At 37.2% G+C, this 72089-nt stretch overlaps 3 protein-coding genes and 1 pseudogene across 3 annotated transcripts; all 4 read right to left on the bottom strand.

Moving 5' to 3' along the window:
• Positions 1-29595: 29595 nt before the first annotated feature.
• On the bottom strand, positions 29596-31850 carry LOC104243598 (uncharacterized; annotated as a pseudogene).
• Positions 31851-34009: 2159 nt separating this feature from the next.
• LOC104243597 (ras-related protein RABA6a-like) lies at positions 34010-36646 on the bottom strand. Its single transcript, XM_009798809.2, has 2 exons — positions 36274-36646; positions 34010-34526 (listed from the first exon to the last, which is right to left on the bottom strand). The coding sequence occupies exons 1-2, from the start codon at positions 36498-36500 to the stop codon at positions 34076-34078; spliced, it is 678 nt and encodes a 225-aa protein (XP_009797111.1). The 5' UTR covers positions 36501-36646; the 3' UTR covers positions 34010-34075.
• A 10922-nt stretch (positions 36647-47568) lies between these two features.
• LOC104243596 (calcium-binding allergen Ole e 8-like) lies at positions 47569-48475 on the bottom strand. Its single transcript, XM_009798808.2, has one exon. It carries the CDS (start codon positions 48299-48301, stop codon positions 47798-47800), a length of 504 nt encoding a protein of 167 aa, XP_009797110.1. The 5' UTR covers positions 48302-48475; the 3' UTR covers positions 47569-47797.
• Positions 48476-51108: 2633 nt separating this feature from the next.
• LOC104243595 (uncharacterized) lies at positions 51109-55836 on the bottom strand. The gene is made up of 9 exons (XM_009798807.2): positions 55428-55836; positions 54840-54888; positions 54551-54639; positions 54370-54426; positions 54213-54275; positions 53966-54031; positions 53369-53455; positions 52159-52252; positions 51109-51829 (listed from the first exon to the last, which is right to left on the bottom strand). Exons 1-9 carry the CDS (start codon positions 55530-55532, stop codon positions 51354-51356), a joined length of 1086 nt encoding a protein of 361 aa, XP_009797109.1. The 5' UTR covers positions 55533-55836; the 3' UTR covers positions 51109-51353.
• Between the last annotated feature and the right edge of the window lie 16253 nt (positions 55837-72089).

Genomic DNA, 72089 nt, shown 5'->3' on the forward strand with positions numbered 1-72089 from the left:
AGAGATAAATTTACCACTTGGCGATGCCGTATTACCTTTCCATTCTAACACAGGCTCTCCTGGGAACTGAAATCAAACCATTTTTGATCTACACTTGATGTTAGCATAACAAAAGGCCAAACAATCCATACTTATTATAATATCAAGTTCTACCCAACCGAACACCACGTACCTTATCCTTGTTTATGATCAAATCTATCATGGGCCATTTCGGGCCACATCCATATTTGTAGGTAACAATATTAAAACATAACTTGCATAACTAATTTACAAAAAGGTTTACATATATAGGGGTCGACTAGGCCATAGACATGTCATACCCAAAACTTTATACAGGATAATGTCTGCAAAACCTCTAAGTAGGCATAACCATAATATATACAAGTCGGGACGGGGTTCCCTACGTCCTCATAACACAACCTAACACATTTATAACCCTGACTTGTTAATATTCCAAAAAGAGGTGGAACTCACCAACCAAAAACTAACAATTGGAGGAAGTCTACAGTAGAGGGTCCTTGCCTCGTCCTATATAAGAACCTCGATCGGACACACTTCGAAGCGGAATCTTCATATCCTTATCAGTTACCTTCCTCCTCTCGGCCCAACTACTATATTCTTCCTCTGTGTATCCTAAAACATACACCGACGAACCTTGATTTACAGATTCCCAAGACTATGGACTATCCGGAACCTCAGAAGAGCTGGTGTCCTCAAATACCTTGACATAGTTTTGAGCCTGAGGGAATCCCGGCTGTGCAAATCCATGAAATACTCCCCTCATACCCTGATCAACGGGCTGTGAAACTAAGGGCCTTGGTGAGGTCAGAACTACTCTCACCCCATCTACTGTCGGAGTGGTCGAAACAGCTCAAACGGATTACTCATATGGATCCTCGGATGGATCCTCCTCAATAGAACCCATGATCTCTGATGGGTCTGAATCCATAGTATAACGATCTCTTTCTAAAACCTCTGTAGCCTTCTGACCCATGTTAGCGGCTGTAGTCTTCGGAGGCATCACTGAAAACATAACACATCATTAGGAACATGAATCCTTATATCGCACGATTTAAGATAAAAAAAAGGATAACATCTTATATGTCTCGTAGCCTCTTATCTATAAGTGTAGTTCACAACACACCCATAAACAAGACTCTACTAGATACAGTTTGTAGACAACCCTAGGACAGAACTACCCTGATACCACTTTTGTCATGACCCAAATCGATGGGTTGCAACGGGTGCCTGAGTCACACCTGTCAAACACCCCTAAGCATGCGTCTAAGATATGAACCTGAATAACACCTGCTGAATTACGAAAATAACATACTTGAAGGAAACCTACCAACAAGGCATATGTACGTATACATGCAGAATACAGTGGGCGAGCCGGCAAGGCTGCTATAGACAACTATACATCCAAAACTGAAAGCCGACAAGGCCGCATACAACCCAATTAGACATACTGTCTACAGACCTTTAATAGAAGTACAACTTTACAAATACGGAACTGAGTCATGTCATATATATATATATATACACAAGCATATCGTACTAAAATCGAAAGCAGCTCCGAATCAAGTGGAGCATGCCAACTCTCGCTGATCAAGGATCCTAATAAGGGGGACCATTAGCTTGCCTACCTGTACCTACGGGTATAAAACACAGGCCCCGTGTAATAGGGCATCAGTACGAAAAATATACTGAGTATGTAAGGCATGAAAATTAGTACGTAAAAGACATAGATGAAACATGGAATAAAGAAACACATATTTAAATCTGAATAACTTTGTAAATTCTGAAACATTTATAATGGCATGCACATGCATATAAATGTCGTGCCGTGCATAGGTATGGGTGTACATAATATCATCAAGCCACTGAGGGCATCCCTTCATATCGTCTCGGCCACTGTGGGCAACATCATCAACGTATACCAACTGATCAGGTGGTGGTGCGTATATAATGTCGTAACCTTTTTCCATATCCCATATACATATACTTACATATATACGCGTATATAACGCCATCTGTTCATGGGTCGATGCACATGTATAAATGGGTGAAATGCATGAAAAATACATAAAAATGTCAATATTCCTTCCGGATAAACTTTTTCAACTGTGTATTATTCTGAGACTCATAAATAGAAGATGATAAAAATTCACATGGGGAATCAAGAATATAGACACCCTTAGTATTTCTATGAATAGAGTAATTTGTGAAAACTGTGCGTTTGCTCGTTTCTTTAGTATAATTTGGACCATGCCAAAGGAAGGAAGGGATGACCTTAACATACCTAGAGTAGGAAAAACTCCGTATAATATTCTTGGAGAAGATTGCAACGTACTCCTTTAGAACCGCAAAAGTTTTACGTTGTTAGGCTTCTAAAAATCCTCATTGTTAATAAAGTGTTGAAAAATCAGAAATTTGAAAGTTTTGGTAAGATGGCAACGTTATGTTCTTGATAAACTTCCTAATGTAAGAATTGATAAGAAATGATGTATCTAATACAATTGTAAAAGTTCCTAATGTAAGAATTGATAATAAATGAATTGATAAGAATTGTTAAAGTTCCTAATACAATTCTGATGGTAAGAATTGCATGAAAAGGATGTGTCCCTTTCTTTGCTAAATGAGTTGCCACCTATCAAAATTACTTAAGAGTCATCTTAAGTTTCATGAGTGGGCTGCCATGTTTTGGGGGAGGGGTGTTAGCCTTATCCCATAGTTTAATAGTTAACTAAGTAATGTCCCGTTACCGGGTAATTAATTAATTACCCGTATAATTTAAAAAATTATCTCAAATTACTTAATATTCTACTTATTTTTAATATACTTTATACATTATACTATTGTGGTCATATGGTACCTTGCATGGTACTAGTTCATAATTATCGGGTATTATCGCTTACCCCGTATTTTATCCCAAATTGACCACTTTCAACGAAATTCGTTTTCTTTAATTCGTGTATCCCTTATCCTTTATGACACTTCTATATTGCTTGTTATAAATAGCGTAAATACGTTAACATCAAGATGGTCTCCTCCCCGAGTTTACGTCAATTAACTGAAGACGAAACTTTTAACGTACGAAAACGAGAGATATAACACTACGGACCGGACGTATAACCACTAGTGCCACTAGCTAGGGTTATGTGAGGCCTATGCCACGATAGGGATAGAGGTGCAACTCGTACATCAGCTAGAGCAGATCCACTAGTCGCTACAGCTCAGGAGCATGTACCAGATACGATAGAGCCAGTGGAGCCAGCTCAGGCACCAACTGTGCCCATTGTTATTCTAGGCCTTCAGGAGGCTTTGGCTCAGATTGTGACTGTGTGCACCAGACTTGCTCAGACGGTTTCTATTTCGGCCATAACAGCCACTTCTCAAGCCGGGGAAAGTACTCAGACTCCCATCGCCTGTACACCAGAGCAGGTAATACAGGGACTTCAGACACCGGAGGTACTACCAACCTAGTTGGTTGCAGTTGCTCAGGCCCAGGTGGATCCCGTTATGACTAAGGATGAGCATAGGAGACTAGATAGATTTGGGAGGCTTCAATCTCCATCATTTAGCAGGGCTAAGTTAGAGGATGCTCAAGGCTTCTTGGATAAGTTCCAGCGAATTCTTCGCACGGCGGGTAGTCTGGAGACTAGTGGGGTCTCATTCACTGGTTCTGTTTATGAAGAAGAAGGATGGTACTATGCGGATGTGCATCAACTATAGGTAGTTGAACAAAGTTACAATCAAGAACAAGTATCATTTGTCGTGCATTGATGATCTATTTGACTAGCTTCAGGGAGCAAGGGTGTTCTCTAAGATTGACTTGAGGTCTGGATATCAGCAGTTGAAGATTTGGTACTCGGATATTCTAAAGACGACATTTAGGACTCGTTACGGTCATTATGAGTTTCTTGTGATGTCTTTTGGGCTGACCAATGCCCCAGCAGCATTCATGCATCTGATGAACAGTGTGTTTCAGCCTTATCTAGACTCATTTGTCATAGTGTTCATTGATGATATCGTGGTGTTCTCTCGTATCTAGGAAGAGCATGCCCAGCATTTGAGGATTATATTGCAGCGGTTGAAAGAGGAGAAGCTTTATTCCAAGTTCTCCAAGTGTGATTTTTGTCTTATTTCAGTGCCGTTCTTGGGGAACGCAGTGTTTAGTGAGGGGATTCAGGTGGATCCAAAGAAGATAGAGGCAGTTCAGAGTTGGCCCAAACCGTCCTTAACTACAAAGAGTCGGAGCTTTCTCGGCTTGGCCGGTTATTATCATCGCTTCCTATAGGGTTTCTTATCTATTGCATCGCCCTTAACCAAATTGACCCAGAAGGGTGCTACTTTCAGGTGGTCAGATGAGTGTTAGGGGAATTTCAGAAGCTCAAGACTGCCTTGACCACAACTCAAATTCTGGTTTTGCCTTCAGCTTCAGGCTCTTATATAGCGTATTGTGATATTTCTCGGATCAGTATTGGGCGTGTCTTGATGTAGGAGGGTAGAGTGATTGCATATGTTCGCGTTAGTTAAAGCCTCATAAAAGAATTACCCTATTCATGATATGGAGTTGGCTGCCATCGTTCATGCATTGATGATTTGGAGACATTATTTTTCTAGTGTGTCTTGTAAGATATTTATGGATCATCGGAGTCTCTAGCACTTGTTCCAACAAAAGGATCTAAATTTGAGACAGAGGAGATGGTTGGAGCTGCTAAAGGACTATGATATTACCATTCTGTATCATCTTGGGAAGACCAATGTGGTGGCCGACATTGAGTATGGGTAGCCTTGCATTCATTCCTGTTAGCGAAAGACCTCTTGCAGTTGATTTTCAGGCCTTGGCCAACCTGTTTGTAAGATTAGATGTTTCGGAACCCAGTCGGGTTCTAGCTTGTGTGATTTCTCGGTCTTCCTTATATGATCGTATCAGAGAGCGGCAATATGATGGCCCTCATTTACTTGTCCTCAAGGACACGGTTCAGCACGGTGATTCCAGAGATGTTACTATTGGGGATGATGGGGTATTGAGGATGTAGGGTCAGATATTAATGCCTAATGTAGATGGGCTACGTGAGTTGATTCTTAAGGAGGCCCACAACTCACGGTATTCCATTCATCCGGGTGCCATGAAGATGTACCAGAACTTGAGGCAGCATTGTTAGTGGAGGAGAAGGAAGAATTATATAGTGGGGTTTGTAGCTTGGTGCCTTAACTGTCAGCAGGTGAAGTATGAGCACCAGATACCGGGTGGATTGTTTCAGAGGCTAGAGATTCCAGAGTAGAAATGGGAGTGTATCAACATGTATTTTGTATTTGGGCTCCCACGGACTTCGAGGAAGTTCGATGCTATTTGGGTGATTGAGGATCAGATGACCAAGTCTGTGCACTTCATTCCAGTTGGGATTGCTTATTCGTTAGAGCGATAGGCTGAGATTTACATCCGTGAGATTGTTCGCCTACATGGTGTGCCGGTATCCATCATTTCATATCGGGGCACGCAATTTAAATCATAGTTTTGGAGAGCCGTATAGCGAGAGTTGGGCACCCAAGTTAAGTTGAGCACAACATTTCACCCTCAGACAGATGGACAGTCCGAGCGCACTATAAAGATATTATAGGATATGTTTGTCACGACCCAAACCGATGGGCCGCGACGGGTGCCTGAGTCCTACCTGTCAAATACCCCTAAGCATGCATCTCGGATATGAACATGTATAACATTTATTGAATTATGAAGGTAACATACATGAAGGAAAACTGCCAACAAGGCATATGTACAGATATATACAGAATACAGTGGGCGAGCCGGCAAGGCTGCAATAGACAACTATACATATAATAACTAAAAGCCGACAAGGCCACATACAACTCAACTAGACATACTGTCTATAGACCTCTAATGGAAACATAGCTATACAAAGACGGTACTAAGCCATGTCATACCCATATACATACATATATATATATATATATATATATATATATACAAACGTATCGTACCAAAAACAAAGCAGCTCCGGATCAAGTGGAGCATGCCAACTCTCGTTGATCAGGGATCCTAACTCCTAAGGAGGGGAACCGTCAGCTTGCCTACCTGCACCTGCGGGCATGAAACACAGGCCCCATGAAATAAGGCGTCAGTATGAAAAATGTATTGAGTATGTAAGGCATGAAAAATTGTACGTAATAGACATAGATGAAACATGGAATATAGAAACACGTTTTTAAATCTGAATAACTTTGCAAATTCTAAAACGTTTATAACGTCATGCACATGCATATAAATGTCATGTCATGCATAGGTATGGGTGTACATAATTTCATCAAGCCACTGAGGGCATCCCATCATATCATCTCGGCCACTGTGGACACATCATCAACATATACCAGCTGATCAGGTGGTGGAGCATATATAACGCTGTAACCTTTTCCCATATCCCATATACATATATTTACATATATACGCGTATATAATACCATATGGTCATGGGTCAATGCACATGAGCAAAATGCATGAAAAATACGTAATAATCTTAATATTCCTTCTAGATAAACTTTTCCAACTGTGTATTATCTGAGACACATGAACAGTAATAATAATTTTCATGGGGAATCAAGAATATAGACACCCCTACTATTTCTATGAACAGAGTAATTTATGGAAACTGTGTGTTTCCTCGTTTCTTCAGTATAATTTGGACCATGCCAAAGAAAGAAGGGAGGACCTTAACATACCTGTTTCTAGAATTATTTGAACAAATATGCTTCTGCGAAATATGGATGAAATTCTTGAAATTCAGAAACGAAATTGATTGCTTCTTTTGAAATTTCAGTCGAAATTTTTTGGCTAAATAGTTGAATTGCTTGGACGAAGTGTTCTACTTCAATGTTCTTGGTTTCAAAACGAAGAACAGATTTGTTGGCTAAGAGTTGGACGAAAATGATTCTATTTCTAAGTTTTTGGTTTCAAACCAAAGAAATGAATTGAAGTTTAAATTGTCTAATTGGATAAGCCTTTACAAGTCTTACCAAGACTTGACTTTAAGTTTTGATTTAAGATACTCCCATGCAGCCACCTAGAATTATGACTACCTAGTCATTTTCTAAATTTGTGGCTCCTTGCCACGGGGGGGGGGGATTTAATTTATTAATTATTTATCCACTTATTAGTTAACTGGGTAACGTCCTGTTACCCGGTAATTAATCAATTACATGTATAATTTAAAATTACCACAAATTACTTAAAATTCTATTTATTTTTTTAAAATACTTCATATATACTTTATATATTATACTACCATGGTCATATGGTAACTTACATGGTACTAATTCATAATTATCGGGTATTATCGCTCGACCTATATTTTATTCCAAATTGGCTACTTTCAACAAAACTCGTTTTCTTTAATCTGTGCACCCCTTTATCCTTCATTACACTTATCTATCGCTTGCTATAAATAGCGTAAATACGTTAACGTCAAGATGACCTCATCCCCGAGTCTACGTTAATTAACTGAAAATAAAACTTTTAATGTACGAAAACGCGAGATGTAACATCCTTCCTCCTTAGGAACATCCGTCCTCGAATGTTCAACTCCCAGTGATCTATATAACTTTGGTAGGGTCGCCTTTGTAACAACACTACTACCAACTCTCCCTGTAGAAGCTTAATAATCCAATGCCATACCGGACCATAATTATCAATAACGACAATGGCCTCATATGACCAATGACAATAACTAATACTAGAATCCATACATATATCTTAAGGTTATGACGTCTCAGTCGAATCGTTCTCTTAAGGAGGAAATAAGTAGGAATATCTAGACTCCATGTCTTCCTCGGCCTCCTAAGTCACATCTTCCACATTATTGTTTCTTCAAAGTTCTTTCACCGAAGCTATGTCTTTAGTTCTCGATCTCCGAATCTGTCCGTCTAATATAGCAACGAGAGTTTCTTCATATGATGGCTGCTTTGTGACCTGAATGTCATCAACTAACACAGTTCCGGAAGGATCTCTGATACATTTACAGAACATAGACAAATGAAAGACTGGATGTACAGACTCCAAGTCCGAAGACAAGTCTAACTTATATGATACCTGGCTTACTTTGTGTATGATCCTCTATGGTCCCATGTACCGAGGGCTAAGTTTTACTTTCTTTCTGAACCTTATGACAGCTTTCATCGGTGATACCTTTTTGGAATACCCAGTCGTCCACCTGAAATTCTAAGTCTCGTCGTCGATTATCCGCATGAGTCTTCTGACGGCTTTGAGCTACCAATAGCCTTTCCTGTATAAGCTTAATTCTCTCGATTGTCTGTTGTACTGATTCTGGTAATACAAAAGTAGTTTCCCCAACATCGAACCACCTTATAGGCAACCTACACTTTCGTCCATAAAGAGCTTCGTATGTAGCAATCTGAATACTGGAATGGTAACTATTATTATATGCGAACTCAATAAGTGGCAGCTGATCATCCTAGATACCCTTGAAGTTTATTACACAATCTTATAACATATCCTCCAGTGTTTGAATAGTACAATCAGCCTGTCCGTTTGTCTAGGAATGAAATGTTATACTAAGACTTACTTGAGTCCCTAATTCTTTTTAAAATGACTTCCAGAAGTTAGCTGTAAATTGAGCTCCTCTATCCGAGATAATAGATACATGGATACCATGTAGTCATACTATCTCCTTAATATAAATCCTTGCATAATCCTCTGAGGAATATGTAGTTCTAACGGGCAGAAAATAGGCTGACTTTGTAAGCCTATCAACAATCACCCATATCAAATCGAACTTACGTTGATGGGATGACTTTGTAAGCCTATCAACAATCACCCATATCGAATCGAACTTACGTTGGGTACGAGGTAAGTCTAAGATGAAATCCATATTGATTACTTCCCATTTCCAAGTCGGAATCTCCATATCTTGCAATAACCCACCGGGTTTCTGATGCTCAATTTTAATGTGCTGACAGTTAGGACACTGAGCAACAAATTCTACTATATCCTTTTTCATTCCATCCCACCAATACACTTCCCTGATATCATGATACATCTTTGTTGCTCCTGGATGGATAGAATAACGAGAATATTGAGTTTCTTCCATAACCTGCCGACGCAGCCCTGCAATATTAGGCACACATAATCGTCCCCGATATATAAGGACCCCATCTTCTATAATTTCAAACAGTGTCTTCTCATTCTGAAGGGTGGTATCCCTATAATGAACTAACATAGGATCCTTGTACTGGCATTTCTTTACTTCAGTTACTAAAGAGGATGTTGTCGTATCTTGAAGAGTAATTCTAACGTCACCTGAGTCCAGTAACCGAACTCCAAGACTAGCTAGCTGATGAACCTCATGGGGCTATTCCCCTCTTTTCTGACTGTAAATACGACAAGTTACCCATAGATCTACGGCTGAGGGCATCGGCTACTACGTTCGTCTTCCCCAGATGGTATAAAATATCAACGTCATAGTCTTTAAGTAGCTCCAACGATCTCCTTTGATGTAGATTCAATTCTTTTTGCTTGAAGAAGTTCTGGAGGCTCTTATGATCCGTATAGATATCAACATGAATACCCTACAAGTAGTGCCTCCACATCTTTAGTGCATGAATCATTGCGGCTAACTCTAGATCGTGGGTCGGGTAATTCATCTCATGCATTATTAGTTGTCTATAAGCTACAACCTTACCATGCTGCATCAACACGCAACTCAATCTAACGCCTGAAGTCTCACAATAGATAACCTAACCATTGGTTCCTTCTGAAAGTGTTAGAACCGGTGCTGAAGATAATCTATCCTTCAATGCCTGGAAACTCCATTCGCAAGCATCGGTCATTGAAACTTAGCTCCCTTATGAGTTAACTTACATGGGTATTATAATCTTTTACAATTCGTGAACTTCCCCTTTTTGAAGGCCCAAACTTCATCCTCTATTTATCACAATTACGTCCTTATTCCACTACCAAGGCAACATTTAATCTATTCCAAATGTTACTAGTCTTAGGTTCCTTTGAGTTCATTCAGGCTATACTGAGCATTCTATAACTTAGAGAAGCCATCAGCTCTCTTATGAGCTTAACCCCAAGGGCTTATCCATTCTCGTCACCTTTTCACTCATCTTTTCTTATCCTTCCTCGTGTCATCCTACAACCTTGTCAAAGGTGTTGAAAGGGAAGAAAATCCCTCTACAAATCATCTGTAATAACCTACTAGATCGAGAAAGCTACGAACCTCCACCGTTGTTGTGGGTCTAGGCTAAGTATTAACTGCCTCAATCTCTTATGTATCCACTCGGATGTCTTTACCCGAAATAATATGCCTAAGGAAAGCTACAGAGTTCAACCAAAATTCATAGTTAGAAAATTTTGCACACAACTTCCCTTCTTGTAGAATTCTGAGCACGGTACGTAGATGATCAACATGCTCATCCTCTGAACGAGAATACACCAATATATCATCGATAAATACAATTACGAACAGATCTAAAAAAGGCATGAACACACAATTCATCAAATCCATGAATACTACTGGGGCATTGGTCAGACTGAATGACATAACCCGAAACATAAAGTGCCTATATCTAGTCCTGAATGTTGTCCTCGAAATATCTTCATCCTTAACCCTTACCTGATGGTACCCGAACCTCAAGTCTATCTTTGAAAAATACTTGGCACCTTGCAACTGATCGAATAAATCATCAATTCTCGGGAGCGGGTACTTATTCTTGATCGTCACCTTATTCAGCTGCCTATAATCAATACACATTTGTAAGGAACCATCTTTCTTTCTTACAAACAAAACAGGTGCTCCCCACGATGATGTACTAAGTCTGATAAAGCCTTTTTCAAGTAAGTCATTTAGTTTTTCTTTCAACTCTTTCAGCTCTGCGGGGGCCATTCTATAGGGAGGAATATATATTGGGTGAGTATCTGGTAGTAGGTCAATAGAAAACTCAATTTCTCGCTCTGGCGGGAAACCCGGAAGCTCATCGGAAAAAACATTAAGAAACTCATTCACCGTAGGAAAGGACTGAATGGTTGGTGACTCTACTTTTGTATCCTGAACCGGAACTAAGTGATAAATACAACCCTTACCGATCATCTTGCTTGCCTTGAGATAAGAAATAAATCTGCATTTTGGCAACGCCGTATTACCTTCCCACTCCAAAACATGCTCCCCTGGAAATTGAAATCGGACTATCTTTGATCTACACTTGATGTTAGCATAACAAAAGGCTAACCAATCCATACCAATTATAATATCAAGTTCTACCCAACCGAACACCACGTACCTTATCCTTGTTTATTATCAAATCTATCACGGGCCATTTTGGGCCAGATCCATATATATAGCTAATAATATTAAAACTTAACTCGCATAAATAATTTAGAAAAAAGGTTTATATACATAAGGGTTGACTAGGCCGTAGATATATCATACCCAAAACTATATACATGATACTGTCTGCAAAACTACTAAGTAGGCATAACTATAATATATACAAGTCGGGACGGGGCTCCCTACATCCTCATAAAACAACCAAACACATTTAGAACCTTGACTTGGTAATATACCAAGAAGAGGTGGAACTCATCAACCAAAAACTGACACTTGGAGGAAGTCTATAGTAGAGGGTCCTTGCCTCGTCCTATATAAGAACCTTGATCAGATACACTTCGAAGTGGAATCTTCATGTCCTTATCAGTTACCTTCCTCCTCTTGGACCGACTACTATATTCTTCCTCTGTGTATCCCATAACATACACCGACGAACCTTGATTTATGGATTCCCAAGACTGTGGACTATCCAGAATATCAGAAGAGCTGGTGTCCGCAAATACCTCGACATAGTTTTGAGCCTGAGGGAATCCCGACTGTGCCAATACATGCACTACTCCCCTCATACCCTGATCAATGGGCTGTGAAACTAAGGGCCTTGGTGAGGTCGAAACTCCTCTCACCCCATCTACTGCCGGAGTGGTCGAAACAGCTCGAACGAATGACTCATATGGATCCTCCTCAATAGAACCCATGATCTCCGATGGGCCAAAATCCATAGTATAACTTATCTCTCTTTCTAACAACTGCGTAGCCTTCTGACCTGTGCTAGTGGTTGTAGTGTTTGGAGGCATCGCTGAAAACGTAACACATCGGTAGGAATGTGAATGCTTATATCGCATGATCTATGATAAGAAGAGAGGATAACATCCTATATGTCCTGTAGCCTCCTGTCTATAAGTGTGGTGCACAACACACCCATAAATAAGACTCTACTAGACACGGTCTGTAGACAACCCTAAGACCGAACTGCTTTGATACCACTTTTGTCCTGACCCAAACCGATGGGCCGCGACGGGTGCTTGAGTCCTACCTATCAAACACACCTAAGCATGCATCTAGGATATGAACCTGTATAACATCTGTTGAATTACGAAGGTAACATACATGAAGGAAACCTTCCAACAAGGCATATGTACGTATATATGCAGAATACAGTGGGAAAGCCGGCAAGGCTGCAATAGACAACTATATATCCAATAATTGAAAGCCGACAAGGCCACATACAACTCAACTAGACATACTGTCTACAAACCTCTAATGGAAACATAGATGTACAAAGACGGGACTGAGCCACATTATAATATTTATATATATATATATACACACAAACGTATCGTACCAAAAACAAAGCAGTTCCCGATCAAGTGGAGCACGCCAACTTTCGTTGATTAGGGATCCTAAGGAGGGGGACCGACAACTTTCCTACCTGCACCTGCGGGTATGAAACGTAGACCCCGTGAAATAGGGCTTCAGTACGAAAAATGTACTGAGTATGTAAGGCATGAAATTTTTTACGTAACAAACACAGATAAAACATGGAATATAGAAACACGTCTTTAAATCTGAATAACTTTGTAAGTTCTAAAACATTTATAACATCATGCACATGCGTATAAATGTCATGTCATGCATAGATATGGGTGTACATAATTTCATCAAGCTACTGAGGACATCCCATCATATCATCTTGGTGCCACTGTGGGCACATCATCAACATATATCAGCTGATCAGGTGGTGGTGTGCGTATATAACGCCGTAACCTTTTTCCATATCCCATATACATATATTTACATATATACGCATATATAACTCCATCTGATCATGGGTTAATGCACATGAGTGAAATGCATGAAAAATACCTAATAATCTCAATATTCCTTCTGGATAAACTTTTCCAACTGCGTATTATTCTGAGACCCATGAACAGAAGATAATAACAATTTTCATGGGGAATCAAGAATATAAACACCCCTTATATTTCTATGAACAGAGTAATTTATGGAAACTGTGTGTTTGCTCGTTTTTTCAGTATAATTTGGACCATGCCAAAGAAAGAAGGGAGGGCCTTAATATACTTGTTCCTAGAATTATTTGAACGAATCTGCTTTTGCGAAATATGGATGAAATTCTGCTTGAAATTCTTGAAATTCAGAAACGAAATTGGTTGCTTCTTTTGAAATTTTAGTCGAAATTTTTGGGCTAAATAGTTGAATTGCTTGGACGAAATGTTCCGCTTCAATGTTCTTGGTTTCAAAACCAAGAACAGATTTGTTGGCTAAAAGTTGGACGAAAATGATTCTGTTTCCAAGTTTATGGTTTCAAACCAAAGAAATGAATTGAAGTTTAAATTGTCTAATTAGATAAGACTTTACAAGTCTTACCCAGACTTGACTTTAAGTCTTGATTTAAGATATTCCCATGCAGCCACCTAGAATTATGATTACTTAGTCATTTTTCTAAGTTTGTGGCTCCTTGCCACGTGGGGGGAGGGGGTTAATTTATTAATTATTTATCCACTTATTAGTTAACTGGATAATATCTTGTTACCCGGTAATTAATCAATTACCCGTATAATTTAAAAATTACCACAAATTACTTAAAATTCTATTTATTTTTTTAAAATACTTTATATATTATACTACCGTGGTTATATGGTACCTTGCATGGTACTAGTTTATAATTATCGGGTATTATCGCTCAACTCGTATTTTATTCCAAATTAGCCAATTTCAATGAAACTCGTTTTCTTTAATCCGTGTACCCTTTTATCCTTCATAACACTTATTTATCTCTTGCTATAAATAGCTTAAATACGTTAACGTCAAGATGACTTCATCCCTCAGTCTACGTTAATTAACTGAAAACGAAACTTTTAACATACGAAAATACGAGATGTAATAATGCTATGTGCTTATGTCATTAATTTTGGGGGTTCTTGGGATCAGTTCCTGCCTCTCGCAGAGTTTGCCTACAATAATAACTACTACCAATCGAGCATTCAGATGGCTCCGTATGAGGCTTTGTATGGGATACGTTGCCGATCTCTGGTGGGTTGGTTCGAGCTAAATGAGGCTAGGATTTGGGTACTGACTTGGTTCAGGATGCTTTGGACAAGGCTAAATTGATTCAGGATCGGATTCGCATGGCACAGTCTAGACAGAAGAGTTACATTGATAGGAAGGTTCGTGATGTTGATTTCATGGTTGAGGAGAAGGTACTTCTCAGGGTTTCACCCATGAAGGGTGTAATGAGATTTGGGAAGAAGGGAAAGTTGAGTCCTTGGTATATTAGGCCGTTTTAGGTACTTCAGAGGATTGGAGAGGTGGCTTACAAGCTTTCCTTGCCGCCTAGTTTGTCGAGTGTACATCCAGTATTTCATGTTTCTATGCTCCAGGAGTATGTCAGTGATCTGTCCCATAAAGGGTGTTATGAGATTCGGGAAGAAGGGAAAGTTGGGTCCTCGGTATATTAGGCCATTTTAGGTACTTTAGAGGATTGGAGAGGTAGCTTACAAGCTTGCCTTGCCACCTAGTTTGTCGAGTGTGCATCTAGTATTTCATGTTTCTATGCTCCAGAAGTATGCCAGTGATCTGTCTCATGTTTTGGATTTAAGCATGGTTCAGTTAGATGGTGATTTGACTTATGATGTGGAGCCGCTGGCTATTTTGGATTGGCAAGTTCAAAAGTTGAGGTCAAAGGACATAGCTTCAGTGAAAGTGCAGTGGAGGGGTCAGCCAGTTGAGGAGGCTACTTGGGAGACCGAGCGGGATATGCAGAGTAGATATCCACACCTATTTGAGACTTCAGGTACGTTTTTAGACCCGTTAAAGGATAAACATTTATTTAAGAGGGGAGGATGTAACGACCCGATCGGTTGTTTCGAGAGTTGTAGCCCTGTTTCCCCATTTTGCTCATTTTGTTCTTTATAGCTATTAAGTGACTTGGGGGGGTTAGTCAGCTCGGGTTCGGAGGGATTTCAGAATGAATTGAGACACTTAGTCTCAAGGTTAAAAGCTTAAGTTGAAATGGTTGATCGGATGTGTGACTTGTGGGTAAGCAACTATGGATTGGAATTTTGATGGTTCCGTTAGCTCCGCTGGGTGATTTTGGACTTAGGAGCGTGTCCGAATTGTGATTTGGAGATCCGGCTTGAAATGACGAAAATTGAATTCTTGGAAAGTTGGACCAAGAGTGAGCTTTTTGATATCGGGATCAGATTCCGATTCGGGGAGTTGGAGTAGGTCCGTGGTGTCATCTCTGACTTGTGTGTAAAATTTGAGGTCAATCGGACGTGATTTGATAGGTTTTGGCGTTATTTGTAGAAGTTAGAATTTTGCAGTTTCAATAGGCTTGAATTGGGGTGCAATTCATGTTTTTGATGTTGTATGATGTGATTTGAGGGCCCGACTAAGTTCATATGATATTTTAGGACTTGTTGGTATGATTGGTTGAGGTCTCGGTGGCCTCGGGATGATTTCAGGTGGTTAACAGATCAAAAGTTGAATTTGAGAGGTTGTTAAAGCTGGAGTCTACTGGTGTAATCGCACATGCGGAGCTTTGATCGTAGGTGCGAGTTGTATTGCACAGATGCGAGTTTGGAGGGGAGTGTGCAGGTGGTCACAAGTGCGAGGGAATTACGCATCTGTGTGGCCGCAGATGCGGCGATGGGAGCGCAGAAGCGAAAATGGAGTTGGAGCTGGGTTCACAGAAGCGGCTTGGTAGCTCGCAGAAGCGAGTCTATAGGAGCAGATTCATGGGATGCATGAGCGGAGGAAACCACAGAAGCTGAAGCTTGGTCACTTCTGTGACGTCGCAGATGTTGTTAAGTGTCCGCAGAAGCAGAAAGGCTGGGTAGAATATTTAAATGCAAGGGTTCGCGATTTTTCTTTATTTTGAACATTTCAAGATTGGGATTGGGCGATTCTTGATAGGATTTTCGAGCGGTTTCTTGAGGTAAGTCCCTTGTGTTCATTTTTAATCAGTAATCTTATTTTCCCATTGATTTTCCACCTACATTGTGTGGTTTTGAGGTGTAAATTAGGAGTTTGAGGCTAGGGAATTTGGAGAGTTTGATTTGGGGATTTGAGTGACGATTTCGTGTCAGATTTTGGCAAATTTGGTATGATTGGACTCGTGGTTTAATGGACTTTCGGGTTTTGTAACTTTTGTCAGATTACGAGACGTGGTCCGGTTTTTGAGTCATTTTTGGCTTTTGATTGATATCTTAGTTTTTTTCTTGTGGAATTGATTTCTTTAGCCGTGTTGATTATATCAAACTATTTCTGTCTAAATTCGAGGCATTTAGAGGTCGATTAGCGAGGCAAGGGCGTGTTGGAGTAGGGATTTTCGCGGTTTAAGGTAAGTAATAGTTCTAAATTTAGCTCTGAGGGTATGAAATCTCGTATTATATGTCATGTGATTGGTTTTGGAGGTGAAGCACATGCTAGGTGACGAGCGTGTGCGCGTGCACCATAGGAATTGTGACTTGGTCCATTCCATGGAACTATATAGCTGAAAATCTGTTGTTATCCGTACATTTGCCATGTGTTATAGAAATTGAACTGCAAATCATGTTTAGGCTATGTGTTGGCATTGTATGGACCCACAAAGGTCGCGTACATGTTGAATTATCTGCTGAATTGTTGTTTGTACTCAATCACAGTTTTACTTGCATATAATATTTCAGTCTCCATTGTTCATTGTTGATACATTATATCATTTCTTTTTGGGCTGATTTTCATGATCATAAAGAGCCCGAGAGACTGGAGAGGTTGATGACTGAGTAAAGTCGAGGGCCTGATTGTGAGGATATTCATGGGATAGGGCTTCACGCCGCAACATGTTTCATTGATTTATGCCATGATTGTCTTGTTATATCGCTTGGGCAGAAGGAGCCCCTCCGGAGTTTGCACACACACCCAGTGAGCGGAGGTACCTACTAAGTGCAAGTACCGAGTGACTGAGAGGAAATGAGCGACTGTGAGAAATGAGTGACTGTGAGGTTGGAGTGAATAGAAGGACTGAGTGACTGATGCTCTGAGAGGATGCATTTGATTTCTTTACTGTTGCACTTCAACTATCATATATCACTATGATGTAATTTTTGAGATATATCATAACACGTTTCAATTGAACTTGACATGAATTAACTGTTTTGGCCTTAATTGTCGAACTTGAAAGCATACTTATCTTCCTATGTTGAAATTACGGTAACTAAACTATAAATGTGAAGCTCGTCACTACTTTCAGTCATTTATTTAGTCTTGTTTCATAGTGTGTTGGTTGTACTCACACTACACACTACACCCTACACTTTGTGTGCAGATCCAGCTGTTTCGGACACGGTGAGTATTGATTCCTTTGCACATGTGATTGTTTGGAGATTCCAAGGTAGCTTTCTGGCGTTTCGCAAACCCTGTCTCTCCTTCCCTATCTTTCCACTTTATGTATTCAGTTTCAAATTATTATAGACAGTACTCCCAGATTTGTGATGTATAGATGCTCATGTATTCAGTGACACCCTGATGTTGGGAATTTCTGTATTGGGTTTGACCTTTAATCTAGTTTTTGAGAGTTTCAATGATTTAAACTTGTGTTATTTTATTTTCATTTAAAAGTATTGGAAGTATTGATAAAGTATCGGCCTGCCTAGTAACATGTTAGGCGCCATCACGACAGGTTAGTTTTGGATCGTGACATAGTATTTTCTCAAGTTTGTTTTTTTAATATATTTGGTATAGGTACAAGCGAAATATCATACAGTAGATGAAAAATAACTAATGTTGTTGACCAGACATAATGCCAAAAACCCTATGTTTCATGCTTTCAGATGTTACTGCAATGAGAAATAAATGTTAAAGAAAAAATAGTTAAAACATCTGCAAAACTTTATAAACTAATCTGATAGAATCTAGATCTAGTGTCACGAACTCAGATTCACACCCATGCAGCTAAGGAATTGAAGGATCAAGCTAGATTGTAGAGAGAGAAAGTAGAGAGAAGGAAGAGAAGAAGATCATTCTCTATATTAACTGACTGAAGAACTAAAATGTACATTGTTTAACTAATATAACCACTTTCATGGTGGTTAGTGGAGGTAGCATGTGAAATAACAAAAATACCCCCACTTTCTTTTCTACATCATACATTAAACTATCCTTCTCTTAATACTCCCCATCAAGTTGATGGGTGAAAGGCATAAAACACACCAAGCTTGGATAAGAGAAGGTGGTGTTGGGCAGTGGACAATCCTTTGGTGAGAATGTCAGCCAGCTGCTGAAAAGAGGAAACATGATGAGGAAGTATGAGCCTAGACTTGATCTTTTCGCGTACAAAATGGCAATCTAACTCTATATGTTTAGTGCGTTCATGGAAGATAGGATTGTTAGCAATTTGGATTGCTACCTTATTATCACAGAACAAGCACATAGGTTGAGTAATGGTGAGTCTCAATTCTTGCAACAGTCCAATGATCCAAGTCACTTCAGCTACTGCTGTTGCCATACTTCTGTATTCCGCTTCTGCAGAGCTCCTGTTAACAGTGCGTTATTTCTTGAACTTCCAAGAAATGAGTCATTCTCCTAACTTAATAACATAACCCGTAACTGACCTCATTGTGTTAGGGCAAGAGGCCCAATCTGAATCACAATAGGCAGTCAGACTGGTGATAGGTTCAGCTGGCAGCAACACACCCAATCCAGGACACCCTTTGAGATATGTAACCACTCTAAAACTGCCTCCAAATGTGATTGTTTAGGTCTTTGCATGAACTGACTCAGGCTCTGAACTGCAAAGCTAATATCTGGCCTGGTAATAGTAAGATAAAGAAGATTTCCAATCAATTATTGATAAGCAGTGGCATCTTTAAGTTCTGGATCATTTGTAACCCCTACATGAGTATCATACTCAACAGTGGTCAGTTTTTGATTTAGTTCCAGAGGTGTTCTAGCAGGTTTACATCTACTTAACCCCACTTGAGAAATAAGCTCTAAAGCATATTTTCTTTGATTAAGCAATGTTCCCTTCTTTGATCTCATAATCTCAATTCCAAGAAGTATCTCAACTCCCCCAGATCCTTCACTTTGAATAGATTGTATAAGGTCAATTTTGCATTTTCTATTAATGTGGGATGACTACCAGTAATGAGTAAATCATCCACATATATGAGAATCACCACTAAACCATCTCCTTGTCTCTTGGTAAACAATGAGTGATCAAATCCACTCTGTTTGTATCCACTCTCTATTAAAGATTCAGTAAGTTTAATGTTCCATTGCCTGGAAGCTTGTTTAAGGCCATATAGGGACCTTGAGAAGTTTCCATACCTTGGTCTCCCCCTGATTGGTGAACCCTTGAGGCATACTCATGTATACTTCCTCATACAAATCTCCCTATAAGAAAGCATTGTTAACAAATATAGAGGCCAACCTTTGGAAGTGGCTATACTGATAATAAGTCTCACTGTCACCATTTTTGCAACTGGTGAGAATGTGCCATGATAGTCAAGTCCTTCCTTTTGGTTGTATCCTTTAGCAACCAAACGAGCCTTAAACCTATCTACCTCTCCATTTGCTTTGTACTTGACTTTGTAGACCCATTTAGTTGTCTTGTTCCCAAGTCTTGTTGTCTTCAAGTGCTTATATTTCCTGATTCATGGCTTCAACCCATCTGTCATCTTGAACTGCCTCCTTAAAGGAGTTTGGTTCAATGCATGCTGAAAAGGCCCTCAAATAGAGTTGATATCTTGTTGACAGATTCCCATAATTTAAACTTTTGGATAGTGGATAAAGACATTGATTAGCAGTGTTCTTGGTTGTCACATAATCCTTTATCCAAATAAGAGGTTTTGAGATTCTCCCTCCTTTTCTAACTTCATGAGGTGTTTCCTGAACTGATGATTGCTGAATAGATGGTGCTAATGATTGTGAAGGAATTGGTGGTGGTTCTTCTAAATTGGCTTGTGAAGTATCTGCATCTGTTGAAGATGTCTCTCTTGGGACTGTGTCAGTATGATCCTCAAGAGTTTTTGTTAACTCTTCAGCATGTGTCATTTGTTCTTTAGTGCCATTATCAACAAGACTGCTTGTTGGTTCTTGTTCAATGCTTGGCTGGGCAGATTGTACCATCAATTCTGGCTGCTTTGGAAATAAATCAATAGAATCCTTCTCAGAATTTTTGAATGGAAACATGTCTTCTCTAAAGCTAACATCCCTGCTAACTAGAAAGACTTTTCTTTCTAGATCATAAAGTTTGTACCCCTTTTGGGTTGTTGAATACCCTACCAACACACATCTATTTGCCCTTGGACTGAATTTATCTCCTCTTGGAAGGTTGCTAGCATAATAGAGGCAACCAAACACCCTAAGATGATTTATGTCAGGTGGCTTGTTGTATAGAAGCTCATGTGTTGATCTTCCTTTTAAAACAGAAGTAGGACATTTGTTAAGTAGGTACACAACAGTCTTGACACACTCTCCCCAAAATCTATTAGGAACTGAACTTTGGAACTTCAGAGCTCTAGCTACTTCTAAAATGTGTCTATATTTCCTCTCTACCACCCCATTCTGTTGAGGTGTGTAGGGATAATTACTCTGATGAATAATTCCTAATGAAGAAAATAGTTCATTGCAATTGGAGTTGAAGAATTCAATCTCATTGTCAGATCTCAATGTCTTAACAGTTACTCCAAACTGATTTTTGACCATTGAAAAGAAATTCTTCAAGACAACTATTACTTTACTCTTTGATTGCAACAAACATATCCAAGTAAATCTACTGTAATCATCTACCACTGTAACAAAGTATTACTTCCTGCCATGAGTAGGTACCCTATGAGGTCCCCGTACATCTACATGAATAGGCTGGAAACTACTAACAGTATTATCACTACTGGATGGAACATTGAGCCTGCTTTGCTTATCCAGGGGACATATATCACAGTTGTGTTGTACTCTGCTGTCCATTGAGTTCTTTAACTGTTGAATATGTTGCATTGCTTTTGTTGAAGGATGCCCTAGTCTCATGTGCCAAAGAACTGAATTATTTGTATTGTTGGTAACCATTGTTGCTGTAGGCATTAATCTCCTCTGCAAAAGGTATAGTACACAGGATTCCTTACCAATCCCCATCACCTTCCCATTGTAAAGACCCTGCAGCACAAAGAAGTCAGGGAAGAACATTGCAACACAACATAGTTCCTTGGTCAATTTTGAAACTGACAATAAGTTGAACTTAAAGTCGGGAACATGTAAAACATCCTTCAAGATTTGGTTGTCCAATATAGAATCATTTCCTGTATGAGTTATTTGACACTTATTCCTTGTTGGCACTTGTACTCCATTATCATTATGTCCACTACAATCCTTAACATCATTCATAATCTTCTTATGAAAGGTAAAATGATGTGAGGTTCTTGAATCCATTATCCATTCACAGTCAAAATCATTTGATAATAATGCATTTATACCTACCATAAGTGAGTAACAGTCACCTGTGTCCTATTTATTCAGAAGGTTCAACAGCTGCTTGTATTGATCCTCTGTGAAGAAATTCCCTTACGTGGACTATGTGTTTGGTGCATTCTCCTTTTCTATTGTAGCAGCATTAGCATAAGGCTTGACTCCTTGTATTGGTGCTTTATTCTTACTCTTGAAATCTGGAGGATATTCTATAATTTTGTAACAATTCTCCTTCAAATGACCAGTATACCCACATAAATCATAAATCAAGCCTGGCCTTTTTGCCTTAAATCCCTGATTAAATGTCTGATTCTTCCCAGCTAGCATAGTCAAAGCATCATTATTAGGCTCCCCTGCTCCAAGAGTTCTCTGACTCTCTTTCTGTATAACCAAGGCATATGCCTGATTAACTGTCAAAACAGGTGTTTTGAGTAACACCTGACTTCTCACATGACTATAGCTCTCATTCAGTCCAACTAAAACTGTAAAAGTCTTAGATTTCTGAATTGTTCAATAAAAGGCCTTGTCTTCTCACAATCACATCCAGGTCCTGCCACTAACAAATCCATTTCATCCCATAGATCTTTTGTTTTTGAGTAATAAACAATGATTGAATCAGTACCTTGAGTTAACGACCCTATCATCTTCCACAGTCGATAAGTTTGAGTTAGGTTCGATTTATCAAATCGTTCCTTAAATTCTCCCCAAACTTTTGACGCATTTGATGCATAGATGATACTAGGTTACAATTCTACCACCACTGTTTTTTCGATCCACGACAACACTACCGCATTACATCTCTCTTATTGATTTGCCAATTCACCTTTAAAAGAGTTTTTTGTACAGGATCCTTCTATGAAACCTAATTTGTTTTTCACCAACAATGTCGTTCGCATAGCTCGACTCCACAGTCCATAATTTTCTGGACCTGTGAGTTTTATGTTGATTAACGCTACACCAGGCGTGTCTGATTCTCTCAAGTACAAAGGATGATTGTGATCAATCCGAGAAATTTCAACCACTGGTTCTCCCATGGAAGCAGCTTCAGCAATGGCTTCCTACTGAAATTTTGTCCTAAATTCAGATCGATCGCTCTGATACCATGATAGAATCTGAGATCTAGTGTCATGAACTCAGATTCACACTCATGCAGCTAAGGAATTGAAGGATTAAGCTAGATTGTAGAGAGAGAAAGTCGAGAGAAGGAAGAGAAGAAGATCATTCTCTATATTAACCGACTGAAGAACTAAAATGTACAGTGTTTAACTAATATAACCACTTTCACGGTGGTTAGTGAAGGGAGCATGTTAAATGACAAAAATACCCCCGCTTTCTATTCTGCACTATACACTAAACTACCCTTCTCTTAATATAATCTACACATATATAAAGTGAACCTCAATTGTAATCATTTCTCTCTTACTTTAGAGAAATTGTCATATTTACTACAATTTAATCGTCAAAATTTAGAAAATTACTCACACATATATTTACATCATATCAATGAAAAATGCAAAACGTATTCTTCATATATATATATATATATATATATATATATATATATATATATATAATCATGATTAAGTGGAATATATTCTTACTTGTTATAAAATAAAAGCAATGCAGTAAAATATAAATAAGAAGAGATAGAAAGAAGGGAGAAATGTTTTCTTCTTTTACTTTGGTGTATCTTTCCATTGCAATTACATGGCCTTTTATAACATGGGCATCCAATATACAAACTATTCATAACACTCCCCCTTGGATGTCTATGTAAGATAATGTGCCTCATTAAGAACTTACAAAAAGAAATTGGGATGTACATAGTTATTTATAATATGCATTGCTTGCTGCCTCATTAAAAATCTTACTAGGAAAACTCAGTGGGACAAAACCTTGGTTAAGAAAAAGAGTGCAGCGTGTAGTTACTTCCCCTGATGAAAAATCACTTAATGTCTCGAAGACAACGCATTCCAATCTTATATATCAGCTTTTTAAATATTGAGGTTGGTAATGCCTTAGTGAACAGATCAGCCAAATTATCACTTGAACGAATTTGTTGTACATCTATTTCACCATTCTTCTGAAGATCATGAGTGAAAAGAATTTCGGTGAAATATGTTTTGTTCTATCTTCTTTGATATATCCTCCTTTCAACTGAGCTATGCATGCAACATTGTCTTCATACAATATTGTTGGAATATTCTCTTTCGAAGAAAGACCACATGTTTGCTGAATATGTTGAGTTATAGATCTCAACCAAACGCATTCTCGACTTGCTTCGTGAATGGCTATTATCTCTGCATGATTTGAAGAAGTAGAAACCATAGTTTGTTTTGTTGAATGCCATGATATGGTTGTACCTCCACTTGTAAATAAATAGCCTGTCTGAGATCGACCTTTATGTGGATCAGACAAATATCCTGCATCTGCATAACCAATCAATGATGGCTTGGATTTATTTGAATAAAATAAACTCATATCAATGGTCCCTTGGAGGTATCTGAATATATGTTTAATACCATTCCAGTATCTTTGTGTTGGCGAAGAACTAAATCTTGCCAATAAACTTACTGAGAAAGCTATATCTGGTCGGAAATTATTGCCAAGATACATTAATGCCCCAATTGCACTAAGATATGGTACTTCGGCACCAAGAAGCTCTTCATCATTTTCATGAGGTCAGAATGGATCTTTCTTTATATCAAGTGATCTCACAACCGTCGGGGTACTCAATGGATGTGCTTTATCCATATAGAATCGCTTTAAAATCTTTTCGGTGTATGTTGATTGATGGACAAATATTCCATCTTTCATATACTCAATTTGTAGACCAAGACAAAATTTTGTCTTTCCAAGATCTTTCATTTCAAATTCTTTCTTCAAATAGTCTACTGTTTTTGGAAGCTCCCCAAGGAGTTCCAATGATATTTAAATCATCAACATACACGGCGATTATAACAAATTCAGATCCAGACCTTTTTATAAAGACACAAGGACAAATTGGATCATTCTTGTACCCTTCTTTCAACAGGTATTCACTCAGGCGATTGTACCACATACGACCTGATTGTTTCAATCCGTATAAAGATTTCTGAAGCTTTATTGAACAAGTTTCTCGAAAACTTTTATATGCTTCTGGCACTTTAAATCCCTCAGGTACTTTCATAAAAATTTCGTTGTCTAATGATCCATACAAATAGGCTGTAACAACATCCATTAGATGCATATCAAGTTTTTCTTGCACTGCCATATTTATGAGATACCTGAAGGTGATAGCATCCACTACAGGAGAATATGTCTCCATATAATCAATTCCAGGCCTTTGGGAAAACCCTTGTGCCACAAGTCGCGCTTTATATCTAACGACTTCATTTTTATCATTTCGTTTTCGCACAAAAACCCATTTATACCCTACTGGCTTTATGCCTTCAGGTGTTCGAACTATGTGTCCGAAGACTTCACATTTTCCAAGTGAAGTTAACTCGTCCTGGATAGCGTCTTTCCATTTTGGCCAATCATTTCTCTGTCTACATTCATTGACAGATTTTGGTTCAAGATCCTCATCTTGTTGCATTATTTCAACAGCAACATTATAAGCAAAAATGTTATCGATAACAATATTATTTCGGTTCCATATTTTCCCGGTTGAGACATAACTTATTGATATCTCTTCATTCTCATTATTTTCAGGTACCTGGACCTCCCTAAGGTCTTATCAATTGTTACGTCTTGAAGCTCTTCTTGAGCCACTACCTCTGTGTTATGTTCACTTTGATCACTTGCTCCTTTTCTTCTTCGAGGATTTTATCTTTAGAATAGATTGGTCTACCACGTTTCAAGCATGGCTTAGACTCATTTGCTTTAATTAATTATCCTGTCGGGATATCAACTCGAATTGGAGCATTAGCAACTGGAATATGTGATTTAGTCACCCTTGATAGGTCAGTGAATGCATCTGGCAATTGATTTGCAATATTTTGTAAATGAATAATCTTTTGAACCTCTCGTTCACATTGATTTGTTCAAGGATCTAAATGAGACGGTGATAATGCATTCCAATCTATCTTCTTTTTCAGCTGCTTATTTTCTCCCCCTAATGTTGGATATACTGATTCATCAAAATGACAATCAGAAAATCTTGCCGTAAATAAATCTCCAGTCATCGGCTCTAGATATTTTATAATTGAAGGAGATTCATATCCAACATATATCCCCAACCTTCTTTGAGGACCCATCTTTGTGCGTTGTGGTGGAGCAATTGGAACATATATCGCACAACCAAAGATCCTAAGATGGGAAATATTTGGCTCCTGACCAAAAGCCAATTGCAATGGGGAGACTTTATGATAACTTGTGGGCCTTATCCGCACAAGTGCTGCTGCGTGCAAAATAGCATGACCCCATACTGAAATGGGAAGTTTTGTTCTCATAAGCATTGGTCTAGCAATTAATTGGAGGCGTTTGATCAATGATTCTGCTAGACCATTTTGTGTATGAACATGAGCAACCGGATGCTCAATTGTTATCCCAGTTGAAATACAATAATCATTAAAGGCTTGGGATGTAAACTCACCAGCATTATCAAGACGAATTGTCTTAATTGCATAATCTGGAAATTGTGCTCTTAGCTTTATTATTTGAGCCAACAATCTCGCAAATGCCATATTGCGAGTTGATAGTAAGCACACATGTGACCATCTTGTAGATGCATCTACCAAAACCATATAATATTTGAATGGTCCACATGGAGGGTGAATGGGCCCACATATATCACCCTGTATACGTTCCAGAAATGCAGGGGATTCCATCCTAACTTTAATAGTTGATGGTCTAATAATTAATTTTCCTTGAGAACACGCAGCACAAGAGAATTCCTTAAATTGAAGAATCTTCTGATTCTTCATTGCATGTCCATGTGAATTCTCAATTATTTTACGCATCATATTAGAACCAGGATGGCCCAACCGGTCATGCCAAATAATAAAATTATCTTGATTAGTAAACTTCTTGTTTACTACGGCATGTGTTTCAATCCTGCTAATACTTGTGTAGTATAAGCCGGAGGAAAAAGCGGGTAACATTTCAAGCACATATTTCTTACCGGACGTTATTGTAGTAATATAAAGATATTCAATCTTTTCATCATTTGTAGTCTCAATATGATAGCCATTTTGGCGAATATCTTTGAAACTTAATAAGTTTCTTTGAGATTTACTACAATATAGTGCTTCATCAATAGCCAAATTTGTTCCTCCTGGTAGTAATAAATTGGCTCTTCCAGAACCTTCAATTAATCTTGTACTACCGGATATTGTATTAACATTCGCTTCTTTCATTACCAAATAAGAGAAATATCTCTTATCTTTTAAAATAGTGTGTGTTGTAGCACTATCCAGAAGACATATATCATCTTTATTAATCTTGAGTCCAATTGAAGACTGTGGAATTTTCATATTCTTCATAAAAAAGACAAATAATACATCATAAGAAATATGAAAGACAAGCAGGAAAAAAACATTAAGAAATACATTAGGAATGTAGAAACTAGCAACACGTGATGCATTAGGAAAATACACTCAAGAAAAATAAACTAGTTGCAAACATAAAAATAACAACTTTTATAGCTTCATTCCCCAGTAAGATGATTAGTTCTTCAGTCAATATCCTCAAAGAAGTCTCCAGCTTCTAAATGAATAATATTTGTTAGGCCTTCAAAATCATCATCTTTATATGCAAGATGTGCCTTAGAATCATATTTGTTTGAGGGACCTACTTCATCATCATTATTTTGAAAGGTCAAGTGTGCCTCCACATTATTTTCTTTTTTCCTGAGGGAGGCTTGATAAAGTTTGACAAAATATTTTGGCGTACGACAAATGAGTGCCCAATGACCTCTCATACCACATCGGTGACACATACTATTTTTCCCTTTTGAATGATTAATTTGAGAACCCTTATTGTTCTCCAATTTATTTCCACCATAATGACGATAATTGTTTCGCCCCCTGCCACGTCCACGTTTATGACCATGTCCACGACCATAGTAATTATTTTGTTTTCTTTCAAATTTATCATATGCTGCTACAACATTCACTTCCGGAAATGGAGCTGACCCAGTGGGACGGGCTTCATGATTTTTCATTAATAGAGTATTATTCTGCTCAGCCACAAGTAGGCATGTGATTAACTCAGAATATTTCTTAAAACCTTTTTCACGGTATTGTTGTTGTAGCACCACATTTGAAGCGTGAAAAGTAGAAAATATTTTTTCCAATAAGTCCTCATCTGTGATAGTGTCTCCACATAATTTTAATAGAGAACTTACTTTAAAGATAGCAGAATTATACTCACTTACGGTTTTAAAGTCTTGCAACCTTAAATGTATCCACTCATACCGAGCTTTCGGTAATACCGTAAGTTTTAGGTGGTCATATCGATCCTTCAAATTAATCCATAATTCAAGTGGATCTTTTACGGTTAAATATTCAGTTTTTAACCCTTCATGTAGATGATGACGAAGGAAAATCATGGCCTTCGCTTTATCCTGATTTGATGCTTCATTTCCTTGTATAATAGTATTTCCAAGACCTTTAGCGTCAAGGTGAATTTCAGCATCAAGAACCCATGATAAATAGTTCCTCCCGGTGATGTCAAGTGCCACAAATTCAAGTTTTGATAAATTTGACATAGTGAAAACTATCATAAAAGATGAATAAGTTAGAGAAATAATTATAATAATAAACAATTAATGAAAACAAAACGATTAAGGTAAAAGAAATGAAAATAGAGCTATATCATGTTAACAATCTACTATTTCATTTTATTCCTGCCATAAAGTAGAAATTACATACTTGTTTCATTTCACTTTATATTATTGATATATATGTGTTAATAAAATTGAACGTGGCTAACATTATTTATATGTTCCAATAAATATAAAGTAATTAAACTATAAAATTATTGCTTGTCAATGCATTTCTCATAGTTCTTCAAAATGCTTTAAAGATATGTTTTGATCCAGGGAGTCTAAGAATATTATAAGTATGACATTAGTGCATAGCTATTTTGATGACTTTGAGGTCCTCTAAGAGTTGATCACAGAAGAAAATAGTTATTTTATCACTGCAATGTACTTAAACTATTTAAGATGCTCAAGCACACAAGTAATCTGCAAACAGTGAGCATATGATATGTACTGCCATAAATAAAATGATTATAATGATACATACCTTAATAAAATATGGCTCAATTTAGCGGGAGTTAAGAATAAAATTAGAGCTTCGTGCTGATAACGTGTTATAAAATAAAAGCAATGCAGTGAAATATAAATAAGAAGAGATAGAAAGAAGGGAGAAGTGTTTTCTTCTTTCACTTTGGTGTATCTTTCCATTATAATTATATGGCCTTTTATAGTCATAAAAAGTAAAGATGATGGACATAAAGTAGGAGATTTAATCTTTAAGTTATTCACAACATGGGCATCCAATGTAACATTCAATGTAAAAACTATTCATAACATTACTCTAGTTATTAACTATTAATGTTAAATTATTTCAAAGTAAGTATTACTATTGGAACGATAGATTAATTTTCATGTTGACGTGCATTGTCCTTTAATTTTTGGTTTTGATAAAAGTTCTACAACTCTCGCTCAGAAACGGCTCAAAGATAATCTTCAACTCAGATAGTTATAGGGGTGACAAATGGGGGTCAAGTCAGATCGGATACAGAGGAGGAGCTAGGATTTGGAGTGTGTGGGTTCTAAAATTTAGAATAAGACTATGACCTAAAACTAATAAACAATATCAAACTGACTAAAGAATGAGTATCGATATTTAATATATATTTAAAAAGTAACGAAAGACAAACACAATATATGAATATAAACATTATCATTTCAATTGCACTCGACGAGTTGTCATGTTTTGAAAACAATCAATGATCGCATCATTAGATACACTTTCAAATACTTCATCCTCTATAAAACAAACTACACAATCATTCAAAAAGTCATCACCAATCCTACTTCGCAAATCATTTTTAATAAACTTCATTGAAGAAAAAGCCCTTTCAACCGTTGCAGTAGCCACAGATAATATCAAACTCAGCTTCACAAGCAAATAAACAAGTCCCCATGTCTTGTGAATATTTTTTTTAACCAATGTCTTCGACAGATCACCAAGCTCTTTCAAGTTAGAGAATGCATTGTCCATTTCTCGCACATAGTCAATATAGTTGTCAAGCTCATAATTAAGATCTTCAAACTTAGAAGCAGTGAACTCATTTGGATAATATGTAGCAAGTTTCATAATCTTGTTTTTATCATAATTCGCAAAAGAATCATCGGGACTCAAACTAGCCATACCAAGAAGCAGAGAAGTATTCACTTCACTAAAACGACTGTTAAGCTCCGAAAGTTGCAAATCAATAGTAGCACAAAAAACTTCTACGTACAAATGATGGGAATATGTAACAGTTGAGCTTTTACGCTTCGACTTTCCAAGTGCATACTTCTCATCCATTTTTGGGATTACAATACCATTCTTATCACAAAACGAAGAGACATCTTCAATCAAAGAATTTCATTTAGATTCTCTCATTGTTTGCAATTGCCTCTTTGTGAAATCAACAAGTTTCATTGCATTAATAATATCTTGATCTTTTTTTTGTAGGGCCATATTCAAATTATATGTAATTGCTAATAGTTTTAACATCAAATGTAATATACAAACGAACTCATAAGATCTTATATCTTCCACTAGACTTTTGGCTAATGCTTTCTCCTGATAATTTGAACCCTCATTTGCAAGAACTCCAAGTATATGAACAATCGATGAGAATAAAGAAATAAAGTTACGTAATGTCTTAAAGTGAGATCCCCAATGAGTATCACCTGGTCTTTGAAGCCCAAGTTCTTGATTTAATCCACTTCCTGTATGAACTTCACCAAGCACTAATAACTCATCTAATTTTTCAGCTTGATCATCTCTAAGAATCTCTCTACGCTTATAAGAACCTCCAACAACATTCAAAACATTAGCAAGAAAGTCAAAAAATTATTTACATCATGGTGTTTCTTTGCAACAGCTACAAAAGTCAATTGCAACTGATGAGCAAAACAATGTATGCAATGTGCCGAAGGATTATCTTTCGGAATCAAAGTTTTAAGACCATTGATATTTCCTTGCATGTTACTAGCTCCATCATACCCTTGTCCCCGTATTAGAGATGAACTCAATGAATACTATAAAAGCAAAGAATATATTTCTTTTTGTAATGCATGTGCAGTTGTATCTTTAACATGAACAAGGCCAAGGAATCGCTCAATAAGTTCACCCTCTTTATTGATATAGCGCAGAACAAGAGCCATTTGTTCCTTATGAGAGACATCCTTAGACTCATCAACTAATATCCCAAAAAAATCCCCATTCAAGTTTTCAATAATTGCTTTCACTGTTTCTTTTGCACAAGAATTCACAATATCTTTCTGAATATCAGGAGAAGTCATGGTGTTATTTTTTGGAGCTTTTTCTAATACCATATTTTTCACATCTTCCTTCCTATCTGCATACCATTTTAAGAGATCTAAAAAATGGCCTCTTCTAGTAGAAGTTACACTCTCATCATGGCCCCGAAAAGGAATTCCTTCTTTCAAAAGATACCTTACAATATCAATTGAAGCATTCAAACGAACTCGATGTTCACTTTTAATTTTCTCAGATTGCTTGTCCAAAGAAGTTAGAATGGATTGTTCTTGGTTCATTAAATCTAGCATCATATTGAAACATCGATTATGAACACTACCCACGTTACCCACATGTGATTTAAGTCTTTTTAAACCTTTATTCCAACCTCTAAACCATCCGTTGTGAAAGCATCACCTACTTTTTTTACATATCCTCCAACCTCATTTTTAAACAAGTAACAACATAAACAAAATGTTGCATCTTGTTTAATGCTATATTCTAACCATTGAGAACATGAAGTTTTAAACCATTCAAGATTAAAGATACGCATTATTCCCCCAAAATCTCTTTTTGGAAAGACAAAACCACGAGGTTGACAAGCTCCATTTTGTATATAATTTCTCCTTATACGATCACGTAAATTAGGAGGATATTCTGAAATTGATTTTCTTTTAGCAGGATCGGGCTCATAATAGCATACTTTATCCGATGCTTGGGAAGGATTAATATTGTTATTAATAACTGGACTTTGAGAACTTGTCAAAGGAGAGCTAGAAGAAGCTGCAGAAGCTTGAGCTTTGTAAAAACTCGTGATCATATCGACTTTTGCTAGAAAAACCTAAAAATCACAAAACAGAAATCTACTTGAAGTTGTATGTTTCAAAATACTATAATAAACTATTCTTTATCTCCTCTGACATAGTTCAATTTGTAAACTATAAGATATACCAATAAGAACTTATGAATACACAATGCTAAAATATAAAGAGTAAATCATCATGTACTTTATTTCACGAACTTATGTAGCACTAAATTTACACATCCCTTAAAAACCAATAGATAACTGGACATATTTTGTGCATTTATGATAAAATCCACACAGTAAAAAATATACTTTTATGTCAGAATTCAACTGGAAATGAGTATAAAGGTAATTGCCCCTCATTCTTGTAACAAACGAAAAATTCTTCTATCATGTGTAGAAACACTTTACAAAAATTGAACATAGATAAACAAACATAAGTAACTTAATCTCAAACCAAATTGGAATAGCACAATTTTTAATCATCTATTCATAAATGATACTAGAGTAATACTTCTCTAATAGCACAATTCATTACACTAATTCATTACTCTTGAAGTTCATAATCGATCCCACAAAATAGCACATTTAGCCGATTCCCCTGTTACAATCAATCATCAGTAGCATAATCTCAAACCAAATTGGGATCAACCGTAACAATTCTGCACTATTTCTATTTGGGCTTATTCATTCCAATACCAAAATAATTTGCCTCAAATCAATTGAAAAAGGGTTAAGAATTTTAATTCACATGAGATGGGAAGACGGACAGATTACAGATACCTGAGACGAACCCTAGCAGAGGCAGCAGAACCCTAGCTTTTTTTTTATTTGGGAATTGGAAGAAAACCCAGCAGAACCCTAGCTTTTTTTTTTTGATTTGGCAATTGAAAGAAAAAGTTTGTGTTTAAAATTGGGAAGCTTCTATCTTTGTTTATTAGAAAGAAACACGTTATGTTGAGAGGTAAGTGAAGAAAACGTTGTCGTTCAGTTGATTTGTGAAAAAATATATTAAAAAAACAAAATAAAAAACTGCTTTAATGGGGAATCGAACCCACACCTTTTTCCAAGGAACCCACAACCCTTACCACTGAACCCAGACCTCTTTTGTTACTGGGTTCAACATGATATATTTATATAGATGTGGTAAATTTTTCAATACAAATATAGAATTTCGGAAAAAGTCACTGAGTTCGCCCGAACCCGCACCTACTACTGTACCTCCACCCCTTATCGGATATGGGACATGTCGAAAATAGGTAATATAAAAATGGACAATTTTTCTAATCGACACATATTTAATATGAATAGAAAATGGGTTAACTGGCAAATAATATAGATATTCATATTATCTAAGACTTCTTGAATATGATCACACTTGGGAGAATTCCTAGTCTCAAAACTTGAGAAACCCCCAATTTGAGTCTTTGCAAATATAAAAGTTAAACTCATTGGTTATCTATTTATTACGTGAATAATATGAATCTTATTCATATTTGCCTACTTTTAAATAGTTCACTATCCAACTCATTTTTTAGTGAATAATATGGATGGTTAACTATTTCTTATTCATATTGCCACCACTAAATAGTTATTTCATATATGGTGGTAAACTTCCTGACTTGCTACATTCGATCATTTTGTCATTTTAGTGTTATTTGTTTGGTACTAAAATTTTCTAATACAAGGCACATACATATAGAGTGTCCCACTTGCTAGTCGACAATTAGACCAGACGAAATCAACATTTGATACTTAAATCTACTGTCAAAAAGAAATAAATAATTTTTAATAACAAAACAACACGTACTATTTTCTTGGAGGATGCTGCCGTGGATTAATTTGACAAAGGAACAAAGAGATTGGTTAACAAAGATCCAATAACAGAAAGAAAAAAGCAACAAACAAAAGTAAAGTGTGATCCTTTTTTCTCCAACTATAAATGTCAAACAAATTACAATTAATTAGAAAATTCAGTATAAACAACAAGTAGAATTTTGTTTAGTGGCTGTTACTTCATCATCCATCATGTTAATAATTTCTTTTTTTCCTTGAAGAGATTTTGGTGTAGTTGCTTCATTCATCTTAGCTTCCAAGCTTTTCTGACTCATAATTTCATGAATTTTTGTAATCATTTGAAGAAATGCTTCTTCTACATTTAGATTGTCCTTTGCTGATGTTTCCAAAAAAGATAATCCTTCTAATTGTGCAAGGCTTTGCCCATCTTCAACATTAACTTCTCTTGCAGAATTGGCCAAATCAGATTTATTTCCAACAAGAACAATTACCATGTCTGAGCTGCCATATTCTCTAAGCTCGTATAGCCATTTTCTTAAATTTTCAAATGTTGCTCTTCTTGTTATGTCGTACACAAGCAAGGCACCAAGTGCTCCACGGTAATATGAACTTGTTATGGCTCGAAACCTGGAAGAAAGAACGATATTTATGCAGGTTGGACATTAATACTCCCTCCGTATTAAAAAGAATGAGTCTATCTTCTTATTCCTTCCTCCGGTTCATTTAAGTGATTTTTGGCTATCTTTTTGTGGTCCATAATATTTGATTTTTCAAATATCAAGTAGGATTTCATTTCTTTTTTCCAAATTGCCCTTGGAATAAAGAGCCTAGGAGCATTTGTTATATTTTCAATGAACAAATTAATGTTAACATGGTCATTTTGATTGTTAATTAGTGCTAAAAGGTGGATTCCTTAATATATGTGAAAACAGCCAAAAAATCAAATAAAGTGGAAGGGATGAAGTAGCTTATTCCAAGAAGAATGATATTTTTCTAATTTTTAAACTAATTTAATTTGAACTTGTTATTTTCCCCTTAATAACAAGCTTCTAATAGTCATAATGATAAGACATATTTAAAATCATAAGTTTTAAAAGTCTTACAGCCACACAAGTATTAAGAATATTTAAGATGATAAATTTCAATAGTGTTTATTTTACGCTTAATGACAAGCTTCTATAATCATGCAAATAATATGAAACTTCGAGATCATATTAAATATTATGTACTTCTAATACGCTAACATTTCTTTTAATAATTGACCATGCATTGATAGCATTATCATGTGCCTTTTATGATAATTGCTCCTTGCCACTTAATAATGGAGATATATTGAAACAATTATTCAAACACCATATTGACCTAAAGGATATGTACAGCAATATCTTTTTTTCCATCAAAAGAAAAATAAATTGCATGCGATTGGATTTTTATTAATTAAATTTTCAATACACTTTAGTCAAATTTATCGATCATGTCAACAAAGTGGTGAGTTGGTATCGATACTTTTATAGACTTAATAGGCGTGAAGATAAGGTAAACACATTAATTGGGCGGTTAATTTGGACTCATGTTGAGAGAATATCCTTCATTTATCCCCGTCATCAATTAGGAAAACTTACTAACTTTTTTCTCTGAATTTCCTTTCTGCAATTAGACCAAACTTTTCATCCATAAATGTTTTGGTAAATACTATAAAAGGTGTTCAGATATTCTTGTAATGACCTACTTATATACGTTGAACTTGAGATTAAGCAAATTAAAGAAGCCACGTCACTAAACACTAGCGGAACAAAGACGAAACAATGATTTGAAGTTTATGGGTTCGAAATTTGTTACGGAACTCATAGCTCGTCCTAATTAAAGGGTTTGTAATTAATATTTATATTTATTATAATAAATTTTCTAATACAAGTATAATATTTAGCAAAAGTGATTGAGTTCACCCAAAAACCCTGCCTAATAGGCTAGCTTCGCCTCTTCTGGCCAAAAAGAGAGTTTCTGAAGGGAGGATCCTAACACGTTAAGCAAAACTTGTACTGATCCAATGGATCCAATCCTAATAGAAACATTCACAAAGGGTCTAAAAACAACAGTGTATAGTCATTATCAAAATAATAGTTAAATGTATATTTTATATGGATTAAAATATATAAATTTTATACACTTTTCGGTTATCGAATATAAATAGTTTCTGGAGCGGGCTAAAAGTGAAAAAAAATCCCATATTTGTTCGTGTATTGGAGTTCATTTTAATTGTTTAAGAATGAAAAGATGATTGTTGAGTTCAGAATACTAAATATGGATTAAAAACAAGCCCAACTGAATAAAAGAGGGTGAAGGATTAATAAAATAAAAAGTTGGGGGGGGGTACCTTTCTTGACCTGCAGTATCCCATATTTGTGCTTTGATGAGCTTATCACCAACTCTAATATTTCTGTAAGCAAATTCAACTCCAATGGTAGGTTTAGAATCCAGCTGAAATTGATCCTTAGCAAATCTTGACAAAAGGTTTGATTTCCCAACTGCTGAGTCTCCTATTAGAACTGCCTTGAATAGATAATCACACTCTTCATCAAATGAATCCCCCATAATACTCATAAGAATTTATTATTAATTACTTGCTAGGAACAATAAATATGTATATAAAGAAGAAAGAAAGAGGAAATAAGAGGAGAAGAAGAAGGAGAAGGCAGGTATGAGCTCAAGTCATAATCACTCACACATAAATGTGAAACCAAAGCCATGAGGACTCCTTTGGAAACTAATGGCTAGCTAGGAAAAAAAGAAAATTAATGGGTGTAAAGCATGTGATACCCTTTTTGATAATGACATTATGAGGTTCTTTAATTATGGCCTTTTTTAGCCTATCTTGTTTTTTTAATTAATAAAATTATTATCTCAAAAAAAGTTTAACTTCTAGCACGGATTCATTTTGATTATTTTTAAATTCACTTTTTATTATTAATTAATAAAAAAATATTTAACCATATTAACCTTAATTTGTTCATTGAAAATATAATAAATTCTTCAAGGCTCTTTACTTCAAGGGCAACTTTGGAAGAAGAAAGTTAATTTCTTCTTAATATCTGAAAAAATCAAATATTATGGACCATAAAAAAAGTTAATTTTTTTTTAATTAAAGTAGATTGGAAGGAGTATACAACAATAATATAATAAAAGATTTTGATCACCTAAAAAATAGTTACAAATAATTGTCCATAAAAAATGGATTAATAATATAAAGAAATCTTACTTCATACAACGAGTTAAAATATAATGTTAGTATAGAAACATTTTACATTATTAAGTTAAATCCTTACAATTATTAGGTGACATCCACTTAGTTCGTATTGCTAACCATAATACTGGAGACTTTAGTAGTGATAAACCAAATTGATCCACATGTGCCCCTAATTATCTCCTTATATTTTATTTTGTGAATAATTGCTCGATTTCATGCTTCATGATTGGGGCTTCTTCCTCACCCAACTGTCAAATTAGCAATGGGCCAGGTGGGGGTGGGGCTAAAAGGTGTATAGGCAATCCTCCTATAGTTAGAGGCATCTTAAGAATAAAGTAATAAAATGGATAATCATTCCTAATCCTTTTTTTAGGAGAAAACGAAGTATTCTTAATTAAAAGGATTTGACCTAACTGTTGGTAATGAATTCAACACCCGACATTCAAACCCAAGATATCAATGTGTTTGGTATCAAATCAAGTCATTAGAGAAAAGGATTATTATCTAAGGAACAAAAGGAGAAAAGTAAGATGAAAGATTTATATGCTACAACTAGAATTCTCTAACCTCGCAACGATTCTAAATCAATTTGCATTTATCTAGGAAATAAGTTTCTATTTCTGTTCTACTTGCTCATATATATAGTTTCTTTTATCTTTAGTAACATGTTATGCATTTGAACGAAAGTCCAAAATTCGAAGTGGACAAAATGAGTAGTCACTGTATTCATGTGACCAACATTGTCATTTTCTACTCTTTGCTTCTACCCCCAAATTTTACCGATTTCTGACATTTCAGCATTGATTGGGAAAACGCTAGCACGAAAAATGGAAAAAATTATTGAAAAGTAAGTCAGGCTCCCGCACAAGTAGAGCAGACCTAAAAGCTACATATAGAAATATAATTTAAGTACCCCCCCCCCCTCCAAAAGAATAAGTACACATATGCCAAATTTTGGTGCATAGCCATTTATCCTGTGAAAGTCCAAGATGGGAACAAGCTATGTTGGACCAGCCGCCTAAAGCAGAGCAACCTGTTTCTTGGAGTTGATTGAACCTAGACTGCTTTGTTGCAAGTGCTGTTATCTCAAAAGTAAAGAAAAAGAATTTCTCACCTATATATAAAATAACAAAATAAACATCTATATCGAGATTAAGGAGAAATCGATGGCTAAGAGAGTCAAGAATCCAAGTGATGGTGTGCTGATTCAAGTTTTACGTTCACTTACATAGGGCGCAAATTTAACCAATATCATCAACTACCAAACTTGATATAGAAATTGAATTCCTAACTCACTTACCCAAAATGAAAATAAAAGGTTAATACATGCCACCGATGATTGATTAGGGATTCCATTTGGACTCCAAAAGCCCATTAATAGATGTAAAGCGAAAATCCAGTCCAGTCGCCCATCCTTGACAAGTACATCGATTTTGGGAAGTAACTCTACTATACATGCTAGATGCCCCCTCCTAGTAATTGTAATTTAATGCAGATGTCCAACTCAAAATAATAGCAGAAATATATATATTCTATATGTTATATGTAAAAGTTATATAATTTTTATACACTTTTTCGGCTACCCAAAGTAAGTAGTTTCTAGCGCGAGCTAAAAGTGATAATACCCAAAAACAGTTTTCAGCCGATGCAGTAAATTATACTCCTAGTTAGCCCTACTTCTAGAATCAGTTTAGAGCCCGTTTGGCCAAGCTGTCAAAAATTACTTATTTTGAAAAGTGTTTTTGTTCAAATGTATTTTTTTAAAAAGTACTTTTGCAAAATAGTAGTAGTGTTTTTTGCAAGTGTGTTTGGAAAATCTTTCCAAAAAAATACTTTTAAGTATCAAATTGCAAAAAAGAACAGTAATGTTCAGTTTGCAATTAGTATTATTCAGAAAAGAAAAATAAATTTAAATATTTATTATAAAATAAATAATAAAATATAAAATAAAAAGTAAAATATAAATTACAAATTCTAATCAATATAAAATATAACTATTTTAAGGCGGAATACATAAACGATCCCTTTATGTTATCCTCAACTAACAGACATGCACATCAATTGACCGCTTTGCTATTTAGACACTTCAAGTAGCTATTAAGTATATCCAATAAACACCCGAGTGCAACAGACCATATGCGTGAGTTACACTTGCCAATGACATGTCAAATGAATCAATTAAAAAATGACACGTATAATTTTAATAAAAAAAAAGAAGTTACACGTATAATTAACAACAAAAAGACATTGAAAGAAAAGACTTCCTCCCTAGTTTCAACTAAACCAACACCCTGCCCCACCCCACCAACTTACTCTTCTTCCTTCCTTTCACTTATGTCTTCCTAAAAAACAGAACCCTTAAAATCCATCTTCTTCCATCGGTCTTCCGAAATAACAGAACCCTCAACCCTCATTTCACTTATGTCTTCCACCTAATCATCGTGCTTTTCTCTAACCGAAGATCACCAGACCGAACCTCGATTAGGAAATTTCAAATCTTCTCGAACAAACGCAGGATATAGGCGGGCGAGTTCTGATATCGGGCCGGGTTCAGGAGAGGCTTACTCGGGAAACGATGTGGTGAAGGAACTTGATGATGGATCTAAGAAAGGCAATGAAGAAGGAGTTGTCGTCGTCGAAGTCAGTGGCTGAGATGAACCGGGGGGGGAGTGAATCGGCTTGAGGGAGTAAAGAATTGAACCGTTTGGAAACGAATTTTTCTTTTTTGTGCTTAAAAAAAATGGACCAATAAAGGCCCCGGCCAAACTTTCGGCCACTGTTCCGGTGGTAGCTTAAAGAGGTGGAGCTACTGAAATTTTTGGTGAAAACAGTATAATATTATTGTTGAGAGATATTTAGCTAGAAAAAATAATATAATATCGGATCCACTATCAAAATTCAATTTAATTTAATTCTAAAACAAGAAAGAAAAATTCTGATAAAACGTCACGCGCCCAAATACAATTGAAATACACGTAACTTGCCATGTCAATATGAGGTGTCTGCTAAATATACTTAATAGGCACTTGAAGTATCAAAATGGTAAAAAGGCCAGTTGAGGTATCTAGTAGGAGTAGATAAGGACAACTTAAAGGGGCCGTTTATGTATTTCGCCTTATTCCAAAGCAATAACATTGAATATCTAGTAGGAGTATTACTTATTGTTTACATGATAATTTAAATATATCAAAATATATTATTCAATATAAACTAAAAATCTCCTCTGAGGAATAGGAGGAAAGGAATAAAAAAATGATTGAAGTAGAAAGAGAAGAACAGTATAGTAGAAATAAAAAGGAAAAGGAAAAGAAAAGAGTTAAATTAATGAGAATAATTTGAAAAATATAAATTTATTGTAAGGTTATTTTTGTCTTGGATAAATTAATTTTTTGGTTCTGATATCACTCAAAGTACTTTTTCATCTCGGGCAAACACCTCAAATTTTTCAAAGAGTAATTTTTTTGACAAAAAGTACTTTTTGCTTCCTAGAAGCTTGGCCAAAAAAGCTCTTATTTTGAAAAGTATTATTTTCTCAAAAGTGTTTTTCAAAAAAAATTTTGTTAAGAAGTAATTAATATTTGGCTAATTAATTTGAATTTGAGTAACAATTAGTGATTGACCAAGTAAGTGTATTTTTCCTAGAAGTGCTTTTCAAAAAAATGTTTCTATGTAAAAGTTATGTTTTTCTGCTTCTCAAAAATTATTTATGTATATAGTGAAATATTATTTTTCCCTCTAAAAACTTGGTCAAACAATTTAATGAAGGGAATGTCACACCCCTTTTTACCAACTAACCCTTTTAAAATAAAATAAAGTAATTTTAAAGATCAAAAGGGTTTCAATTTGAAAAGTGACAAAAGATTGTATTTCGAAGAATTTTTAGAGTCGATTTCGACGTGCCATGTCACTAATTTTTTAAAAATAAGAATTGTCCTTCAAAATACATTTGATTCCGAAATAAACTGACTGCACTAAAGATTCTAAGTAAGGGGGTTCATTGGACTCCGGAAGAAGGTGTTAGGCATTTTCCGTGTCCCGTAAAAGTCACTGTTGCATCCTGGATCTAGTTGGCTTTAAAAATATCGAATTGAGGCAAAAACAGACAAGAAAACGAAAAGGAAATAAAACGAAATAAAAGTCCTAAACTTAGCCTATACTAATGCTTCCTCGAAAGACATCCAGCTTTAGTCTTCAATTATATAATGCTACGGGACATCCCCTCAATAAAATATTTATTGAGTCTACGGGCATTCCCCTGAATATAATCGAAAGGGGACGACCTCTTACCTCGGATCAAACAAAAAGAAAAAACCTAAAACTTGCCTACCCAAGCGTGGTCTAAACATGCTCCTAGCAATTATGGAAGAAAAGCAAAAATAAAACTAAAATAAATTAAAGACATTTCATGCTCATGTTCAAGTTCATTTCACTTGTGACTTCACCCCCGCGGCCCAACATCATCATCCAAATAATTTAACGTGGAGCATTTAACAAATAACTATCCAAACATTGAAAGAAGACAAGGACTAAAGAAAACCAAGATAATAGCAATACTAAAATAAGAAAAGTGAACCGAAGCCATTAAAGATTTTTTCATCACCCAGCTCCTTCTCAGCTTCCTCAAATCACAACTAAAGGCCCACACAACCATGACAGACAGAAAGCCTTAATTAACATATCAAAGTATTTAAGTGAGGTGGAGCACATATGCATAGTAGACTAGGAGATTAAAGCATGGTAAATTCACAGAGACTTGCTCAATTTCAAATTCATCAGAGAAAGAAATAGGATAGGGACTATAACGTTTAAGACACGAAACACATAGCACAATTAACTTGCTCGCAAACTACTACACCAGTACTTGGCTTAACAGAAAGAACACATGTTTAAAACTAGCTCTAAACACAAATATTAAATCAATAACTAAAATTGATGTTAACTACATTATTTAACTTGACATGACCTAGAATTCATACATAAAATCACTTCCAATGCATGTAGCAAGGACTTCAATCATGAGACATGAGTTGCGCCTATATTTTCAATGAGATTGAAAGATTTCAAACCAACTCATCAAATTAAAAGGAAGCGAAATTCATGGAAGTGTAGTTTTAGTTCTTCGAAACAAATTAATAGAAATATTATTCCAATATTACTTTTAGGAATTAAGGGTTGATCTTACTTAAGCATGAAATGAACAGCTTTGTAAAATAAGCTTGTCACGTACCTACATGGATCTCAATTATGATGATAAACCTACAAACAAGTACATGACTTTATTTTTTCTACTTAACATTCCAAAAGCAGTGAAATTTGTAAAAAATTCATTCATATACTCAAACCACGAAAACAAGCACAAATACTTGAAGACCGGTTGTCTATCTATGAAAATTTCGATTTATCAAACCAGATTCAAGGCATATCAACACAACACTCTAGATCCGCGCACCTCGAACACATTTAATCTTTAAATCAAACATTTTATTAAGAGAGACTAAAGGCAAAACCGAGACCAGAAAATACAAACCAAATCGATATGGGAATTGGGATAATATATAGAAATCATCACTACAAATTTAAATCCCCATCTTTAATTGGCTCATCCAAGGCATGATTCATACTAATCTGGATTAAGACTAAGAGAATAGAAGAACCTGTTGAGTTAAAATTCCTTAATAGCAATTGAAAAACCAGCGAATACACTATTTTGACTTCAACGTCCCGATGAGAATCAACACGGACAGAACCGCGAACCAAAATCTAAAGTGAAACTCGGACTGAAATCCGTTTGACACGAACAGAACCGCAAACGAACCTCGATCGGCAAATGAACCTCAACTCAACTAAAACTCCATTTTAAACAAATATCCAGAAGAAGAAACGAAATTTTTCTTTTTTGTATTTTCTGATTTCAAAATAAAATTGAAACTCGAATGAACTAATAATTTTTTTTTTCTGAATGGGCTAAAACCGAGAACTAGAAGAAAAAAGGTGAAAAATCAAAAATCTAGACCCTACCTTTTCTTTCTTCCTCCCCAAAATTCTGTCTGAGAAACCCTAAAAACTTTTTCCGAAAAATCCCCCTAAAATTTCTGTCCGCCCCAAATTTCCAGATTTTTTTCCCAATATTTTCTCCCGAAATTTCTGTCCTCCCGTTCTCTTCTTCCCTGCGTTTCTCTGTTACTGTTCCGTCACTCTTTTTCTATGTGGGTGTGTGTTTCCTTTTTTATGCGTGGGGATTTTTGTGGGGGAGTGCTGCAGTCTGGTTGAAACAGAAGAAGGAGCAGCGATGAGTTTGGAAATAAGGCAGAGGCGTGGAGAGGGTACTGCTAGGTTGAAAGAGACGACCTCTTTGTTGGGCTGGTCTTTTTTCTTGGGGGTGGGCAGCTGTTAGCTTACGAGATAGGGTGGCTGACTTGACTTATGCCATTTCCAACCTTGCCCCATCCCTATTTTTGGGGAATTTAGCTCCAACCCTCCCCATTTTTGTCCCCAAAATGGGGATGAACAGTGTTCCCTCAAATATGATGTACACTATTCATCTCCCCATTACTATTATTTAATTTTTTAATTTAACTCTTTATATATACCTAATTATATTTATGTAATATCGTTATAATATTAATATTATCTTAACTTTGGTGTATAATTTTAATAAATTAATTTTCGTGTATTTATAATTTTTATGTAAAATTATAAGTTAATTTTATTGTAGAATTGTTTTAATATAGAAATTACAAATTAATAAAAATAAAAGATGGAATTTGTTTAATGGAAATTAACAAATGAAATTGAAATGAAAGATAATATTATTATATAGAAGAGAGAGAAGAATATAAAAAAGTTTGGAGAAAAAAATAGGGGAATGGTTGGAGTAAGTTGTACTCAAAATGGGAAAATCTCCATTTTGGGGACCAAAAATGGGGCAAAGGTGGGAGATGCACTCACACTTACAGATTATGGTTAGGTTTTTGGTGTTAAAATGAGCTTTTATATGGTGGGATAAAGGAGTATAGGCCATTGGATTATATTAAATGAAGGGCTACGATTTAATCTCCAAAATCAAGTGGTCCGACGGGTCAGTGGGGCGGGTCGGCGGATCATGGGGTTGGTTTAATGGAATTGAGCTGTTGGAAGTTTGGGCTCAGGTTTTAGGGATCCGAATTTGGGCTCAATTGTGGGCAAGAAAAGCTTAATATTCATTAACAAAGCCAATTTTTTTCCAAACTAATATAAAATACTCGTAAAACATAAAATCACTCCTAATTGGTTAAAATAAAACTAAAAAGTAGAACTATTTGATATTTAAATATTATAATAAAGTAAAAAGTAGATAAACTAGGCTAAATTCATGATAGAATTAAAACAATATTATTATAAATATACTAATTGACCTTAAACTAAAGATGAAAATATAGAAATGTGAGAAATATGATAAATAAAACTATTTTGCATTTTTTTTTAAAAAAAATTATGCCTTACTATTAAAGTAAAATAGATTAAAATTATATTAAAATAAACTCAAGTAAATATTTAAAATATTAAAATACTAAAACTAACATTAAAATTTACGCTGGTCAAAAATTACGTACTTACCGGGGAAACAATTAATGCAGAAAATGCTAGAGATGTACAACATGCCGCGTCTATGGTGGAAAAAAGAGGACATATGAAACCAGCTAATAACAGTACAGCGAAAGATCTCAACAACTCAAAGCACGCAAAGGTGAAATAGTTACAAAACAAGCGATTGGTAGACCTTGTTCAAGAAATTAGTGCTGTGGAAAGTTCCGCATTCGAAATTTTCATAAAGCACTATCTTTTAGTGGTAATTAACTATTTATAGATATCATTTGTTATATTACGGATTGTAGATATGTTTTCTATTGTTATAAGATGTATTAAATGTATTTAAGCTACTGTATTCATGAATACAACAGCAAAAATAGGCATGAATCAGGGAAGTCCAACTAATCACTTGTTGTATTCGAGTGTACTCGACTGTATTCATGGCGTGAAACATGGGATTACAGCTGGACAGATTATTGCATTCGACTGTATTCACGGCGTGAAACGGGGGATTACACTATTTTTAAAAGGAAAGTGAATCAATTAACATAATAGACTCCTAATATAACTCAACAAACTCAATTATAACACACAAATTTTGTATTTTCAGTTATAAAAAAGATTCTCATCCGAAAAATACCCCAAAAGTATAGCAATCTTCATAGAAATTATATAATACATCTGAATACATAAATTATATTAATTAAAAATATATATAAATACATTCATGGCATATAGCGAGACAGTAAATACAATGAAATACATAGAATACAGCGGGATACATTGAAATACAATGGAAAAAAAGACAACAAATACAATGAAATACATGGAATACAGCGAGATACATTGAATTACAATGGAAAAAAGACAATGAATACAATGAAATACATGAAAATACAACATGATATGTTGAAAAAACATTGAAATATATTAACAGAAAATCAAGTTGCCCAGCCCCAAACTCCGCCGTCTTTGTTCAAGAACAAACCCTAATTTCCGGCGAATCTGTCGTCGAGCAAAAACCCTGAATCTCACTGTTCCCACGCATCCTGTACAGTAGTCGAGCAAAAATCATGGCAAGATAGTAATGAGTTCTGGTGGTAGAATAAGGACTCTGTTAAAACATGAATCTTGTATTGAAGATGACGGAAGTTGAGAAAGGTTCATGGGTTTGCTGTGTTGTGCGCGCCGATTGGAGGCTTCATCTCCTTTGAATTCAATTTCGGTTGCAGAAATTACTAACACTGCTTTTGAGCCGTCATCTATGATGGTCAAGTGCGACCCACGTCAGGAAGTACATGGCCTGTTGTTTAATGTAAGAGGTGATGTTGTGCCTAAGGATGTGAATGTTGTTGTTGCCACAATTAAGACAGAGAGAAAGTGAGAGAAGTCTTTGTGGTATACCAGGCAAAATCACCGTTTGTGACTAACGGTAGGTGATGTGGGTGAGAGGAATTTTGAGATTGAGCATTGTGTTTTTAGGGAATGGGGGAAGAGAATGACATGTATCAAAGTAGAAAGAAAAAGAAAATAGTGTAACTGAATAGCGTATTTAGTGGCTTAGGGGTAGGAGGTAACCAAAATTAAATATTTTGCTATAAACATTAAAAGGTATCTATAGAATATAATTTTTTTAAATAGTATTTATTTAAAATAAATAAAGTATTAACCTTTGCTATAGGAAATAAAATTCCTTTGAAAAATCCTTTAATTTGACCTTGCGGCTGCTTCTGTTAGAGCTGCCGCTTTCATTACTCGTCGTTTTTGCCTGCTATATTAATCAATTCACTTAATTTACCACCAATTGGCACTACTAGTTGAAGTCTTAGATAATATGGGTGTCAAAATCATGTAATTCGTCCAACCCCTCTGCATATTCACGGATTGGATGACTGATATAGTTTCTAATTTCCATTGCGGTGTCGCTTTTGACCTGCTCGATATCTGGTTTTCATGTACCACAGGTAACTGTTCAATTTCGGGCGCGGCCAAAGAATTTTGTGGTCTGAAGCCAAATTTTACGAGGGAACTTAACTTTTTAATTTTTTATTATTTATTTGAAGTCTATTTTTTAATTTTTCTTAGATACAAAGTTATTAATAATTTTCTTATAATCAATAACTCCTAATAAGTATTTCTCAATTGACGATATAACTAATCCATTTAACATTTATTGTGACATTGTTGTTCTTACGTAAGATTTGATCAATTTTAATTTTGAAAACTTCTTTCCGCTGAAGCAATGATAATATGAGTTATGAACATTATTCCATAAGCAATTTAGGCATTTGGAAAAAAAAATTAAATCTTTTTATTTGATTTATTTTCCTTAATATTTTTAATTCAGAAAATAAATCTAAGCCATCAATATCGAATTAATTATTATGCTTTAAGGAACATTCAATATTAACGCAATATTTTTTATGTTTCAAACTGTTTAAATCTATTTTGAAGTGAAAAAATAGTCTTATTTATTATGTATAAAAGTAGTCAACTCTACGGGACTCTTCGAAAGATTTTGAGATTTCATTATTAACATTCGCATCAAATTGTTACTTCCTATATATCACACGTTTCTTACAAAATTCAGGTTCGATATTCATTTCAATTGCAATTTCCTTGGTAAAACGCTAATTTTATTACATTATGTGAAACGTAGATGTGGTTTTTTTTTTTTTTTGGTGAAATAGCATTGCCCTTAATTTCTTCTCCTATGTATTGGACAGTTCGAAACGGTAAGGTAATTGAAGTATAAAACAAATCATTTAGGTACAGTACAAAGAACTATTTCCTTACTTTATAGGAGTAGATTATAAAATGGAAAGCATAATTTAACAATAAACGAAGAAGCAGAAAGATAAAAAATAAATTTCATTAACATCAGATCAAGTAGTGAATCATATTCCACAACGTATAGTGTTAACGTCGTCAGCCTAAGGTTTACTTACGGTTTCTCCGTCTATCATCAGTTAGAAGTAGAAACTATACCCTACCAAAGGACGCACTATAATCCCGTGCGCCCACACCCTTATCAGCCGTAAAAGGAGAGTAAAGTAACAAAGACAAAAAGAAAAAGCCCCAGGGCCTACTTGTTGTTGGTCATCATCTTCTTAAACTCATCAAAGTTAACGTAACCGTCGCCGTCAGCATCGACGGTGTTGATCATTTTGGTACAGTCCTGAACGGAGCAGCTTTCGCCCAAACGAGTCAGGATCTGGTGGAGCTCGGCGGCGGAGATCAATCCGTTACTGTCCTGATCGTAGAGGTCAAAGGCTTCACGAAGCTCGTTAACGCCGCCGTCACCGACGCCATTAACGTCGCCCTTGCAGAACTCGGCAAATTCATCGAGGTTAATGTAACCGTCTCTGTCGGTATCAATTTCGTCCATCATACGAGCGACTTCGTCGGGAGATGTATCAGATCCAAGGGCATTGATGACACCGGAGAGCTCGTCGGCGGAGATCATGCCGTCTCCGTTAGTGTCGAAGCGTTTGAACACTTTCTGGACCTCGTCCATATCCTGAAGATAAAGAGAAGGCTTGGAAATGGAGTTGTTATTGTTGTTGTTGACATTGTCGGTAGCAGCCATTGCCGTTGATTGAAAGAAGAATATGAGAAAGAGAAGACTTGTAGTTGTGGGTTTTGTATTAATGGTGAAAATGCGGGGTTTGTGTCTATATATAGGAAGGGAATGGTAAAAGCACGCGAGAAGACTTTGCGTTTGTGTGAAGAATAGGAAAGGTTACAATTCTTTCCTTTTCTTTTAAAGACTAATATTAGTGGTTCAATTGTGTCCCTTTTAATTCTTTAATATTCGAAATTAGAATATTCGAAATAGTTTAATAATAATATCCTTAAAGAAAAGATAGGAGGAAATTTCATGAGAGAAGGACTGCCAAGTGCCAAGTCATTAGGCGTGTGTAAGACGCGTTGGGCCCTAAATATAGACGAAAGCGACCTTATCTCTTTTTCATCACTATTGCCTTATAAAGTTCGAATTTGGCAACTGCTTCATTGTTCAACACTCGTCTGTTGACGATGCCGTTTTAATTCGAGTATTAATCAACGCTTATAAAGTTCAATCAAGCAATTCTAATTAGAACATTATTTTTTTTTTCTTTTCAGTTATAGACACAGTATATGTTCATTCAATTTGGTCTTCACTCTTCGATTGTTGTGTCTAGTTCAATTGCGGCAAGGCAAATGATGAGGACATTTCTCATTTTAAAAATAAATAAAAGGGAATAATGCCTTGTATGAGGATTGTAGTATTTTGTTCCAACCTCCAACTAGGTATAGTATATAGTTCGACTAGCATTTGACATTCTTCAAACAATAAATAGGACAAAAGAAAAAGACAACTACTATATTCAATTTAGTTAAGTACGTAACGATGTTCTTAGAATCAAATAAAAAAATTTAGCCGAGAAGAACTTTATCAGCTCGAGGAACAACATAGTTTTTTAAAACTATATCCAAAAGCTGTGATTCATTGACCATGTAAGAATATACCCTACACTTGATGCTTACATTTAGGGGTATACAAAGGAAACCCACAAACCGCACCAACTCGATAATTTGAGTCAAACCGAGAAAAAAAAAACGATTATGGTTTGGTGTTGGAAAAAAAAACCCGACCATAATTGGTTTGGTTTGGTTTTAAGTATAGAAAGTCAAACCGAAACCAAACCAACCCGACATTATATATATAGAAATTTTAGATATATTTAATATATTAATATATTTATTGTGATATGATTTATAAATATTTCTTAAAAAATTTCATAATTTTATCTTTTAAGATTGGACTTAGAACTTTTGACTGCTCCAATAAGTTTTATAGCCATTAATATTAGTAAATTAAATAATGCTAACAAAAGCCCAAACCAAAATCAAATCAATACTAACGCTAACAAAAGATATTCAATTCAATAGTCAATACTACGAACGAAAATATATTGAATATCTATTTTTTATTTTGCAATAATTTAGATTTAAATGCATAACCTATTTTTATCTTTTCTTTAACGTTTAATCATATAATTAATACTCCCTTATTAGTCTACTTACTTTAGCATGACTTAGTACTTTTAGATTATGTTTATTTTTATTATGATTTTTTAATTAGCAATATTTATATTACATAATTTTATTGTCTTTATTGTTGAATATTTTAGGATAATGCCATGACACATCTCATATTTTGTATTATTTTCTTGGAAAATACTTTATATAGTTGTATCTTACTAGGATTAAAGAAATATTTTGAGCACAAATTATATGTTTTGTTCTACGAAGATTTTACTGGGAAAAACCCGAATAACCCGAATAACCCGAGAAAACTCGAGAAAAATTGAGATTGAAAAATCCGAGTTTTATTGGTTTGGTTTGGTCTTTAGATTTAATACCCGACACAATTGGTTTGATTTGGTAATCGTAAAATCCAAACCAACCCGATCTATGTACATCCGTACTTACATTTAATTTATTTGATTTATGATTATGTAACGAATCAAATAAATCAAGTGTAGGGTATATTATAATTCCTTTTTTTTAAAGGAAGGAACGGATTCTATTCAATGTTCCTAATTTGAAACATAGTGTACCCAAACGGAGAAGAAAAGAAATTAGTGACCGAATATGGCAAATTGGAGAAATTACTGTTAAGATAACAAATGCAACCTAATTTTAGGCCATTTTTTGAGTGACCATATGTACTTGTTTAAATATACCTAATTTTTATCAAGTTAACTGAAATACCAAAACTCATATCATAAATGGTCCTCCGAACTATGCCGACGCCTTTATTCAAAAGTCAAACAATGAGTTTCAAGTAAGAACTTCTCTTTAGACTAGCCCAAAAAATGCAAAACTTTACAAAAGTAATTTATTCTCTGCTTTAGAATCAAAGCTTAATATTTGGCAAGGAAGATGACCTTACCAACAACGTAATTAACGGCTTTTACTTTAATCTATCCTTTTGAGAACCTAAGCTATGTTCGTTCAACTAGTTCCCAGTACTTAAATCGCCCATATGCATGTTCAATAAAAGGTGAGTGGAATTTACATGCTTTGCCACGTCACTAGAATATGTTCAATAAAACAGTTTTGGAGTAGTTTTGGTGTCCAATAGGTACTAGCCTGAGTTCAGATATCTAAATCGAATAATTAGACAAGTTTAGGGGGCTGCGTATGTATTTGGCTAAACTAAAATATTGACCATCAAGTGGTCAACAGAAGCATGAAGCTGCTGCTGAATGAAGGGCCACAACAAACTCTTTTAACTGCGCCCTGATATAATTCGAAATGTTATTGTAAACGTAGAATGTTCAGAAGATCCCTGTACGGATGACAGAACTTGCAATCTGTTAACTATCTCTTCCTGACATACGTGTAGATTGTTAAGCTCAGCCGTCTCAGAGGTTGCATATGGTGTTTTCACTAAAACCAACAATCTATCTTCCTCTGTTTCTGACAATCAACAGAGGCCAAAAGCAAAAGTTACTTCCATGTCGAACTAATCCTTGACTAAAAGTTTGAAATCCCAACATCGACACTCACAACGGTGAATGCACTAGTTTAAACATATGTTTAAAGGAAATAGACATCCAAGCTAATACAAAATTTGGCATCTCAAGTTTTCAACCATGTGCAGGAGGAGGAGGGGGTGGCTGCATCGACATATGTGGCATCGAATGGTAGGGGCCACCATTAAGGTGCTGAGGTGGTGGTGGAGGACGCCAAACCTGAGCGCCCATTGCAGCTGGTGGTGGAGGGGGCCTATTTAGGGGTGGAGCTACCTGTGGGGGCGGTGGAGGTGGCATTCCCCTGAATTGCATTTGCTGCTGCGGAATGCCAGCCGGACCTGGTTGCATAGGATGCCCCTGCCAAGCTTGTGGTGCAGGCATTTGCATTGGTGGGTAGACATTAGGCTGCATAGGTGGCGGCCGGATTGCTGGAATAGGAGCTGGAGGTATAGGACCATTTGCAAAAGGCCGTGGGGGACCTGGAGTACCAACCGCACCATTGGCTTGTGGAACGCTGGGGGGTCCACTTGCAAACATGGTATGAGGCCTGTTTTTCTGAGTACCTGGATTACTAGCAGCTAAAACCCTTTCTGCATATCATCAACAACAAATTAGAATTCCTAGAAGTGGTTGGAGAAGTAACGATTACATAATTCAAAGAGAAAATAAAGTTCCTGAAATTTCAAACAGCAGAGAAGATGCACAATAGCCACTCGTGCATTTTAAAAAAACCACCTCGCTCATACCTTGTCACTTACTTTTAAGAATTTCAAAATATTAGCTATCTTAAATTTAATTGATATATCAAATTTGTTGGAATAGCACAAGCAAAACAGAGTTCAACAATCTTGATTGAATGACAATTATCCACATCCTAGCATTCACAACTTCATTTTTTTATAACACAGAAGATTCCTACCAGCAGGGGTGCCATGACGTTCCCCTTTTGTATCTTTCTTGTAGGCATAGGAAACTGTAATTTGACGGTTGCAAAGATATTGACCATTCATTGCCTGCAGAAACACCAAGTTGTAAGTCACAGTCCAGATTCATCAGCTAAAGGGAGAGTTAAGTTGTTCAGCCTCTTAGACTCAAGACTGCCCAATATAAATTTTCCCTTTAGTTGTACTGTCCCTTGGATGCAAGGTCAAGCTATAATCCTGGGACCTAACACACAAATGCAAGCTCTGAAGCCAAGGAGTGTGGAAAGAGAAGGAAACATGTAGAGGATTAAGGTATTTTAGCACTACAGTGAGATAACCCATACTTCGGGGTCGTGGTAAGGTCTGCGTACATATTACCCTCCCCAGACCCCATTTGTGGGATTATACTGGGTCGTTGTTGTTGTAGTGAGATAACCCATACTATCACCACTGACCACTGATCCATAGTAATGCATTATACATGCGAGGTAATACTGTAGTTATTTTGTCACGAACGCACTACTAGAATCCTAAGACCATAAAGCACATATGCAAACTCTGAGGCTACGTAGGGAGGAGAAAGGAAAGATGTATATGTTTCAAGTATTTTACGCACAATAGAGAGAAAACACATACTAGCACCACTGATCCAAAATGATGTTACCATATATCTACGGGTACATTTTTTATTTCTATGCAGTTGTTAAATTACACATTTTTTAAGAAAGCCAAGCTTCCATCTCCCATGCCATGTCAGACAAATATTTTACTGCTAAAGGTTTCCAGACAGCCCATTTATAACCAACTTGGAGATGCATCAGTCTCAGATCATATTTGAATAACTGATTGTCGTAACTATTTAACCAGTTGACCTGTCTTTCTGGAATTGAAAGAAAGCGTCAAACGTTGCGATTGTATTATGACTAAACCAGATAAATTAATAGCATAAACCAAACAGGAAAATACTCCACTTCTAACCCAGTACAGCTCCATATCATGCAAATAGCTATCTTCTCCAATCTGATTAGAAATGTGTCCTAATTTATAATCGACTTTAAAAGAAGATAGGACCTCCATACACAGCACAGACTCCAAGTCGAACAATAGCTAAGACTTAAATTTGAACTTTTTGGACTTGTAACTCACAACATATCATGTATCTGTACATATTATGGTTGGTAAGCAAAGAGGTAAATGGACAGTTACCTCAATTGCTGCATCAGAGGCCTCAAATGAATCGTAACTAATGAAACCAAAACCCCGAGAATTCCCTGTCTCAGGGTCTCTCATTATCTGGAACAAAAGATAATACATCAGAAGATAACAACAACCACCACCTCTAAATGGCAAGTAAACTATGTGGTCCTAGTAAAATGTGGAGTGTTGTATGAACCAATATACGCATAGTTATAGAGAAAAACAATATGTGCATTGTTTATCATTCAAGCTGGTCTAGCATTTTAACATGAATCACTAGCTAAGTAAGGAGGCAATCATTAATAACACTGCAAACATGAAGGGGCAATCTCTTTATACCTCCCACACCCCCCGGAGAAAGAAAAGAAAAGACAAGAGAGAACCTGTAGGAATCAACTTTAAAGGGGCTAGATGTCTGTTTAGAGGATGTACAAATACAATATCTCTAGCAGATTGTTAGGATTTAAAAACATAATCTGAAGCATGGACACACAATAAACGAGACTTAATCATCACGGATGGCTAGGAAGTCCAGACACGCATCTTTAAAAGCAGCAAAATGAAGAATCATGAATCATATGAAAGTAGAAAGGAAATGACTTTAACCTTTGGATTTGAGACAATAACTCCAAAAGCACTAAAAGTGTCATATAGAAGCTTCTCATCAACATCCTGCATATAAAACAGAAGTGGATTTATAAGCTAACAGAACTGCTAGCATGAGCAGTGTGATAATATGCAGGTGATGTTATACACCTAAATAAAAGCTGATATCCTATGTCTACGTCCAGACACTTTGGATTAGAATAGCACAAGAGTTTGTAAAATACTGTCAAAGATATCTACTGCTTACAGGATCAAGGTTCCCAACAAACAAGTTGGCACCAACATCAACACTCTTTTTATCTTGTGATGCCTGTACGAGGATAACTTATTAGATTAAATAGAATGTGAAATATGTGGGACAATTCATTATAGAAAGGGGAGATGCATCAATGGCATAGCATTACCTTATTCACTCGTATTGGTTTCCCATAAAGTTTAATCATATTCAGTACCTTTATTGCCTGCATTGGTAGTGCTTTAGAGAGAGAAAGCAAGGAATAGCAAAAACCAAATTCATGGTAAAAGAATATACACAAGACACTAGCAAGTAAAAAGAGAGAAACAAGAAAAACAACTAACACATACATAGTCAGCATCTTCTTCACTTCGGAATTCCACAAAGCCATATCCCTGATGAGCATTAGTAACTCTGTCCTTAGGGACATAAACATTGACTGCAACACATAATGATTTATATAGCGAACAGGTGAGATTTAAAAGAATCTAAATTTCCCAAAAGATTAAAAAAAAGGATAAGAAGATGCTGTTGAAAAATTTAAAACCAAAGTGGATATTAAACAAATTTATCAAGAAGCTCCACTGATTTACTCCCTTTTTTGGGGGACAGGGGGTTCAGCTAAAAATTTAGACATACCTACTGGACCTGCTTGAACAAACAACTCCCATAACAACTCTTCAGAAACCTGAATCCAGGAAAAAAAATTCTCAATTTTCTGAGTAATTCAACCCTGAAAGCAAAAGTACAAAAGCAGAAAAGCGGGGAGGAGCTTGTTGAAGGTACACCAGCATCAAAATGGAGCATCAACTGGAAAAAGATGTTTCATGTATAGGAGGAAGCTAGTCCAATAAGGGTAATGATATTGGAAGGGGAAATTACCTAATCTATCAGCATAAAAGGAAAGAGAAGCAGAAACTATTGCAGGAGATAATTATTCATACCAGAGAAGAAGAAATTATTCACACCAGAGAAGAAGTTCAGTATTAATGGTGGCAAATGGACATGTTGGGACGAATTTGGGCGGGTTAAAAATGAGTTAACCCATTTTATACTTTCGAGAAGCTTAGTGAATTTAAGGGAAATGCTTTTACATGTATTCCTAGTGACACACTGAGTCTTTGCGTTGTTTTTGAATCAGCTGCTTTTCTATTTAGGTAAGGAAGATCGAATAGAGTGGTGGAGAAGGATAAAACCCTAGGGGATTAGAAGGAAGGAAAGAGATACCTGAGGGTCGAGGTTGCCGACATAGGCGGTGGCGTCTTGGTTGCGCTCCGCTGCGTGTTGGCCCAGCAGGTTTGCTCCCACTCCCGGAGCTATACGAGTCGTCATACTCGGAAAGAAGAATGCTCGGTGCAAGGAAAAACTAAACAACACAAAGGCCCCAAAAATAAAGGGCCAAATATCCAAAATCTCAACCGGGTCGGGTTATAAGTACGGCTTCTGCTATCCTCCAGTATAACGGCAAAAGCCTTGGGCCCACTCCGGCCGGCGAGATAGAGCTTCCGTGAGAAGGCCGATTAATTGCTTCCCGACTCCGGTTTGTATTCCGACGTCATTTCCGGTAGGTTATTGTGTTAGTAACATTTTGATGTATGCAATGATGTGGATAAATTTTCTTGTTTGTCCTCATTTTACACCAATACAAAGAAAATATTTGCAATATAAAAGAATAAGGTAAATTATTATATAAAAGTGTAAGGTAGAAAATAAAATAGGATTATTTTATAATAAAGAAGAGCAAGATAAGAGAAAAAAATAAAATAACAATGTGACGTTTGTATGGATCTAAATTTGACCAAACGAGAATCTGCGTGAAGAGGAACATCAAAAAGTCACTTGGGCCGAAGTCGTATTCATACAATGCTATAGCGCAAGCACCTCGGCCACGGCCGAGGTCGTGTATTCAGAATGCTTGTACAACGAATTGGATGTTACGTCATTTCAGAGGGTCAACCTGTAATACAGTTAAATGACTTAGGTACTCTCGATAATGACCATTGTGTAAATGAGAATACCTACTATATATACTAGGTGAGAGAATGAAGAAAGTGAGAGGATTCACAAATAACACACTTCTTCACTAACCGGGGAAAGGGATTGGAGAATTCGTCTCGTAAATGAGAAGGTTCAGAACCTTGCTATTCATTTTCTGTAGCCATTGTTATGGAATAAATAAAGAAGTACCCTATGGTCATTAATGGTGAATCCTTTCTTTCTTTTTTATTTTACATTATGGAGTAACGATGTCGAGAATGAATGTAGGCTCATCATACACATTAGATTTTTTCCATTATCTTAATGAGTATCTTACCCAACTTTTCTTACTTAGCATTCATTGCTCTAGAGTTAATTATCTTTGGTTAGGATTTATCCTCTATCTTCTTATTTAATCAGTTTAACAAAAGAGCTTAACACTTTTTGGTCATACAATTTGGCGCCGTTTGTGGGGATTTTCTAGCCAAAGCCTTAGTTCCCTCTAGATTCAAACATGGTCTTAGCTTTATCTCCCATTCAGTGAAGTTTCACCCTTTCATTACGAATGTCGACTTGCGAAACCGGTCGGTAAACCCCCGAAATCGCCAAACCAACCAAGGATAAATCCTTACGTGAAACCGGAGTTATGCCTGGTTTACACATGAAAACTGCGTTGTGCCACAGCAGCAACCCTCATGCATTGTGAACATGAGCCATCATAGTGGGACTACGACTGCGCATACCAAACGCGTCCGTAATCCCATTTCCAGGTTAGCACCCAACACCTTCTACATCCTGCGCATATCGTCTTCCCTCTTACTATATGAGACGATGCTTGTTGTGTAATTTACTGACTAAAATACTCCTCGTCTTTATGTTTATGGTATGGCTTACATTTCTGCCATCTTTGCGCGCCCGGGACTGAGATGAACTGGGACTCGAACTCGAGACCCTAATGGGGGGAGTGGATCGTCCACCCATGAGATGCCAAAGCTCAACCAGTGACGAGGCTGAGCACAAAGTCGAAGCCGACATCAGTCGGAAACTAGTACTAGAGTACAGAACAAGGCGAGCCGCCCTGCGGTATGATCCCTAGTTCATTGCCAAACGAGGGAACTTCCCAGGTCTAAAGAGCGTAGCCGTCGAGGGAAACGTGGCCAATCCCCATCACTCATCAGCTAAACAGCCAACCAATGTAACAAATGATTCCATGTACTTCTAACCCGCTATTCCTTTTAAAAAAAGAAAAGTGAAACAAAGAACAGGGACGTCCTCCCAAATACGCGAATGAAGGCTAGCCGACATACAGGCTCTAAGTTCCTCCATATAGCAAATGGTAAATCGAGAAAACTCCCACACCGTACCATACTACGAATAACAAACAAACGGCTCAGAACAAGCCAGCATCAATAAGAAACAACCTCCATAGCATGGGACTGGGCGGTGAACCCATGGAACGTACAACCCCCCCAATACAAGCAGAACATGAGCACGAAAAGCTTGCTTGTATGCTCGCCATGGTGATGCTACGCCAATTCAGCCGACTAAATAATGTTAATCACGTCCGAACTTCGTTCGAATTAATCGAGTCACAGGGTGACCAAAAGCCCAAGCAATAAGTTCATCGCTCGTCCCATCAATGGTCTCTCCAGGCCGAGCAATGAAGGGACTAGATAAACTGGGACTCACCCCGACGCATGCATAAACGATGTAACAACGAGTAATATTCTCCAATAAAAGCAAGGCAGCATGCAACATTCTTATCACTCTGTCAAGCCCGCACATCGCCAAGCGGTAAAATTCGACCTCGTTCGAATTAACAAGCTAAAGTTCGACCTCGCTCGAACTCATAACGGGTTACAACTGTCGCGCCCCCTTTTTCCTTCGCGGAATCGGGTTCATGACATTTTGGTTGGGACAACTTTCTCCTTTTAGGAAGGGGTTTGCATTTTTTGAAGAGTCGCCACCTAACGATTTAAGGTGCGTTAGGGCACATATACGGTTTATCTATAACTACGTTTGGTAACCAGAGATAGGGTTGAGCTTGAAATTATTCTAAGGGGAAGGTGTTAGGCACCCATCAGAATCCACTAGTGTGGTTCCCGACCAGAAAGTTTTTGTAAATTTGTGCAATTAGAAAATAAACAAGTATGGCTCAAATAGTAGGAGATTTAAGTTTAAACACATAGGTGTTTGAAAAGCAAGTAATGGAAAGCAAAATTTTTTAAAAAAATTACAATCTAAGCATATTTGTAGATGTAAAGGGGGATGTCCTAGGTTTGTCTATAATATCGATCACATCAATGTAATACCCGGTATGACACTCCTCAGAGAGGGGCTACACGTGGTATTAACACACCGCTAATATTGTCCATATCTACTCGTTCCCGCCCCGTGAAGGTAATTAAAGCGAAGGTTGGTCTCGACCCCTATTGCATGCTATTACCCGTCCCTTCCTATAAGTCTCGGAGGAATTTAGGACTCCTATCCTATAATAAGGAGGTTCTAGGCAGACCCTCAAGTTTAAAGGCAAAATACTAAGGCGATAAATAAGAACACATAAGACTTCATTTAGGGGAAAACACATAAACAACTAGAAGGCTCAGATACACCTCCACAAGTAATGCACACAGACAACACGACTCATACACATGTAAGGTCTGTATTTGAACTCAGAATTCTAAAGCATGGTATCTAAGTGATAACAGCAGAACCAGATCTATTACATGACTCAGAAAAGAAGTTTGAATCGGGCTTGCATACTGATTTTAACAGGTTGATAGTTAGACACTAATCACATAGACGGTTCTGATTTTATTTAAAGTTGATTGCCTACGGCTTGTCTAGGCGTAAAATAATATGCAGCAGTTATTCAGAATTATTAAAATAGTTTGGAGATTGTTTTTCCCTAAAACATGATGTTCTAAATATTGCAAAGGCACGCAGAGATTATTACCAGTTTGTTTAAAGCAGGATGAAACTGTTGATACTCCTTTTCATGCATTAGTAATTTAATTAAGCGTAGCTGAGTGAGTATGAACGAGAACCTAATCATGGTATCTAATGATTTATATGCAGGATTTCTAAAGCAGGAATTCTAAATGCACAATATAATTGCAGAATTTCCTAAGAGCAGGATTTCTAAATGCACAACATGGATGCAGAATTTCCTAAAAGCAGGATTTCTAAATGCACAGCATGGATGCAGAATTTCCTAAGAGCAAGATTTCTAAATGCACAGCATGAATCCTAAGCATGATTTCTATTGCGTAATTAGGAATATAAACCTAATAACATGTTTTCTACCCTTAACAATTATAGCATGCATATTTACCCCCATCTCTTTCACTAGCCAACCCCAATAATTGTTTATAACAAGTTATTACAGACCAATCATTGAAATGAATTACATAAAAAAAAATTACACTATAGAGAGCCTGAAAGCAGGCCCAAACTTACTTTCAGCACCTGATTAGGACTTCCTCCTTGAATTATGTAATAAATCACCTCAAGTGCCAAGATTGTTCCATAGTCTTCTCATATCTCGGTGTGTCAGAGTTCCCTAAGGACCTCAAGGGATCCCGGGCAGTGCTCACACCCAGACTGCATAGACAAGACAGAATAAGTGTAGTATAGAAAGGCCAGGTTTTATGTGTCCAAGTTCAGAGGGAGCTCCAGGGTCCCAAGGCAAGGCTTACACAAAAGGGGCAGAACCTAGTGGTCTAAGAGTATATGTGAGAGTGCTTGACATAAATTTAAAAGAGTTGAGTTGGAAACAGTTTTGAAACCGCATGTTTGAAATAAGTTTTGGAAAAAGCAATAGAAAAGTTTGCCTTAGGGAAAACAATTTCGAAAGGAGAAGGGAACAGGAGTAACAACAACTTGGAACAAGCTAGCACACACAGAACAAATTCAAAGAATAGTATCATCTCAACATTCACAAGCAGGGAAGTAAGGGGTTAGGGACATAGAAGGCCCAAATCAGAAACACCTAAACATGGCTGATAAGAGATGTATATAGACCAGCAAGTACAAAGAACAAGTAGGAACTGATTGGCCTTCAGAACACAAACAATTACTACTTCAAAGTGTTAATAAGGGAATCGTGCTTGAAATTAGAATAGTAATAAGACATAGTAGTCTTGTTGAGGATAGGGGTCTACATAATTAGTCATGCCACTTAGTGTTAAACAAGCACATTTAAGAGTCTATAATGCTAACATGGCATACTAGTCGAGGGGAATAAACAAGAACTCAAGTAAACATGTTGATTACACACTTGAACAAGGGAGGGCAAACTTAAGCATGCTGAATAAAGCAGTAGACAAGAAGGGCACTTAAACACATGAGCCATTAAGTCAGTGCAGAAGGAGACATGGGTTAACAGACATGGAGCACATAGAGTTTGAGTTTCATAATTGAACTAGGAACATACTAGTTAAGGAAGTATAGTGTAGAAAAGCAAAGCAAATAGAGTTCCACAATCTAGCCTTGGCTTTCAGCCAGCTAGCCAAGCAGTTAACACAAGTAGCAAAGAAAGAAGAGAGAGTTTGAGTGTGTGTGTGTGTATTATAAACTATTGTTCGTGTGTTAAGACTGTAAAAGAGAGTCATTTATATAGTAGTTTGAAAATTGGTTCAAGATAAGGCAAAAATCAATTCTTCAGTAATTATAGAACTCAGTATCAATTAAGAACGAGAATCAACCAAGTATCCCTTAATTAACGGAGTAATTTACCAATGGTAGAAAGCAGGTAAAAGATAAGGAAAGAATCCAAGTAACATAGGTACATAATATGTAAATTAGGGCTAGATACATAAGGGTCTAATTAAGGAAATAATAGTAGAAATCAATTAAAATATAGTCAATCACATAACAAGGTAAGAAATAATTTTAAGGGATAGGAAAAATAGCCGAAAATTTGTATAAGAGCATCAACACTGTAAATCAAAGATTTCAAGAATCGAAAAAATAGTACTAATATTAAGGTAAAAGTATAGACTTCCATGAATAATCCAATAAACGGAGTACAAATAGGAAGAACCAAATCGGAACCCTTAATAAGACATCACTAGGATGAAAGTCATAGAAATGCTCTAACTAATCGCAACATATCCATGAGAATCGCACATACAGACAAATCGACTGAACGAACAGTAAAGACGAACTCAAATCACAAACTAGAGCCAAACAAATTAGGGTTTTCAACGTAATGAGTCAGATAAAGGAAAAACTTAAATAAACCATTTAAACATAGTAAAAATCATATGGTAATACTGAAAATTAGAGGAGAAGTCGTTTAAAAAAAGGTTAAGAAACCCTAGTCTTGAAGACGAAGGGTTACTTTAGAGAAAATCGGAAAAAACCTTCGAGGAAAATAATAAAAGTTCATAATATCCACAGATCTAAGATAGATCTAAAAGAAATCGGAGGATCTCAAGAGTTAGGGTTCCAGAGAACCCAAAGAAGATGAGAAAACCTTAGAACGTTATCGGTTTTAGCCGAAAAAGTCATGGATCTTACTCGAACAACCATGGATGGCCGAAAAATGGCATGAAAGACCATAGATAGGAGTTGAACTGCTCCAGGTTTACCTGAGGACCTCAGGGTAGTGTCAAATCGGCGTGGGGTGAAGTAGGGGCTAGGAGATGATGAGGGCCAAGGTTTTCGGCGAGGGAGGTGGCCGGAGAAGGTGGACAAGGTCCATCGGAGAGGATGGGAGAAGAGAAGGTTCTAGAGAGAACCAGAGATAGAGAATGGGAGATGAGTGTCGGTTGAGTGAATGAGAGAATAAGGGTTTGGGGGGGTAGTCTTAGGTTAATTATGGTAAGAGTGAATTTGGGCCGTTGATCAAAATTGATCAACGGCCAGGATTAACTTAGGTCTGGGCCGGGTATGGTTTGGGTTTGGGCTTGGGTCCGGTAGGTTTTTTAATTGGGTTGGGGGTCCGTTGGATTTAGGCTAGAATTGAAAGCCAATTTGGCTATAAGTTTAATAGTCAGTTTCTTCCCTATTTAATTTATAAAAAATAGTAGATAATTTCTAAAAAGTAATTTAAAAATGCTAAAATAATTTATAATACATAATTAGTAATTTAAAAATACAGGATCCAATTTTATGCATATAAAACATAATTAAATCTTAAAAAGGCTAATATAGCAATTATGTGCAATTTAGCTTTTAAAAATACTAAATGTAATTATAAAAAATATATATAAAAATTATCTTAGACATATTTTGGAATAAATATAAAAATCCAATATATGAATTATCAAAACAATAATTTTGAAAATAATTATTGGGGATTTTATGTATAAAAGGGGAGAAAATAAATCAATTTAAAACCTTAAAATTATGAAAAAAATAATAAAAATCATGGACATGATTTTATATGCATATATACACTATTTTGAAGGTATTTTGCATATTGAAAAATATATAAGGAAAAATTGGGTATCAACAGCTGCCCCTCTTTACCGAGGAAGAATGAAAGAGTTTTCGGGTAAATAAATGATGACCAATTTTGATCGAGAGAAATAGTTTGAGAAGGTTAGGCCGCACCCTGGCTTTTGAGTTGCCTACATATCTCTGGTTTTACAGGAATCAGGTCGTATGTAGTTCAGGATCCAACGGTGGAGTATACCGATGAAGTGATTTCAAGAACGGACGCAACATCTAGGGCTGAGTGAGTGGACGGTTTACGAGAATGGTTAGGTTTGATATGGCTGAGGGAACTGGAGCGGGATCGCTCCTGCTGGGATAGCCGTTGCTCGCCGTCTTACCTGCAAATAAAAGCAATACAAGCGTATATTGTGCATAAATTTAAACATGATGCAAATTCCCGTTGGACCATGAATGTTGTCTTTGGACGATGAGGATGACGTCCTTACACCATGATGTCCTGGTCCATGAAGCATATGATAAAGGATTCGCAGGCCATGAAATGATGTTCTCGGGCTATGAGGATGATGCCTATGAACCATGACGCCTTTGAATAATGATATGCAAAGATTGAAAGGGATCTTCAGGCCATGACATGGTGTTCTCGGGCTATGAAGATGGTTTATTCGAACGATGATGCCTTTGGATGAGTTGGCAATATTTCAGCCCATGAAGGATACAATAGTATGGTGTAGACAATATAAAGCTTAGTCTTACGAATTGAAGGGCAGAGCTTAGCCTGTACGAGAAACGAAATAAGTAGTGCTTGGGATAACACTTAGTTTCAAAGAAAATTGGAGGTAGAGCTTAGCCTTGAAAGGAAGAATGATAGCCTTATGCAAATATGCGAATGCAGATAGAGGTAGAGCTTAACCTCGGAAGGCAGAATGGTAGCCTTATGCAAATTGGAAAGCAGAATGGTAGCCTTATGCAATGCAGATGCAGATGGAGGTAGAGCTTAACCTCGGAAGGCAGAATGGTAGCCTTATGCAAATTGGAAGGCAGATTGGTAGCCTTATGCAAATTGGAAGACAGAATAGTAGCCTTATGCAATGCAGATGCAGATGGAGGTAAAGCTTAACCTCGGAAGGCAGAATGGTAGCCTTATGCAAATTGGAAGGCAAAATGGTAGCCTTATGCAAATTGGAAGGCAAAATAGTAGCCTTATGCAACGCAGATGCAGATGGAGACAACGTTTAGTCTCAGAAGGCAGAATGGTAGCCTTATGCAAGAAATAAAATAACAAATGACAGTAGAGTTTTCTTAGCTGATAACAGATTGCGGCATTGTGATTACTGGCAGCATTGTGACATATGGGACATCACTAGTGTGTGTGGATAGCAAATGTTGGCAAGTGCAACAATTCAGAGAGTCGTATTCTTGAACAATGTTTGTTCCATGGGCGTACAATATGTTTAATGATTCCACAATCCTAGTGCCTGCATCCAAAGAAAAATCGTAACTTTTGCAAGGGGGAAGGTTAGTTCGTATCCCTGTTGGCTTTGCTTGACTCGTTCGACTTTGATACGATGATACCGTCTGTATCATTGGGGTAGTATTGCTAAACAAAGTAGTTTCAATAATAAACATGCATGATTTTGTAAAAGTATGACATAAATGTATAATTAAAAAATAACTTTTAGATGAACCGACGATTGTGACGTGGTTCGAGACATTGCAACCTCTCTTGCTATGGAATTTTGAGGGTCCTCCTCAAAATTCTGCCCCAATTTGATGTGTTGACGTTTCTGACTACTGCTCGTGCGGAGATCAGCTGAAATTACTTCGGAATTTTGAGGGTCCTCCTCAAAATTCTGCCCCAGTATCCAATTGCGGGGGGAGATGAAATTTTTATTGAATTGTGACCGAACCCATAGGGCTGCCTATGTATCCCCTCTTAAACGGGAATAGGGTCAGCCGTAGTTCAATTTACATCATATAAGGAAAGCATAAAGGTTACACATAGTAACGCTTGACTACATCTGAATTAATCGGCTTTGGCCAGACTTCTCCATCCATTTCTGCAAGTATGAGCGCTCATCCTATCAAAACCCGGTGAACCATGTATGGACCCTGCCAGTTGGGAGAGAACTTCCCTTTGGCTTCATCTTGATGCAGAAAATTTTTCTTTAATACCAGCTACCCCGGTGTGAACTATCTTGGCTTGACTCTTTTGTTGAAGGCTATGGACATTCTGTTCTGATAAATTTGACCATGGCAGATTGCATTCATCCTCTTTCCGTCTATAAGGGCTAGTTTCTCATAATGACTTTTCACCCACTCCGCATCGTCGAGCTCAACTTCTTGTATGATCCTTAGGGAAGGAATTTCTACCTCAGCGGGAATGATAGCCTATATACCGTAAACTAGCATATATGGGGTTGCCCCAGTTGATGTGCGAACTATGGTACGATACCCCAGTAGAGCAAGTGATAACTTCTCGTGCCACTGTCTGTGCTTCTCTATCATCTTCCTCAATATCTTCTTGATATTCTTGTTAGCGGCTTCTACAGCTCCATTCATCTGACGTCTGTAGGCTGTGGAATTCTTGTGTCTGATCTTGAAAGTTTCACACATAGCTTTCATCAAGTCGTTGTTGAGGTTGGAGCCATTATCAGTAATGATTGATTTTGGAATTCCGAATCGACAAACAATGCGGTCGCGGATAAAGTCTGCCATGACTTTCTTAGTCACTGCTTTGTAAGATACTGCTTCGACCCATTTGGTGAAATAGTCGATGGCTACTAGGATAAACCTGTGTCCGTTGGAAGCAGTAGGCTCAATTGGTCCAATAATGTCCATTCCCCAGGCGGCGAACGGCCATAGTGAGCTTGTTGTGTGAAGCTCGCTTGGAGGTACCTTTATCATGTCTGCATGTATCTGACAGTGGTGGCATTTCCGGACATACTGGATACAGTCTGTCTCCATAGTCATCCAAAAGTAACCAGTCCGGAGTATCTTCTTTGCTAAGACAAAACCGTTCATTTGTGGACCGAAAGTCCCAACATGAATTTCCTCTAGTAGCCTGGATGCTTCCTTTGCATCGACACATCTTAATAATCCCAAATAGGGAGTTCTCCTATACAAGATTCCTTTGCTGTGAAAGAAGTTGTTGGACAATCTCCGAAGTGTGCGTTTCTGAGTAGGATTCGCAAGCTCCGGGTACTCTCCTTTTGCCAAATACTCCTTGATATCATGAAATCAAGGTTTTCAATCTGCTTCCTCTTCAACATGGGCACAGTAAGCTGGCTGATTATGGATTTTCACCGGAATAGGATTAATGAAATTCTTGTCGGGATGTTGTATCATAGATGCTAGGGTAGCCAATGCATCGGTGAACTCATTCTGGATTCTCAGAACATGCTGGAATTCTGTCTTCGGGAACCTCTTTCTCAATTCCTGTACATGATGCAGATACGGGAGTATCTTGGAGTTCTTAGTTGTCCATTCTCCTCGTACCTGATGTATAAGTAAGTCTGAATCTCCAATCACTAGCAGCTCTTGAACGTTCATGTCAATGGCCATTTTGAGTCCTAAGATGCAGGCTTTATACTCGGCTATATTATTGGTGCAGGGGAACCTGAGCTTGGCAGACACCGGATAATGCTTACCAGTTTATGATATTAGGATTGCTCCTATGCCAACTCTTTTGAAGTTTGCTTCTCCATCGAAGAACATTCTCCAACCATCATAGGATTCCGCAATGTCTTCTCCTATGAATGATACCTCTTTATCAGGAAAATACATTTTCAGGGCTGCGTATCCTCCATCCACGGGTTTTCAGCAAGGTGGTCTGCTAGTGCCTGCCCCTTGACCGCTTTCTGAGTTACGTAAACAATGTCAAACTCACTCAATAGGATTTGACACTTGCCTAGCTTGCTGGCGGGCATGGGCTTCTGAAAGATGTACTTCAAGGGATCCATTCTCGATATGAGATATGTAGTATAGGCGCAGAAGTAATGTCTTAGCTTCTAAGCTACCCAAGTCAAAAGCAAAACGGGTGTGTTCCAATAGAGAATACCAAGCCTCATACGGGGTGAAATTCTTACAGAGATAATAAATGGCTTGCTCCTTCCTCCCTGTTTCATCGTGCTGCCCCAGAACGCAGCCAAAAGCTCCATCTAACACTACAAGGTAGAGTAATAAGGGTCTACCTGGCTCGGGTGGGACTAAGACTGGTGGTGTTGACAAGTACTCCTTGATTTTATCGAAGGCCTTTTGGCAGTCATCGGTCCATTTGGTGGCGGTATCCTTCTTCAACATCCTGAAGATTGGCTCACAGATAACGATAGACTGTGCTATGAATCGGCTGATGTAGTTAAGCCTTCCCAAGAAACTCATCACATCCTTCTTGTTCTTTGGCGGTGGTAGCTATTGAATGGCTTTGACTTTCGATGGATCCAATTCTATTCCTCGGCGACTCACAATAAACCCAAGCAATTTCCCAGCAGGAACCCCAAATGCGCACTTTGCAGGGTTTAGTTTCAGGTTGTATCTCCGCAATCTATTGAAGAATTTCCTCAGATCTTCTATGTGGTTAGTGGCCTTCTTGGATTTGATAATAACATCATCCATATATATTTATATCTCCTTGTGTATCATATCATGGAAAATGGTAGTCATGGATCTCATGTAGGTGGCCCCTGCATTCTTCAGGCTGAATGGCATCATTTTGTAAAAGTACACTCCCCACGACGTAATGAAAGCCATTTTCTCAGCATCTTCTTCATCCATCCAGATCTGATGATAACTAGCGAAGCAATCTATGAATGACTATAGCTCATGCTTGGCGCAATTGTCAATCAGGATGTGTATATTTGGCAAAGGGAAGTCGTCTTTCGGACTGGCCTGGTTGAGATCCCAGTAGCCAACACAGACTCTGACTTTCCCATCCTTCTTTGGCACTGGCACAATGTTGGCTAACAACATCGGGTATTCTACTACCCTGAGAACCTTAGCTTTGATCTACTTGGTGACTTCTTCCTTGATTTTCAAACTCATATCAGGCTTGAACTTTCTAATCTTTTGCTTTACCGGTGGACATATTGGATCGGTTGGCAGTTTGTGAGCCACAATAGACGTGATCAGACTAGTCGTGTCATCATACAACCAGGCGAATATGTCCTCATACTCTTTTAAAAACTCTATATATTCTTTCTTCTCTGATGGCGATAGGTGAATGTTGATTTGCGTTTCCTTGATATTTTCTGCATCTCCTAGGTTGACAATCTCGGTCTCATCCAGGTTGGACTTAGGTCTACCCTCAAAGTTCTCAACTTCTTTGACAATTTCGTTAGGTATGTCATCTTCTTCTGAATCAACGTCCGTTTGTTACGTTGTCTCATCGTATGTCATAATCATCGGTTCATCAAGACAAGTAATAGTAATGCTGTATTGGTAAAGCAAGGAGAGAAAGTGATATCAATAAATATTAATTCATAAGAAAAATCGAAAATACTTTTGATAAACTAAATACTATTTTGAACACCGAAGATCTTATTGCGGGAATTGAAAAATGCGAAAAGAAAATCATTTAGTAAAAATAGTGAGTAATGCTTGTTTTAGCCTTACTACTCGGAGGCTTGTCAGACTTTGGTTGTCCTGATGGTCCAATTCTTGAGATGTGCCCCTCTGCTCACAGCCTGTATGGAAGGGCCTTCCTCCCCCTCCTCATCGAGAATAATACAACAGTCCGAACTACTGTCCTCTAGAAACAAGTTCTTCATTGCTACAAGTGCTTCTTCTTCATCCGACCCATAAATAATGCCAGCTTGTTGGAAGGTCTATTCAAGATACGATATTGGCTTCTCTAGTGGATAGTAAGGACCGCGCCATGGCGGCGACCAGTTATTGAATTCTTTCCAAGTGTATTCATATCCCAAGCCGAAGGTAGTGCCATGTTTCTTGAGTTTTATGGGTTTACAGATTCCTTAGAGGTTCTTGCCGAGCCCTTTGCCAAGTTCATACCCACTCCAACTTGGTATACTCTCAATTTTGCTATCCCACCATTTATCTTTATCGATAGCATTAACCCGTTCAATATGGTGGTAAGTTTCTCCACCCAGCTTCCTTCTTCCCTCGATCGTCGGAATGGTCTGGTGACTGTATATATGGTTGCATTGTCACCGTGAATGATCACTTCCTGGTGATTCCATTCGAACTTCACTGCCTGATGCAACATTGATGCTACGACCCCAGCAGCATAAATCTATGGTCGCCTCAGCAGCAAGTTGTAAGACGCTGGTACATCTATCACCTGGAAATCAACCTCAAACCAGGTTAGACCCAATGGTGGACCTATGAGAACCGTCGAAGGCTTTCACATTGATTGCTCCATCCTTTATCTCATGCAACCCTTTACCCAACTTCTTGAGTGTTACCATCGGACAAATGTTGAGACTGAAACCTCCATCGATTAGGATTCTGGTGATGAATAATTTTTGCATTGCACGGTGATGTGTAGTGCTTTGTTGTGACCCAGCCCTTCAGGTGACAACTCGTCCTCATGAAAGGTGATCTTATGGCTTTTCAGCACTTGTCCTACCATATTAGCCACTTCCCCGCTAGTGATATTACTTGGTACGTACACTTCATTTAGCACCTTTAACAAAGCATTCTTGTGCGTCTCAGATTTTTGCAGCAAGGAGAAAATGGATATTTGTGCTGGCATCTTGTTTAACTGGTCAATGACCGAGTATTCCTTGGCCTGTATTTTCCTCCAAAGGTCATCCGGACCTGTCTCAATGAGGAGCGGCTGGTTGGAGTCCTGCTTGCTTGATTCAGCCAGATGTTTAGGGGTATAGACTCTACCAGTTCTTGTTATACCCTGTGCTGTGACAGTTTCTTCAATCCTGACCTTGCCTTTCCTTCTCGCCTCGACAGTATAGTCCTAGGGTACAACATTTGTATAGAATAGTGGAATGGTTGATATCTCCACTGGGATTGGCGCGGCTATCCTCACTTCGAATGGAACATGTGCCTTGGGTGGAAAGACTGCAACCTCAAATGGTGCAGGTGCATTTGTTGGAGACACGAATTCAACCTCAATTGGTGTTGGTGCCTTTGCGGATGGTGTTGCTTCAAACTCAAGAGGTACATACATATTCACCTCAGTGTCCTCAGACGGTTGGATCTAGACTATGATTGGATTGAGAGTAACTGTTGGTTTCTTTGGGTTATCACCTTCTGCAATCAACCCGATTGATCCCTCGGGATCCCAGTCATCTTCTACTTCAATCATGTGGATACCTCCATCTTTATGGTCTGGCAGAGGGTTGTTACAGACGTTTGGAGCGGGTTCCTTTGCCACAATGATCTTGTTATCAATCAAGGACTGTATCTTGTCCTTCAAGGAGTGGCATTCATCGATGGTGTACCCTTTCATGTCGGAGTGCTATGCATAGGATTTGTTAGGGTTAACCCATTGAGAAGGATTCTCAGGGGTTGCAACAGGGATGGGGGTGACATAACCGGTAGATTTAAACCTCTCATACAGCTGGTTGATGGGTTCAGTGATGGCTGTATATTATTTTAGAGGTATGCGGTCAAAATTAGGTCGGGGTCTAGGGAAATTTTGGCGTGTAGGGGGTGATTGATAGTGGGATGGTTGAGCATTATATATTTGGTAGACATCAGTGGGTTGGGAGTATCTGGGTGAAGTAGGTTGATATATGGGAGGTGGAGATGACTGATAAATTGGTGGCGGAGCTTGGTACAAGGATGAGGGTGCTTGGTAATTTGGGGTTGGCTGGTATGTGAGTGCAGTTGTTGGGTAAGGTTGGTATTTGAGGGGAGACTTGGTCATTTGTGCAACCATTACGGCCCCTACGTCCCTTTTCTTGGACACACCACCGAACTGTAAAGCCTTATTCGTAGCTTGCAAGGCTTCGAAATTTGTAACCATACCACTTTTAATACCTTTTTCAATTCTATCACATAATTTGATAATGTCGGAGAACTTGTGGTTCTCAATCATCATCATCCATTCATAGTACTACGGGTCCTGAGCCCGGACAAAGAACTTGTTCATTTGCTCCTCTTCTAAGGTGGGTCTGACCTTAGCAACTTCGGACCTCCAGCGAGTAACATACTCGCGAAATGTCTCCGTGGGCTTCTTCTTCAAATTCTGGATATAGAAAACATCTGGTGCATTCTTTGTATTAAACTTGAATTTGTCCATAAAGTCAAATGCCATGCCTACCCAGCTTGACCACTTCCTTGGATCTTGGCTGATGTACCAAGATAATGCATCTCCTTTCAGACTCCTCATGAACAGCTTTATTCAGATCCTTTCATCCTTCCCTACTCCAACCAACTTGTCTCAATATGTCCTCAGATGGACGCTTGGATCACCTGTACCATCAAATATGTCGAACTTAGGAGGTTTGTACCCCTCAGGCTATATGCAAAGGTCCTCGTAGTTCAGCCCCTCAATTCCTTTGCTTCCCTCAACGCCCTAAATCCGGCTGGTCAATTTCTTAAGTTTCTCGGCCAAGTTCCTGATAAGCAGGTCCTTTTCATCAACCTCAGGTATGCATGAGATGTATTGGATGGAGTGTGGCATGGTCTCCATGTAGATAAGAGTGTTATGGTGCCTGGTGTATGGGTGTGGAAATGGTCATTTGTGGAGTTCTGAGGTTCTGGGATGAGTAGTGGAGTGTTGTTTGGGGTATGGCATATGTTACATTGGTTCTTTGGTGGAGCAGCGTGATGATGAGACGCGTGATGATTCTGCTGTTTTAGGATATTTTGAGGAGGTGTAGGGTTTTAAGTATTGGGAAAGTTGATATCTGGGGTATTGAGGGAAAATGACAGGTTTGCCAGATTCCAAACCCGATCGAGCTCTTCTTGGAATTTCAGTAGTTTCTATTCAAGTTGTGACACATTCTCATTAGGAACCCGAATACCCTGGCCATCAGTGGCCTCTACCCGTTCAGCTGTGTTCTCCTTCCTGATGATGTTTAAATCTTCCATTTTGCCTTTGTTCTTGCCTTTAATGGGACTAAGAGGAGGAGTGGGTGGAGGACCCTTGGATCTTGTGAAATAAGATGATGATGCCAGAGTGTACGAACTAACCTTTGGGAAGGAGAATAATAAAAACAAAAATAAAACAAAAGGTAATCAAGTCAGTGAGGATTATAAAAAGTATTGTAATATTTAAACACATAGTACGGGAATGTAAAGCGCGTCCTAATTTGGGAACCTCTTTGTGCCCGAGGTAGGCCTAGCGACAAATTGATTTGGAGAACTTAGAATGCTAAATGCCTCATTTTATTGATAAAAATAGACGAATCCCAAATGATACTAAATAAGCAAGAAATAAAAGTCATTAATGACCATTGGCCTTATTACATTTGGAAGGCGAGTAAGCCTAATCTATTTGGTCTCACAAGGACCTTCCTCAAGTTGAATGCTCGCGTTGATCAAATCCTCCAGCTCGCATAGGTTCACCAGTAAAAATGCCTTTGCCAG

This window comes from Nicotiana sylvestris, chromosome 3, assembly GCF_000393655.2.
Source record: "Nicotiana sylvestris chromosome 3, ASM39365v2, whole genome shotgun sequence".
NCBI classification, from domain to species: domain Eukaryota; kingdom Viridiplantae; phylum Streptophyta; class Magnoliopsida; order Solanales; family Solanaceae; genus Nicotiana; species Nicotiana sylvestris.

What these genes read in the sequence shown, in the direction of transcription:
- LOC104243597 (XM_009798809.2), bottom strand. Translation starts at nt 36,500, where the DNA reads ATGAGTATTATGGGGGATTCATTTGATGAAGAGTGTGATTATCTATTC. An exon ending in GATACTGCAGGTCAAGAAAG is followed by an intron (nt 34,527 to 36,273) that starts GTACCCCCCCCC and finishes TCTTTCTTCCAG; the next exon opens with GTTTCGAGCCATAACAAGTT.
- LOC104243596 (XM_009798808.2), bottom strand. Translation starts at nt 48,301, where the DNA reads ATGGCTGCTACCGACAATGTCAACAACAACAATAACAACTCCATTTCC.
- LOC104243595 (XM_009798807.2), bottom strand. Translation starts at nt 55,532, where the DNA reads ATGACGACTCGTATAGCTCCGGGAGTGGGAGCAAACCTGCTGGGCCAA. An exon ending in TGTTCAAGCAGGTCCAGTAG is followed by an intron (nt 54,640 to 54,839) that starts GTATGTCTAAAT and finishes TATGTGTTGCAG; the next exon opens with TCAATGTTTATGTCCCTAAG. An exon ending in CCTCTGATGCAGCAATTGAG is followed by an intron (nt 52,253 to 53,368) that starts GTAACTGTCCAT and finishes GTGTTTCTGCAG; the next exon opens with GCAATGAATGGTCAATATCT.